This window comes from Hyla sarda, chromosome 5 (genome assembly GCF_029499605.1).
Source record: "Hyla sarda isolate aHylSar1 chromosome 5, aHylSar1.hap1, whole genome shotgun sequence".
NCBI lineage: Eukaryota > Metazoa > Chordata > Amphibia > Anura > Hylidae > Hyla > Hyla sarda.
The window spans coordinates 284,592,358-284,664,446 of record NC_079193.1 but is presented as its reverse complement, the minus strand read 5'-3'; positions in this window follow the sequence as shown (position 1 = coordinate 284,664,446).

Here is a 72,089-nt window from a genome sequence, read left to right as displayed (position 1 = left end):
ATATCGACGTGCTGCACGTGTACACTCAACACTAAAAACTTAAATAATTCTTGTACATACAAATGTATATAATGCTAAAGGTGTTTAGTAGGTAACTCAACAGGTGACACCCCAGCTTCTCCGAGGGTAGTATTATTGCTGTCGCCCATCGCTAGTACCTGTCTCAACAGAAATGATAAGGAAAATTCCCCTTAAAATAGTATTTGCACACATAGGACTCTAGATTACTGACTTAAATGTACTACCTCAAGTTTCTTTAGTACATACACCAAAATAAATATCTCACTTAAGAAAACACTTTAGGAATTGTAACCTATTGATACCCAATTTTTGCCACTGTTAGGTACACTTCTTCTTCTCTTTCTTGGCGTGTGTGAGATGCTCTGCCTGGCCAGTAGGTGCTCTTGCAAATATAGAATTAAACACGTATTTCTAAGAATAACCTAGTTAGGTCGTTTTGAAAGTGCTCTAGGGGTAAGTAGCGTGTAGCCGATATACCCTAGCAGCCATCCTTACTGTGACCTAGCTTCCGGTTAGCCAGTATAACTTTTGTGTACTAACAGGTAACTCATTGTTGGCGAATAAAATGTGTGAGATAATAAAAAATGTCTAGTCAGCTTGAAACTAAAGGTATAAAGAGCTGTACTAATGTCTAGTTAGCCTCATAAAAATGTGTAGAGAGCTAATAAAATGTCTTAGGAGCTAGCAACTATATGCCAGATAGCTGCCTAGTTGTCTAGTAAGCTTTAAAGTGTATAATAAGTTTAATAAAAATGTCTATGAAGCTAGAAACTAAAAGGTTAGATAGCTTCCTTAAATGTCTAGATAGCATAAATGTCTAGAGAGCACCAATGTCTAGATAGATTTCTATTGTCTAGTCCAGATACTAGAAAGGGTATCAGGAAATGTAAATGTGTTCCATGTTTACTTAGGATGTATAGCAAATTTATAGATCATCCTGTTCTAGTCCTAGTCCCTCTGTCTTAGGGGACAGGCGTCGAGGTCAACTTATCTTAAGTAAGGGGGTTTGTGGTGTCCCAGTACCACATCCTATCCGGTACCTGTGTATATAGGTCCCCATAGCCAAAGTCCCTAGGACGTCGGGTCCTTCTTGTCTAGTCTGCCCCTTGTCACCTCTCATCTAGATAGTCATTAAACTAATAGTTTATTCAGGATTTATGTAAATATAATAGTACTAATGTATATAACTAGTTAATTACCTAGGAATTGCCTAGGAATTCAAGATCTATTTAAAGGGCCAGCATACCAAATACAGAGATGTCAGAACCTGCAGCATCACAGTCCCCATCTGAACAGCAAGGGGGCAATGCTCCAGTGGCCCCACCAATGGGGTCTCCACTCCAAGTCAGAAGGGTGTTGCCGCCTTCACCAACGCCTTCTACCTCACAAAGACGTACTCTACCTGTGATTCCAGCAAGACCTCCATCACCGGCGGAGCAGGACCCAGCAAGTCCACCTCCAGTCTCTCCTTATGTGTTGGGAGCCCCTGTTGCTGCACCTGTCTTCTTGGGGAATCCTGTGCTTCCCACCTACAATGGTGACCCTTTTACATTGAGAGACTTTAAAGAAAAGTTTTACAGCCTCTTTGGATTTTATGCATTACCCCCTCACCAACAGATACAGCTGCTTCTGGGACAGCTCCAGGGACCCACCTTGGAGGAACTTCGCACCTGGCCGGCGGCTGATAAAGCCACAGTGGGACAGATTTTTGAAGGACTTTCTCAAGTGTTTGAATCTCATTCTCCCTCGGAGGTACGCCTCCGACTCTATGAACGGCGCCAGAAGCCAGGTGAGACTCTCCGAGCATATGCAGTAGCTTTACAGAGCGCATTAGAGGCAGTTAATTATAACTAGTTAATTACCTGTCCGGAGCGTAGCAGGACCTGCAGGTCACGTGATCAGGTAAACTCTATGGTTTTTGCTCAAGGACCTTTGGAGGTCCCTGTGACGTATTGCACCCACTATGCTTTGTGACGGTAAGTGACAGATATTCGCATCAATCAAAATAACCCCGCCCCTGCCTATATAAGGGAGCGGTGGCCATGATTCTCTCTCTTGCTCCTGCGCAGCCAAGCAGTAAGCATCTCTCTTGTTCCCCGGTTGACAAACGAGCAGAATCTGCGCAGCTATCTTCCGCAGTGAGTTAGGCCCGAGCCTTGCGGCAACGGCTGATCTATTCAGAATCGTGAGTGTATCAATTCCTAAGCACTCTGCAAGATCAACGGGCCTTATCTATCCCCTAAATCCGGACGGATCATCGCAAATTATCCTAAATTCAGAGACTTGTATTACTATTCAAGGTCCGCAACAACTGTCAGTCACTGAACTATATAGAGACTGTTTGCATGAGATTGTACTCATGGTACCTCTGGTTAGTGCAGGGGAGCTAACTGAAAGTTTTCCATTAAAGGGTAAGTCCGGTCCCCAGCGTCCAGAAGCAAATGTTCCGAATGCTGGGTGCGGGCTTCCGCAGTCACCACCGCCCCCTGTGACATCACGCCCAGCCATTACGTCCCTTTCCCTTATCCTTCGGATAAGGGGACAGATTTTGAGCATGAGCCTTTTCCTTTAAGAGACAACGAGATAGTGCCTATTTACCTCCATCTTATTGTTTCACAACCAGGGTGCCTCCAGCTGTTGCAAAACTACAAATCTATGTATCTATCTCATATCTATCTCATATGTATCTATCCATCTCTCATATCGATCTCTATCTCATATCTATCTATCCATCTCATATCTATCCATCTGTCTCATATCTATACATCTATCTATCCATCTCTCTCATATCTATCTATCTCATAACTATCTATCTATCTCATATCTATCTATCTATCCATCTATCTCATATCTATCTATCTATCTATCTCCTATCTATCTATCTATCTATCTCATCGATCTATCTCATATCTATCTCATATCAATATCTGCCATCTCTCTCTCATATCTATCTCATATCTATCTATCTCATATCTATCTATCTATCTCATATCTATCTATATATCTATCATATCTATCTATCTCATATCTATCTCATATCTATCTATCTATCTATCTATCTCATATCTATCTATCTCACATCTATGTTCCTATCATCTCTCTCATATCTATCTATCTCATATCTATCTATCTCATATCTATCTCATATCTATCTATCTCATATCAATCTATCTCATATCTATTTATCTCATATCTATCTATCGATCTATCTCATATATATCTATTTATCTATCTAATATCTATCTATCTCTCTCATATCTATCTATCTCATATCTATCTATCTATCTCATATCTATCTATCTCATATCTATCTATCTATCTATCTATCTATCTATCTATTCCAAATAAGAGCAGCACCTCCAGGCAATACTTCAGACTTGTAGATGGTGCAAGCACTTATAGCCTCGGTGCTCACGTTCTCCTCAAATAAAGTAAATATATGCAGCACAGTGTTTCGGTGATCTCTCATCATCACCATTTTCAAGACTTGAAAATGGTGATGAGAGATCACCGAAACATTGTCTACTGCATCATGGAAGAAAACACTGCTAGTTCGATTCACGGATATTGGTGTGCTGCATATATTTACTCTATCTATCTATCTCCTATCGATCTCCTATCTATCTCCTATCTATCTATCCATCTATCTATCTCTCCTATCTATCTATCTATCTATCTATCTCATATCTATCTATCTATCTCATATCTATCTATCTCATATCTATCTATCTCATATCTATCTATCTATCTATCTATCTATCTAGCTATCTCACATCTATATATCTATCTCATATCTATCTATCTATATCATATCTATCTATCTATCTCATATCTATCTATCTCATATCTATCTATCTATCTATCTATCTATCTATCTCATATCTATCTCATATCTATCTATCTATCTATCTATCTATCTATCTATCTCATATCTATCTCATATCTATCTATCTCATATCTATCTATCTATCTATCTCATATCTATCTACCTATCTATCTATCTCCTATCTATCTATCTAACTATCTATCTATCTATGTATCTATCTATCTATCTATCTATCTATCTATCTATCTATCTCCTATCTATCTATCTCATATCTATCTATCTATCTATCTCATATCTATCTATCTATCTCATATCTATCTATCTATCTCATATCTATCTATCTCCTATCTATCTATCTATCTATCTATCTATCTAATGCAAATAAAAACGGCACAACCAATGTCCAGAAGAGAAGGGAAATTAGGGGTGCCCGCATAACTGAAACCTGGGTCCGTCGGTTCCTCAATCCAAACAATAGTAAATATGATGCAGCACTCCACAGGTTGCAAAGAAGGGTGGTTTTATTCCATCATGTGCATAGACAACATTTCACCAGCCTCACAGCGTGAGGCTGGTGAAACGTTGTCTATGCACATGATGGAATAAAACCACCCTTCTTTGCAACCTGTGGAGTGCTGCATCATATTTACTATTATCTATCTATCTATCTATCTCATATCTATCTCATATCTATCTATCTATCGCATATCTATCTATCCCATATCTATCTATCTATCTATCCCATATCTATCTATCCCATATCTATCTATCTATCTATTTCATATCTATCTATCTATCTATCTATCAATCTTGCTTCCAGCCCCTAACCCTGGGTCTTCCACCTAACATCCCCCCCCCCACTCCCCTCCTGTGCCTATATTCATTTAGATGCCAAGATGGGCTGCAGGTCCTTTAATATCAGCACAGGGGCAGCAACTACAGGGTTGCCTACTATATACTGGGGACAGTATCTACTGGGGGCATTACCTTTGGGAACTTCCTACTGGTGGTACTACCAACTAGGTGCATTACCTACCTGAGGAGCACTATCAACTGGGGACGTTACCTAATGGGGGCATTAGCTACCTGATGAAACTACCTACTGGGGGCATTACCTATCTGGGGGCACTACCTACTGGGGGCATTACCTTCTACATACCTTCTGGGGGCATTACCTACTACATGCTTACTGGGGGCAATAACTACGACCTACCTGGAGGTATTACCTACTACCTACTGGGGGCATCAACTACTACTTACTGGGGATATTACCTACCTGGAGGCATCACCTACTAGGGACAATATTGACCTACTGGGGTGTTCTATCTTATAGGGGGATTCCCTACCTACCCACTGTGGGCTTTACCTGTGTGATGGGGGAAACAATGTAAAGGGACCTGTCTACCCCCTTGAGTGACCAACTGCCTAAGGGGGGGCTACCTACTCTTCCCCCCAACTCACTTTTCTACCCACTATACTGAGCGCTATAAGTGCTGGAAAAGTGCAGAGTCTTAAATGTTTGTTTGGCAGGTTCTGTGGAGTTGTGGCTGGAAGAAATAGTCATGACGGTCTGGGCCGGATGGATAAGAAAAGGAAATTGACTGACACCGATCAGAGAAGACGTCACCTGATGTAACTGTATGTAATCTCTTATATGGTCTGTAGAGCCTGTGTAGAGCTGAGGCACTAACTTCTGTGTAAAGTGGTTTATTCAGTATTTGTATGGTAATATTATCCTGTTACTATGTGGGGGTAATGTGTAGTCATAGTGTGGTACAATTATTTGAACCTTGTATAGAGCTGTTGTTGGTTATACTGGTCTGTGGTCTACGGTCTATTTATCAACTGCTGGCTTGGTGTATGTTGAGTAACTTATACAAAGTAAGAGATTATTATTATTATTATTATTATTATTATTACTATTATTGTCTTCTATTATTTAAAGTAAACGTTTTTGGATTATTCTTAGTTCTGACCCAGTTGCATGGGATAATGGTCTACTGTAGTGCTTCCCAACCAGGGTGCCTCCAGCTGTTGCAAAACTACATTTTCCAGCTTGCCCGGGCAGTGAAAAGCTGTCTGGACATGCTGAGACTTGTAGTTTTGCAACTGCTGGAGGCACCCTGGTTGGGAAAAGCTGGTCTACAATAGAGCTATTGAAGTGCAAAGTTCATATTCGTGTTTATGTATGTGTTTTAAAATGAATGCTTTCCCCTTTTATGAACAATTATATAATTACGATATGCCATGAGCTTGAAAAATTACGCAATATGGGGCTGGTATGCAACTTTTTCCAGGGCTGGTTTTTATCCCCAGTCCGGCCCTGGGTGGGGGGGGTCGCTGGCCGGGGACCTTGAAGATAATACTACAGCATTGTCATGTCATATTCCCCATCCAAGGGCATGCTGGGAGTTGTAGTCTTACAACAGCGGGTGGTATATGCGGGCAGCCAGTGATCGATGTGGGCAGCGGGTGATAGATGCAGGTACGACTTTACGCTACTTTTTGTGAGCCAAGCTTTTTTTGTTTTTTGTTTTTGTAGATTTGTGACTTTTTAACCCACTTGGAACTTTTACTTTCAACTTTTCGCAGTTAGTAAATCCCTGCCTACAGCTAAGCAAAAATCAACTCGTGTGAAAAAGCTGGATTGTAAGAAATCACGCAGGCCAGTGTACCACTAAAAGTCGCACAAAAGTTGTACGTACGGACAAATATACAACAAAAATCCCATGTAAGTCCCGTGATGAATTCCCCCTATTGTCTCTGGCTGCATGGAATGCTGTCAAAAACCCCAGTAAAATAAAAATAAAAACATTTTTTATAAAAAGGTTGGCTTATGATGTACTAAATGTACTGTATCTAGCTAATTATTCTTTTTTCTTAAGACTGGTGTCTGAGACTCGGGTGTTAACCTCAACAATGGATTTAAATGTATTTCATGCGGTTTTCTTTTCAATTTTGCTACACATAGTATTTTTTTGTTTGTGCCATACATTTTATGGTAAAATTAGTGATGTCATTATAAAGGACAACTGGTCGCTCAAAAAACAAGCCCTCATAATCGTCTTCGGATGAAAATATAAAAGAGTTATGATTTTTAGAAGGTGAGGAGGAAAAAACGAAAATGCAAAAAGAAAATTGGCCTGGTCCTTAAAGGGGTACTCCCACCCTAGACATCTTATCCTCTATCCAAAGGACGGCAGCCACACCCCCTCCCATAGACTTGCATTGAGGGGACGGGCGTGACGTCACATGGGGGCGGAGTCCTGACGTCATGGACTTCCGTTCCCGTAGTCGCGACTTAGAGCCTCCAGCGGTTCCGGTGAAAAAACAGGTGAGTGCCGCATGCAATAATGCGGGGGTCCCCAGCGGCGGGACCCCCGCGATCAGACATCTTATCCCCTATCCTTTGGATAGGGGATAAGATATCTAGGGTGGGAGAACCCCTTTAAGGCCAAAATGGGCTATATCCTTCAGGGGTTAATTTATCATCCTATTAGTCCCCATATACATAAGGCATGTTCAAAAATACAATCTCCTTTAGCCTTGGTCCATAAGAATCAATCCAAAAGAACAAAGTCATGTCGGTAACACACTAATCCCGAGTAGCAGATTAGTAGGCAAGTACAAACAAGGGGAATACACCAACAAGCATGTACAGTATGGATTGTATTCCAACCTTAACTTATGTGCACCATAAAAATTCCTTGATTTTTGGGAGACAACTGGTTCAATGCACCCTTTAGGAAACAGACAAGTGGGATCTATACTTCATTATAATTAATACTCATTCCAGCTGCTGAGATACCAGGGCTATAATAAAGTTAGCAACAAATGTGAAGAAAGTGGAACAATAGGACTACTTGTTCAGATACCCATGCTGTATAATGCCGATGAATTTAATGAAGAACAGGTGGGCCACTGGTATTTTTGCTTAAATCTACTGTAAGGCCCACCCTTGGTTGCCTTCACCATGTGCCTACAGAAATGTTAGCCACGTGATGACAAGACACACCCTCTGGATGCTATTCTCATATAGACTATTTGTTAGGTCAAACTATATAACACCTCTTTCAAGTTGTCATAATAACCCTGCCATATACACACAATGAGAGTAATAAAATTATAAAAGTAAGCATATATTAATACTAACTATGTCACAAGTGAAGGAAGGACCTATCACAGAACGCAATACTTAAGAAGGGTGTTCCCATATGTTTGACCATATAGTGTATACCGCAAAAGCAGGATGAAGAAACCCTTAGGCTTATATTATCAAAGTTATTGTTATTGCTTTTACTGAGATTCAATTTCCAGAATAATAAAAAGAGAGGGTAGGCAAATGTTAATGTTGAGCATCTCATAAAAAGATGTAGTGAACATGGAATTCTACCGTCTGCTGAATGAAAGTTTCTATATTGTTAATTCCTTTTCCTTACTCAAATTCTGCTTGTTATTTGTACGAAATTAAATTGAAGACTAAATTAATTTCCACCGATGTAATGTGTAATATATCTCAGAGAAGTGCTGACACAAAATACATAAAAGGAAAAGTTTGTTAAATCTTCTATTGAAAAAGTTCTAATGTGAAAATAAGAAACACAGCAGGGATTCCAAAATGTATTTCCCATTATTTGCACCTATGAATACATTTCATCTATGTAAATCAAATTACAATTTTCAATTTTAACACTTAATTTTTGACAATTCCTATTTTAAGGTAGACAATTTTTTTTTCAGTGCAATATTTTTTATCTTTAGATCTAATCACTATTCTGGATTCTAGATATATTGGTCCACATTTACAATATCTTATGTGCCAGAAGTTTTGCTTACCATATGCCACAGTTGTGATGCACTGAATGTTCAACAAATTTATTATAGAGTTTTCACGGGAAAGAATAGTAAAATGTACCACACAAGTCACTTTTCTTTTTCACGCAATAAAAGGGGTGTCTATGTTCAAATGAACACTGTTCCTTAGAAAAGCTTTTAACATGTCACAGCGACATGTCCAATGTTTTGCTAAGTTGGGGTGCTGAGATCCTTGCCGATCAGGAGAACGAGCAAGGAGAAGTGTGTGGCATTTCCATTCCATTCCTGAATTTTTGCCTCGCTGTTCACAGAATTGGTAGGTAAATCCTTGAGAGTCCAGAAGTGGAGTCTTATCTTTTCATAATAGTTTTTCCAAGATGTTATGAAATAGAACTATTGCTTCCTTCCCAACAATATCACTTGAAGAATATATGACAAAACACTTTTGTTGATTGTATACGTTTTATTTGTAATAAATTAGTATCAACATAAATACATGATTATACATTGTAAATCAGGGCTGTACAACCTTTCCGCTACCAAGGGTCACAATGTACAACTACAGGAAAAAAGTATGGAATAACCATAATCAGAGGAAAATATCATAGAAAAGGAAATTCTTATAGACCTAACAAAATTGGTTAGACTTAGCTAATGGAAAACAAAACATGGTGTTACGCCGAGCGCTCCGGGTCCCCGCTCCTCCCCGGAGCGCTCGCAACATCCTCGCAATCGCAGCGCCCCGGTCAGACCTGCTGACCGGGTGCGCTGCGATACCTCTCCCAGCCGGGATGCGATTCGCGATGCGGGTGGCGCCCGCTCGCGATGCGCACCCCGGCTCCCGTACCTGACTCGCTCTCCGTCGGTCCTGTCCCGGCGCGCGCGGCCCCGCTCCTTAGGGCACGCGCGCGCCGGGTCTCTACGATTTAAAGGGCCACTGCGCCGCTGATTGGCGCAGTTGGCTTAATTAGTTCATTCACCTGTGCACTTCCCTATTTAACCTCACTTCCCCTTCCCTTCCTTGCCGGATCTTGTTGCCATCGTGCCAGTGAAAGCGTTTCCCAGTGTGTTCCTAGTCTGTGTTCCAGACCTCCTGCCGTTGCCCCTGACTACGATCCTTGCTGCCTGCCCCGACCTTCTGCTACGTCCGACCTTGCTCTTGTCTACTCCCTTGTACCGCGCCTATCTTCAGCAGTCAGAGAGGTTGAGCCGTTGCTGGTGGATACGACCTGGTTGCTACCGCCGCTGCAAGACCATCCCGCTTTGCGGCGGGCTCTGGTGAAAACCAGTAGCAGCTTAGAACCGGTCCACTAGCACGGTCCACGCCAATCCCTCTCTGGCACAGAGGATCCACCTCCTGCCAGCCGAATCGTGACAGTAGATCCGGCCATGGATCCCGCTGAAATTCCACTGCCAGTTGTCGCCGACCTCACCACGGTGGTCGCCCAGCAGTCGCAACAGATAGCGCAACAAGGCCACCAGCTGTCTCAACTGACCGTGATGCTACAGCAGCTACTACCACAGCTTCAGCAATCATCTCCTCCGCCAGCTCCTGCACCTCCTCCGCAGCGAGTGGCCGCTTCCGGCCTACGACTTTCCTTGCCGGATAAATTTGATGGGGACTCTAAGTTTTGCCGTGGCTTTCTTTCACAATGTTCCCTGCACTTGGAGATGATGTCGGACCAGTTTCCTACTGAAAGGTCTAAGGTGGCTTTCGTAGTCAGCCTTCTGTCTGGGAAAGCTCTGTCATGGGCCACACCGCTCTGGGACCGCAATGACCCCGTCACTGCCTCTGTACACTCCTTCTTCTCGGAAATTCGAACTGTCTTTGAGGAACCTGCCCGAGCCTCTTCTGCTGAGATTGCCCTGCTGAACCTGGTCCAGGGTAATTCTTCCGTTGGCGAGTACGCCGTACAATTCCGTACTCTTGCTTCCGAATTATCCTGGAATAATGAGGCCCTCTGCGCGACCTTTAAAAAAGGCCTATCCAGCAACATTAAAGATGTTCTGGCCGCACGAGAAATTCCTGCTAACCTGCATGAACTCATTCATCTTGCCACTCGCATTGACATGCGTTTTTCCGAAAGGCGTCAGGAGCTCCGCCAGGATATGGACTTTGTTCGCACGAGGCGTTTTTTTTTCCCCGGCTCCTCTCTCCTCTGGTCCTCTGCAATCCGTTCCTGTGCCTCCCGCCGTGGAGGCTATGCAAGTTGACCGGTCTCGCTTGACACCTCAAGAGAGGACACGACGCCGCATGGAGAATCTTTGCCTGTACTGTGCCGGTACCGAACACTTCCTGAAGGATTGTCCTATCCGTCCTCCCCGCCTGGAAAGACGTACGCTGACTCCGCACAAAGGTGAGACAGTTCTTGATGTCAACTCTGCTTCTCCACGCCTTACTGTGCCTGTGCGGATATCTGCCTCTACCTTCTCCTTCTCTACTAAGGCCTTCTTGGATTCCGGATCTGCAGGAAATTTTATTTTGGCCTCTCTCATCAACAGGTTCAACATCCCAGTGACCAGTCTCGCCAGACCCCTCTACATCAATTGTGTTAACAATGAAAGATTGGACTGTGCCGTGCGTTACCGCACGGAACCCCTTCTTATGTGCATCGGACCTCATCACGAAAAAATTGAGTTTTTGGTCCTCTCCAATTGCACTTCCAAAATTCTCCTTGGACTACCGTGGCTTCAACGCCATTCCCCAACCCTTGATTGGTCCACAGGAGAGATCAAGAGCTGGGGTACTTCTTGTTTCAAGGACTGTCTTAAACCGGTTCCCAGTACTCCATGCCGTGACCCTGTGGTTCCCCCTGTAACCGGTCTCCCTAAGGCTTATATGGACTATGCTGACGTATTTTGCAAAAAGCAAGCTGAGACTTTACCCCCTCACAGGCCTTTTGACTGTCCTATTGACCTCCTCCCGGGCACTACTCCACCCCGGGGCAGAATTTATCCTCTGTCCGCCCCAGAGACTCTTGCTATGTCTGAATACATCCAGGAAAATTTAAAAAAGGGGTTTATCCGCAAATCCTCCTCTCCTGCCGGAGCTGGATTTTTCTTTGTGTCCAAAAAAGATGGCTCCCTACGTCCTTGCATTGATTACCGCGGACTTAATAAAATCACGGTAAAGAACCGCTACCCCCTACCTCTTATCTCTGAACTCTTTGATCGCCTTCAAGGTGCCCACATCTTTACCAAACTGGACTTAAGAGGTGCATATAATCTCATCCGCATCAGGGAGGGGGACGAATGGAAAACTGCATTTAACACCAGAGATGGACACTTTGAGTATCTGGTCATGCCCTTTGGCCTGTGCAACGCCCCTGCCGTCTTCCAAGACTTTGTTAATGAAATTTTTCGTGATCTCTTATATTCCTGTGTTGTTGTGTATCTGGACGATATTCTGATTTTTTCTGCCAACTTAGAAGAACATCGCCAGCATGTCCGCATGGTTCTTCAGAGACTTCGAGACAATCAACTTTATGCCAAAATGGAGAAATGTCTGTTTGAATGTCAATCTCTTCCTTTCCTAGGATACTTGGTCTCTGGCCAGGGACTACAAATGGACCCAGATAAACTCTCTGCCGTCTTAGATTGGCCACGCCCCTCCGGACTCCGTGCTATCCAACGTTTTTTGGGGTTCGCCAATTATTACAGACAATTCATTCCACATTTTTCCACTATTGTGGCTCCTATCGTGGCTTTAACCAAGAAGAATGCCAATCCTAAGTCCTGGTCTCCCCAAGCGGAAGACGCATTTAAACGGCTCAAGTCTGCCTTTTCTTCTGCTCCCGTGCTCTCCAGACCTGACCCATCTAAACCCTTCCTATTGGAGGTTGATGCCTCCTCAGTGGGAGCTGGAGCGGTCCTTCTACAAAAAAATTCTTCCGGGCATGCTGTTACTTGTGGTTTTTTTTTCTAGGACCTTCTCTCCGGCGGAGAGGAACTACTCCATCGGGGATCGAGAACTACTGGCCATTAAATTGGCACTTGAGGAATGGAGGCATCTGCTGGAGGGATCAAAATTTCCAGTTATCATTTTCACCGATCACAAGAATCTCTCCTATCTCCAGTCTGCCCAACGGCTGAATCCTCGCCAGGCCAGGTGGTCGTTGTTCTTTGCCCGTTTTAACTTTGAAATTCATTTTCGCCCTGCCGACAAGAACATTAGGGCCGATGCTCTCTCTCGTTCCTCGGATGCCTCGGAAGTAGAGGTCTCTCCGCAACACATCATTCCTCCTGACTGTCTGATCTCCTCTTCTCCAGCCTCCATCAGGCAAACTCCTCCAGGGAAGACCTTCGTTTCTCCACGCCAGCGTCTCGGGATTCTCAAATGGGGTCACTCCTCCCACCTCGCAGGCCATGCGGGCATCAAAAAGTCCTTGCAACTCATCTCTCGTTTCTATTGGTGGCCGACTCTGGAAACAGATGTTGTTGATTTTGTGCGGGCCTGTACTGTCTGTGCCCGGGATAAGACTCCTCGCCAGAAGCCTGCTGGTCTCCTTCACCCTCTGCCTGTCCCCGAACAGCCTTGGTCTCTGATTGGTATGGACTTTATTACAGACCTACCCCCATCCCGTGGCAACACTGTTGTTTGGGTGGTCGTTGATCGATTTTCCAAGATGGCACATTTTATTCCTCTTCCTGGTCTTCCTTCAGCGCCTCAGTTGGCAAAACAATTTTTTGTACACATTTTTCGTCTTCACGGTTTGCCCACGCAGATTGTCTCGGATAGAGGTGTCCAATTCGTGTCAAAATTCTGGAGGGCTCTCTGTAAACAACTCAAGATTAAATTAAACTTCTCTTCTGCTTATCATCCTCAATCCAATGGGCAAGTAGAAAGAATTAACCAGGTCCTGGGTGACTATTTACGGCATTTTGTTTCCTCCCGCCAGGATGACTGGGCAGATCTTCTACCATGGGCCGAATTCTCATACAACTTTAGAGTCTCTGAATCTTCTGCTAAATCCCCATTTTTTGTGGTGTACGGCCGTCACCCTCTTCCCCCCCTCCCTATTCCATTGTCCTCTGGTTTGCCCGCTGTAGATGAAGTGACTCGTGATCTTTCCACCATATGGAAAGAGACCCAAAATTCTCTTTTACAGGCTTCATCTCGCATGAAAAAGTTTGCCGATAAGAAAAGAAGAGCTCCCCCCATCTTTGCTCCCGGAGACAAGGTATGGCTCTCCGCTAAATATGTCCGCTTTCATGTCCCCAGTTACAAACTGGGACCACGCTATCTTGGTCCTTTCAAAGTCTTGTGCCAGATTAATCCTGTCTCTTACAAACTCCTTCTTCCTCCTTCTCTTCGTATTCCCAATGCCTTCCATGTCTCTCTCCTTAAACTACTCATCATCAACCGTTTCTCTCCCAAACTTGTTTCTCCCACTCCTGTTTCCGGTTCTTCTGACATCTTCTCCGTAAAGGAGATACTGGCCTCCAAGACGGTCAGAGGAAAAATACTTTTTTTGGTAGATTGGGAGGGCTGTGGTCCTGAAGAGAGATCCTGGGAACCTGAGGACAACATCCTAGACAAAAGTCTGGTCCTCAGGTTCTCAGGCTCCAAGAAGAGGGGGAGACCCAAGGGGGGGGTACTGTTACGCCGAGCGCTCCGGGTCCCCGCTCCTCCCCGGAGCGCTCGCAACATCCTCGCAATCGCAGCGCCCCGGTCAGACCTGCTGACCGGGTGCGCTGCGATACCTCTCCCAGCCGGGATGCGATTCGCGATGCGGGTGGCGCCCGCTCGCGATGCGCACCCCGGCTCCCGTACCTGACTCGCTCTCCGTCGGTCCTGTCCCGGCGCGCGCGGCCCCACTCCTTAGGGCGCGCGCGCGCCGGGTCTCTACGATTTAAAGGGCCACTGCGCCGCTGATTGGCGCAGTTGGCTTAATTAGTTCATTCACCTGTGCACTTCCCTATTTAACCTCACTTCCCCTTCCCTTCCTTGCCGGATCTTGTTGCCATCGTGCCAGTGAAAGCGTTTCCCAGTGTGTTCCTAGCCTGTGTTCCAGACCTCCTGCCGTTGCCCCTGACTACGATCCTTGCTGCCTGCCCCGACCTTCTGCTACGTCCGACCTTGCTCTTGTCTACTCCCTTGTACCGCGCCTATCTTCAGCAGTCAGAGAGGTTGAGCCGTTGCTAGTGGATACGACCTGGTTGCTACCGCCGCTGCAAGACCATCCCGCTTTGCGGCGGGCTCTGGTGAAAACCAGTAGCAGCTTAGAACCGGTCCACTAGCACGGTCCACGCCAATCCCTCTCTGGCACAGAGGATCCACCTCCTGCCAGCCGAATCGTGACACATGGCCCCTGGCAAAAGAATTGTTAATTGAAACAATAATATGGAATAAAAAATTCCAATAAATGGAATGTGGCAAAAGATATTAGTAGTTTCCAGACAGCTTTGTGTAAAGTAAGGTGTATCTAAATGTAAAATGAGTAGGTCAAAAAAAGAAAAACACAGGTATACCAAAGAAGACATCAAAACATCAAGACAGAAAGCTCAAAATAATATGCTTTGAAAACAAATGGGCAAAACTGGAAGTCAATGTATGTGACAGAACTATAAAAAAATCTGCCGATAAAATGGGATTGGGGTAACAGAAGGCTTACAAGAAGTCACCACGTGGTGTGAAGGAATGAATGAAAGTGATGAATCACCAATCTGTAATGGCCAAGTTGTTGATGCAGGGACATTTGTCTGGTGCTGTTGTAATGAAACATACAAAGATGACTTCTGAAGTAAAAAAATAAAAATCTTCACACTCATTTATGATATAGTGTTACATGTCAGGTAAAAGACCAAGTGAGATGACATTCTTTAACTCAGCAGTCAACGCACCACTCTATACAGAAGGTTTTTATATCTGATAAAAATAGGTTTGGGGATGATGAAGTCATTTTTCAAGATTGAGCTATTCTTTTAGAAAATGCTTATTAAAGGATTATTCCAGCTTTAGACATTTGATCCCCTATCCAAAAGAGGGGGCATTATGTGCATAACTACTTCCCCAGGCTCGGAAAATGGAAGTTTTTGGGACTGAAGAGGTGACATAACACATCGCACAAATCGCTTCATTAAACTCAATTTAGTGCGGTCCAGGCTCCAATGCATCTAAAATGGTGAATCCCCATGTGAGGACATAGGGCAAGGAACTCTGAGAAGCCAGGAAGCTTGGTAGGCGGGATTATCCTGAATCACATACAGCATGCCGCCTATCAGCAGCCAGCCACCCCTGTGATGTCACAGCCCTATATAATCAGCAGCCATCTTGCGGTCAGTAACATCAGTGTTTTATTTCAGAGAGACCATTTCATTGCAGGGAGAGATAGAGCATTGTGTGCGTTGCACTGAAAAACAGCTTTACAGCAGTGATTCCCCACAAGCCCAAATCACTGCATAAAAGCACAGACAGAGAGAGAGAGAGAGAAAGTACACTTTTGGGTGTAATGCACAGCGACTTCACTGCTGCAGTGGGGTGTACAGCAACTCTAAAGCTTAAAGAAGCCAGTTAGACTGAGCACTAAAAGCCATTGTCACCTGCTATTAGTGCCTTATACAGGTTGTGTAGCGGAGCTTATCGTCCCCTCATAAGTGTAACCTGTGCGTACATAGGTGGTGTACATTTTTTTTCCCCCTGAAAAACTAATTTTGGCTTAGTTAATGTGAAAGGCCAGCCAAAGCTACCCACTTGTTTCTGTAGCCTTATTCAGTTTGTAGTGGAGCGCATAGTCCTCCTCTCATAAGTTTAAACTGTATGTGTACCTATGTGGTGTCCTTTATATATTTTCCTGTAAAACTAATTTGGGCCTAGTTACTGTGAAAAGCCAACCAAAGCTACACCCTTGTTTCTGTAGCCTTATACAGTTTTAAGCAGAGTATATTGTCCAGCTCTCATAGGTGTAAACTGTAGGTACACTTACATGGTGTACGTTTTTTCCCCTGAAAAACTAATTTGGGCCTAGTTACTGTGAAAGGCCAGCCAAAGCTACATACTTGTTTCTGTAGCCTTATACAGTTTTAGGCAAAGCGTATTGTCCTCCTCTCATATGTGTAAACTGTACATACACCTACGTGGTGTCCTTTATTTATTTTCCTGTTAAACTAATTTGGGCCTAGTTACTGTGAAAGGCCAGAAAAAGCTACACACTTGTTTCTGTAGTCTAATACAATTTTAGGCATAGTGGAGCGCATTGTCCTCCTCTCATAAGTATAACGTGCACATTCAGCTGGTTTAAAAGTATGTCAGGCAGAGAAGTGCCAAGACGTGCACAGAGGAGTGGCAGAGGCCTAAATTCATCAGGCACAGGCAGAGATCGCAGCAGAGTATGGGCGTGTGGCAGCAGGAGTCACAGCAAGAGGTCTGAGCTCCCAGTGTCAGCTAGCAGATGTGTCTCGGCCAGCAACCCAGCAGCCGTGATTGATTGGTTCACTCGGTCATCCACTTCATCCCAAGTGACATCCGACACCCCCAGTCAACAGTCAGTGGGTTACTCAGACTTAACCCTCAGTTGGCATGGCCCTCATGCTGCTGCTGCAACTTCCAGGCTCTGTCATTGTGCCGCCATATGGTCTCCTCATGCTGATGCGTCCACCTTCAGGCTCTGTCGTGCCGCCATATGGTCTCCTCATGAGGATGCTATCACCTACAGGCTCTCTCATTGTGCTGCCATGGATACTGCAAAACATAATTAAGGTGCTGCTCCCCAGAAATTCCTCACATTACATCACAAGTAAGTATTGAGGATATGCATTAGTTAAAACTTAACTTTTCTTAGGATAAAATATATGGACCCAAAATTCTTTTGAAATCTAACAAAAGGAAAGGTGTGCAAAGAACACCATGTGCCACCTACACCACCAAGTATTGATGTGATGCAAAGACCTCTAAAAGGTGTAAAGAAACAATGTATGGTCCATTGTAACAGGTGGGGGTAAAAACTTCTCCTGTAAGGCCCTACTCTCGCACTATCAATTCACTTCTTAGCAAGTGTTACTCATAAAACGGCAGCCTTACAAAGGAACCTCTCCCTATTTCCAACTAAAAACCCCAGGGAATGGCAGTGTTTTTAGGTGGAAATAGGGAGAAGTTCCTGTGTGGGGCCGCCTTTTTTAGGGCAAGTAACACATGCCAATAAGGGAATTAATAGTGCGAATGAAGGGCCTTACAGGGGAAGTTTTTAACCCCACCTGTTACAATGGACCATACGTTGTTCCTTTCCACCTTTTAGAAGTCTTTGCATCACATCAGTGCTTGGAGGTGTAGGCGGGACATGGTGTTTTTTGCACACCTTTCCTTTTTTTACATTTAAAAAACAAAAATTGGATCCATATATTTTATCCTAAAAATAATATTAAAAGTTTACGTAATGCATATCCTCAATACTTACTTGTGCACACCAACACTTTGACAAAAAAGACTGTTTTCTTCTGCCTACCTGCCTCAGTTACTATTCTGATCTTGCCACCCGCCTGATGCCACACATCTGATACCAAGTTTTCCTTCTTTCACCAACATTCGTCACCAGGTACTGGTATTAACACCTACCACCCCACTCTACCAAAGTGTACCAAAGTGCACGGCAGCGCCGACGTGTGGCGCTGTCACTACAGTCAGGGACAACGCATGTCCTTTATGGCTTACTGGGTGAATGTGGTTCCTGCACAGCCACAACAGCAACTTGGACACGCCACTTCCACCTCCATGCTATCAGGCCGTTGGTCCTGTGACACTGTGCGACTCCGCCTCACAGAGAAAAGCCATCACCAATTTCTTCATGATCCAAGTGGACGGGGGGACTCCCCTGTGTAACTTCAATGTCAACCAGTGGCAGCTCATACGTGACACCTGTCGTTTGCTCAGGCCCTTTGAGGAAGCCACATTATTAGTCATTTGCCAGGATTACGGGATGAATGACATCATTCCACTTCTTCTTTTCCTACAACACATGTTGGAAATGATGGCTGGTCAGGGCACTGGAGACGTGGCGCATACATTTCATGGCCACCTGAGCCCTGTGGGGGCTCCACTGGAGGAGTAGGGGAGGGGGACAGTGGAGCACAGGCAAGGTTTTGTGAAATGGGTGGTTTTTATAGTCATCTGACAGGAGAGGAGGAGCAGGCTGTGGGGCTACAGGGTCATGAGGAGGATGAGACAGAGGACCCAGACACACCGTGGCTATGTGGTCTCCTCATGCTGCTGGCATATTAAATGCAACAACTTTTTATCTTAATATATTTTAAATCTTCAATTTAAATTTAAAAAAATATCTTTAATCTTTTCAATTGTGAGGCCCTATGGTTTCGACAGGCTGTTGCCACCTGCAGGCTTGGTCATTCTGCCACATTATGGTCTCCTCATTCTGCTGCCACCTCCAGGCTGTGTCATTGTGCCGCCATGTGGTCTCAAATGAAACTTTTTAGGTTAATCTATTTGAAATCTTCAATTCAAATAAAAAAAAAAAAATCTTTAATCTTTTCAATTGTGAGGCCCTATGGTCTCGTCAAGCTGTTGCCAGGCTGGGTCATTCTGCCACTATATGGTCTCCCTTTGCTGCCCCCAATTCCAGACTGTGTCTTTCTGCCACATTATGGCCTTCTCATGCTGCTGCCACCTCCATAGTGTGGGTGCTGCAAGGAGATCGCGAGGGGTCCCAGCGGCGGGCCCCCTGTGATCAGACATCCTAACCCCTATCCTTTGGATAGGGGATAAAATGTCTAAAACCGGCATACCCCTTTACCTGAATAACATGGTCAGCATGTAGTCCAGATCTCAATCTAATAATAAATATACTGTGGAAATAAAAAAGAAAAACTGGTCCATGACAAGGCTTCATCCTGCAACTACTGCTGCATAGTTTATTCTTGCAGAAGGTGGAACCTGCTTGATATAGAATATTGTTTATTATAAGTCAAGTCCAATCCTCAAAGATTTCAATCTAAAAGAGAAAGAAGGAGCGCTCCATAGCGTAAAACAATACTGCAGATAGGGTAAGGAATAATTGAATCACGTCTGCTTACCCAGTGTAGTTGAGTAATACATACACAACAATGATAAGCGCAAATAGAAATATCAAATAGGGACCTGTCTGCAGCCCTCAAGCTTTCCAAAGTAGCAGTAGTATGGTGATGGCTTCTATGTAGTTAGAAGCAAGATTGTAGTGGCACTGACGGACCCAGATCAGACACAGCGGGAACCATAGAAAAGATTTATTTACCAAGATGCAATGTTTTTCGCTGCGAAGCAAAACGCATTGCATCGTGGTAAATAAATCTTTTCTATGGTTCCCGCTGTGTCTGATCTGGGTCCGTCAGTGCCACCTGAATCTTGCTGCTAACTTCAAAGATTTCCGGCAGCCATAAAAGTCAGAAGAGGATCGCCACAGTACTGATTTTCTTTTGTTGATTCCCTATATTTTTTTTTTACTTCCAAGAAAAAATAAGTTGTTAATTAAAAAGTCACTGTTGTTTCATCAAACTTTACCGAAATCAATAGTGCAAGAAAATGTAAGGATACTTTACAATATATTTTATTAGACACAAGTGCCTCTTTCCTAGAAAACTGTAGCGCAGCTCCACTTCAGCCAATTCCACACACCTGTGCCACGGATCCGCCTGCACTGCCCCAGCTTCAAAGCAGCAGAATCCAAAAAAGAAAATGTCCAGCACTCGAGGATGAAGTAAAATCTTGCTTTATTGACAAATTCCAGGACAATACAGGTACAAATCAGTAAATCTCTGACGCACTTCACACACTTGTGAGCTTAGTCATGGAGTGATTTACAAACTACAAGACACATTAAAATATTAGCAAAGTCCATCACATGACTATATTAAAGGGGTATTCCAGGCCAAAACTTTTTTTTATATATCAACTGGCTCCGGAAAGTTAAACAGATTTGTAAATTACTTCTATTAAAAAATCTTAATTGTTCCAATAGTTATTAGCTTCTGAAGTTGAGTTGCTGTTTTCTGTCTAACTGCTTTCTGATGACTCACGTCCCAGGAGCTGTGCAGCTCCTATGGGGATATTTTCTCATCATGCACAGCTCCCGGGACGTGACATCGTCATTGAGCAGTTAGACAGAAAACTTCAGAAGCTAATAACTATTGGAAGGATTAAGATTTGTTAATAGAAGTAATTTACAAATCTGTTTAACTTTCCGGAGCCAGTTGATATATAAAAAAAAGTTTTTGCCTGGAATACCCCTTTAATTACCATTAAATGAGACAGCATGGGAAATGTTAACTAGACCAAACAAAAAGAGAGACATGAAAAACCCAGAACTCCCACTCTTCTAAGTTGTATATAGAAAGAGCAAGACAAATACTTTATACAAACATTATATCGCAATTAACACACACTTAAAAAACAAACAAACAAGAAAAACGCAATATCAGTAGTGAGAACACACACACACACACACACACATACATATACATATACATATATATATATATATATATATATATATAATAGAAAGGCGCAGCACTCCTCCAATAAAGTGCAAAAAAGTGGATTTATTAGCCCACATAGCAGTAGCTGCTACTAATGTGAGCTAATAAATCCACTTTTTTTTGCACTTTATTGGAGGAGTGCTGCGCCTTTCTATTTTTATATTTCATGGACTTTGATCGGATCTGGAGCGCTTGCACCAACTATGGACTTGGATAAGTAGTGCTGCATATATATATATATATATATATATATATATATATATATATCAGTAGTGTGAACACATACATATATAAAAAAAACTCAATATCAGTAGTGTAAGTGCATATAGGCATTTTTGCATATAGGCATGTTTTCATATTTATGGCATTGTGATATAATGTGTTCATGAATTATTTGTATTGCTCTTTCTATATGCAACCTAGAGGGTGGGAGTTCCAGGTTTTTCATGTGTCTCTATTTTTGTTTGGCCTAGTTAACATTTCCCATGCTGTCTCTTTTAAAGGGTTACTCCGTTCCCCAGCGTCCGCAAAGTTCCACCTCACACCGGAACATTGAGTTCCTTGACGCTGTGTGTGGCCTTCCGTGTTCAGGCCTGCCTCCTTGTGACGTCACGGCCTACCTCATCAAAGAAAGTCTATGGGAAGGGGGCGTGACGGCCGTCATGCCCCCTCCCATAGACTTGCATTGAGGGGGCGGGACATGACCTCACATGAAGGGGCATGACGTAACGAAGGGGCGGGTGTGAACACGGAAGCCTGCACACAGCGTTCAGGAACTCAATGTTCCGGACGCTGGGGAGCGGAGTAACCCTTTAACCCCTTAAGGACGCAGGACGTAAATGTACGTCCTGGTGAGGTGGTACTTAACGCACCAGGACGTACATTTACGTCCTAAGCATAACCGCGGGCATCGGAGCGATAAAAAATGTATTAAAAGTTTTTTATATGCAAATGTGGTATCAAAAAAAAGTACAGATCATGGCGCAAAAAATGAGCCCCCATACCGCCGCTTATACGGAAAAATAAAAAAGTTATAGGTCATCAAAATAAAGGGATTATAAACGTACTAATTTGGTTAAAAAGTTTGTGATTTTTTTTAAGCGCAACAATAATATAAAAGTACGTAATAATGGGTATCATTTTAATCGTATTGACCCTCAGAATAAAGAACACATGTCATTTTTACCAGAAATTGTATGGCGTGAAAACAAAACCTTCCAAAATTAGCAAAATTGCGTTTTTCGTTTTAATTTCCCCACAAAAATAGTGTTTTTTGGTTGCGCCATACATTTTATGATATAATGAGTGATGTCATTACAAAGGAAAACTGGTCGCGCAAAAAACAAGCCCTCATACAAGTCTGTGGATGAAAACATAAAAGAGTTATGATTTTTAGAAGGCGAGGAGGAAAAAATGAAAACGCAAAAATTAAATTGTCTGAGTCCTTAAGGCCAAAATGGGCTGAGTCCTTAAGGGGTTAATGATAATTAAAATAGTCAAGTGATGGACTTTGCTAATATGTTAATGTGTGTTGTAGTCTGTATATCATTCTAAGCGCACAAATGTGAGAAATGCATCAGAGATTTACTGATTTGTACCTGTATTGTCCTGGAATTGATATTAATAAAGCAAGAATATTTTACTTAATCCCTGGACATTTTCCTTGTTTGCATACAAATGTCTCTTTCTCCTGTTATCAACCCCTGCCCCCCTCCCCTATGCCCATCCCATTAAAATGTCATTAAGTTCACAAAATGTTTATTTCCATTGATTGTTTTAAGGTGGACTAGCAAATGACTCTGCGATCAAATTACAAGCTGCCAATACAAGTCTATAGAGAGGGGAGTGGTAAGAACAGAGATGTAGGTTAAATATATCATCCAAGGGCATGAGTCACAGCCTACACTGTTCAATAGTGCTATGTAATGCCTTCTATGCTGCTGGCTTTCTTAAATGTAGTGAGCCCCAATAAAATGAAAATCTTTTTTTCTTTTAAATCAATTGGTGGTAGAAAGTTAAACATATTTGTGAATTACTTCTATTAAAAAATATTAATCCTTCCTGTACTTATTAGCTGCTGAATACTACAGAGGAAATTCTTTTCTTTTTGGAATGCTCTCTGATGACATCACGAGCACAGTTCTCTCTGCTGACGTTATTATAATAATAATAACGCTTTATTTATTGTTGTCCTTAGTGGGATTTGAACCCAAGTCCCCAGCACTGCAAGACAGCAGTGCTAACCATTGAGCCACCATGCTGCCCTTAGCATGCATCTACTATGCATGGTTGCTAAAATGGACAGAGATGTCAGCAGAGAGCACTGTGCTCGTGATGTTATCAGTGTTCCAAAAAGAAAGGAATTTCCTCTGTAGCATTCAGCAGCTAATAAGTACTGGAAGGATTAAGATTTTTTTATAGAAGTAATTTACAAATATGAATTTGGGTAGAAAAGCAGACATGGTGCACATCTACAATCTTGTATAATGATCTGATTGCTTCTCAGCATAATATCAAAAACTAACAGGTTGTTAGTATACATTTTTGATCAAAAAGTACAAGCCCACTCGCCACGTCAAGGCCACCTATTTAGAGTGGGTCCCTAACGTCCCTAGCATAAAATGGCGCAGCACCGAGCGGCGACTACCACCGCCGCGACACCAATGCCCACAGGGGGGGAAAACGACCCAACTGGCAGAGCGGCCCCAATGCCACTCAAACCAGTCTATGGGCCGCACCCCCCCCGGCAGACACGGCGCCACGGCAGTAACGGACACCGCACAGCACCACACCAGTGGGAACAAGGTGTAATGGCTCACTTACCATGCTCTCCCAGTCAGACTGGGAGGCTGCTAGGAAAGAAATGACCCATGTGTAGCTAACTACTACTTATATAGGGTTGGGCTGAGGGGGTGGGGAAGAGTGCAGACACATGTTCAAACAAAAAAAAAAAGAGGGGATAGAAATCACAGTGTGAATTCGGGTAGAAAAGCAGACATGGTGCACATCTACAATCTTGTATAATGATCTGATTGCTTCTCAGCATAATATCAAAAACTAACAGGTTGTTAGTATACATTTTTGATCAAAAAGTACAAGCCCACTCGCCACGTCAAGGCCACCTATTTAGAGTGGGTCCCTAACGTCCCTAGCATAAAATGGCGCAGCATCGAGCGGCGACCACCACCGGTGCTGCGCCATTTTATGCTAGGGACGTTAGGGACCCACTCTGAATAGGTGGCCTTGACGTGGCGAGTGGGCTTGTACTTTTTGATCAAAAATGTATACTAACAACCTGTTAGTTTTTGATATTATGCTGAGAAGCAATCAGATCATTATACAAGATTGTAGATGTGCACCATGTCTGTTTCTTCTACCTGAATTCACACTGTGATTTCTATCCCCTCCTTTTTTTTTTTTTTTTTTCCCTTTTTGAACATGTTGTTTGCACTCTTCCCCACCCCCTCAGCCTAACCCTATATTAGTAGTAATTAGCTACACATGGGCCATTTCTTTCCTAGCAGCCTCCCAGTCTGACTGGGAGAGCATGGTAAGTGAGCTATTACACCTTGTTCACACTGGTGTGGTGCCGTGCGGTGTCCGTTGCTGCCGTGGCGCCGTGTCTGCTGGGAGGTGCGGCCCATAGACTGGTTTGAGTGGCATTGGGGCCGCTCTGCCAGTGGGTCGTTTCCCCCCCTGTGGGCATTGGTGTCGCGGCGGTGGTGGTCGCCGCCCGGTGCTGCGCCATTTTATGCTAGGGACGTTAGGGACCCACTCTGAATAGGTGGCCTTGACGTGGCGAGTGGGCTTGTACTTTTTGATCAAAAATGTATACTAACAACCTATTAGTTTTTGATATAATGCTGAGAAACAATCAGATCATTATACAAGATTGTAGATGTGCACCATGTCTGTTTCTTCTACCTTAATTTACAAATATGTTTAACTTTCTGCCACCAGTTGATTTAAAAGAAAAAAGGTTTTCACCGGAGTACCCCTTTAAGTATTTCAGGCATATTGATAGTATAGGCCATAAATGAACAATGCACACCCCTGTAGTAGATTAGTAAAAGTAGTAGATAATGTTGAGCGAACTCAACCCGGAGAACCTGATTGCAATCAAAACTTTTGGAAAAAATCACTTTATCTCGAAGGCCGGTTGGCTTCAGCAGAAGCTAGTAACACAACATATCATCCCTTATTCATATGCCTCTCTTAGCCAGAAAGGAGAGCCACTTTGGCAGACACTTCCATGCTGGCATTTAATAGCATATTGTTCATTTTTGCAAGGGAAACATACAGGCAATTGTGTGTGTGTGTGTGTGTGGGGGGGGGGGGGGGGGGGGTTCAGGGGAATTTGATCTCCAGGAGAAGCTGGATCTCCTGTTTTACAACTACTTGTCTTCTTGAGATAACCCCTTTAACTCTCCATAAAAGTGGATCAGATCATTCAAGTAAAAACGTTATTTCCTCACTTAGAAGCGTGCAGTTGATGAAACTATGTGGTAAAGGATTTTATTCAAGGCAATATGATACCATAACCAGAATATATCTTGCTATTTCAGAATTCTTTACATACTGTAGACAGTAACTTAAATCCTCCACTTAATTATTACTGCTCTATGGGAAAACTTATCTCAACACCAGATGCTGCTCACCTTCTGTAAATGGTGTTTCATGAATAATCATGATCTATAAGCCTTGAGCTGAATCTCTTAGATACTAGTATAAAATGAAATAACATTTGAATCCGTTGAAAATAATTAAAAAAATGTTCATATGTTGAAATCCTTTGGTAATGATATAATAATAGAGCATATATCAGTTTAAGCAGTAAGCCAATGCATAAATGTATAAAGAAATGTGCACTTGTAGGAACAGAACTACGGAAATGTACTTTATACAACTTTTTATCTACGGCCTGTTTTCTGTATTTGACGAACATAAAATGTAAAGGATAATGCTCATTATGTGCAGTGTCATGGGCAAGACCTTATCTGCCTCTGTGATCTGAAAGGGATCACAAGGGGTAAACTGCACACTCACCCTTCAGGCTACAAGTTAAACACAAGTACACGAAACAGTCCACACCCCTGGAACATCAACACTGTCACTATGTATTGAAGATAGTGATAAATCCTAACACTACACACGCCATGGACATGTACCAAATGCATTTGAACAGTCAAACAGGTTAAATGTACAGTACAAACAAATACATACATTCAATGGAGTTTCTTAGGTTCTGTAGGGCAATAAAAACTGCTGCAAAAACAAAATGGACAATAATAATTTTTTGGACTGCAAATAAGTGCCATATAATTGGGAGAGACTATTAAAACGTAACTTTTACTAATTATAGATAAAATATCATTAAGCTCCAAATCCCATTTCTTGGGAACGAATGTAATGTTCTGAGTCCAGCAAGACAAAGAATTCAGAGGATGACCCAGTTCCACAGCAAGCTGCGGTCACCAAAATTTTATCAAAAAATGCACATATAATACAACAAAAGCTCATGTACTGTATCCAAAAATAATCATGGGCAAAGTCCATAAGCTTACTAAATGTTTTCTCAACGCATTTCTGCCGAGATAAAACGGCATCCTCAAGGGAAACCAAAATAAATATTGTAAAGAGTGTGATTTACATATAGTAGTTTTTACATAAGATAACCAACACAGCCCTATGTAAGTCCGATACGTATGCAGTGCAGTCGAATGTCTCGGCTCCCTGCCAATGCAGATATGCACTCCACCACTTAAACACCCGCCGGACAGCAGGAGCGTACACATGTTACAGCGTTGTCTGGTTGTACCCGGAGTCCTGCGGTTCTAAGTTTCCCACAACCTGAAGTCTAATATATCGGCATACTTGACGTTTCAGCAGAAACGCGTAGAGAAACCATTTAGTCAGCTCATGGACTTTGCTCATGATTATTTGTGGATACAGTACATGAGCTTTTGTTGTATTATATGTGCATTTTTTTTATTAAATTGTGGTGACTGCAGCTTGCTGTCGAACTGGGTCATCCTCTGAATTTTTTGTCCAGCTGGACTCAGGACATTACATTTGTTCCCAAGAAATGGGATTTGGAGCTTAATGATATTTTATCTATACTTAGTAAAAGTTACATTTTAATAGTCTCTCCCCATTATATTGGCACTTATTTGCAGTCCAAAAAATAGCTTTTGTTGTTTCTGACTGGGAGTGTGGGTTATCTGCTAGACCCATCATTTTGTTAGCAGCTTCTATGAAAGCAAAAAGGAGATAAACTAAAAAGTCTAATACTTATTAGTTTTGTTTGGTAGACTCTTTAATCTGCTCTTAAGGAAATGAGCAAAAGATGGAGACAAATCCAATATGTTTGAGTCACCAGCATGTGTCACCATAACATAATTTATAATTATACATTGCCACATTGAGATGGGTTGGAAGGAGAACCATCCTTCTTCTGAGTCAGCACACAGGGAGGCCACTTCAGTATTTCTGCCCAATAATACATACTTCCTTCAAACATAAATCATGAAATATTGTTTTTGGTCCCTTATTTTACCAGCAAAAATTTTTGATTTGTAGCCATGCTTTACTAAAAAAAAAAAGTAAATCTTTTTCTAAATTATTAAATAATAAAATAAATCAGATTTACTAAAACTGCCTCATTCTTTTCACATAAAGAGAGAGGAAAAAAAAAGAGGAAAAATGCGCCCCTAGTGAAGAACGTTTAGGAATTGAGTTTACACGTATTCAAGGTTAAACTCACCGGAGGGCGTTGCGCTCAGGGCACAACACCTAAAAAGCGTGGTATGGTAACAATTCCCAGGTCTGCAGCCTCAGTCCTCTGGTAGCAGGCACGCTGTCCCAGTGTGATTTAATAGCAGGTATTGGAAGAAAATGTGGACAAAGCCAAAATTCGTCCACATTTTCTTCCAATACCTGCTATTAATTTTTTTCACAGAAAGACAGACTTCAAATTTATCAACATGTCTCTGGCTGACATATATATATATATATATATATATATATATATCTCATTTTGGCAGACTTTCGAACAGTAAAACAGTTGAATAGCACTGTTTTTTGGTACAAAGAATGGCTGAAAAAACTAGGTGGGGCTTGCAGCTTGCCTCCCTCCTCCCATTGCATGTGTGCTCAGTCACGCTGGAGGGTATCTGGGAGGAAGTTGTGAGTCGACCGAATGCTGCCATAATTGCCCACTGGCCCCTGTTTTGCCTATCAAGCACAGGTAGGATTAGCATAGGTCCCGCGCCATTTTGAGAAACCTTGGCTTTAGTGTGCGGGCTCTGGTGTGTCCTTCATATAAGGATACACTGGCGAATGTCTCAATTTTAACATCAGTGTTGATTGAAAGTCAATGTCATTGTATACATCTACCACAGTAGTGCACCCATATTCCTGTATTGTATTCTAATTGTTACACTTCCACACCGTTTATCTGGTGTAGGATTCTATTGTGGCACTTGTAGTCCGCTACAGGCATCCTCCATTGTATGCATTTTTATGCTGGGGATCGCCCTTAGCAACGGACTACAAGGGCAGGATCTGCTCCCCCAGTATAAATGCACAACCGCATCTGGGGTTGATCACCTCCAGCCATTTGAGACCACGTTTTTTGTTGTTTGTATATATATATATATATATATATATATATATATATATATATATATATAATAGCACTGTTTTTTTGGTACAAAGAATGGCTGAAAAAAAATGTGTGACTATAGCCTAAGATCTAACTCCACCCACATGTCAAACATGTTACAAGGCAGGAGCAAATACCATTGGAGCTATAGGTATAGTTCTTGTATGTTTACTCTTGATGGAAATACATGCACAGGACACTCTAGCTAGGAATTCAGCCAACTTGATCCCGGTAAGCATTGTGTAAAGTAAGGTACATTTTTAAATAAAATGAGACGGTCATAAATAGGAAAAAACACAAGTTGACCAAAGAAGACATTACAACATCAAGATAGAAAACTCAAAACAATATACTTTGAAAATAAAGAATGCACAACAAAGCAAACAGAAAACAATACTGTAAGTCAACATATGTACTGTAACAGAACTGTAAAAACTTTGCTGATGAAATGGGATTTGCATATATATAAAAGTGAAGTGGAAAGCAGTACAATCAGCTAAATATATTAGAACAATGTTACCGAAGGGTAGAAAAGAAGTCATTAGGATTTGATGAAAGTGATATTCACTGATGAATCACAAATCTGCATTGGCTAAGGAGTTGATGCTGGAACATTAGTTTGAAGCCGTTCTAAAAAAAAAAAAAAACATATAAAAGTCACTTCTAAAAAAAAAAAAAATCACATGACACAGGACATTGGATTGAAGACAACAAAGTAGGCAGTTTACATCAAAAGCAGAAGAAAAGCAGGAAGGGTATCACAGAAAGGTAATAAAATAACTTTTGGTATAGATTGATAGTAAGCTCTCAGCATCTTTTCAGAGGCACCTCAATCTGGCATTGGCTTCTGCAATATTTAAAATCTTTGGCTGTATGAGGTTGGCTATCATTCAGTACACAATTAGCTAAAAGAAGCCCAGCTAGCCTTCTCATACCTTAAAGAGTACCTGTCACCAAAGTAAACTTTTAATATATTGTTCCTTATGTTATTATAAGACACTTTGATATTTACTTGCTGTTAAAATTCTCAACCTTTATATGTTTTTAAAGTGATTGAAAAAAGGCCACTAGGTGGCTCTGTTCTGTTCCCTGACACAAGTCAAACAGTTAGTTTGGTCTCCACTTGGACTTGCAGAAGTCCAAACTCAGGAAGTGCATGTGGGACATGGTGAGGCACACCTCTCGCATGCTTCAGTGACATCACGCCCTCTGGGGAATGCCCACTCTCTCCTGCCGGGAGCTCACACAATGTGAGCAAGGTGAAAGGCATGATACAGAGCTTTTTAAAGATCGGAATTTTTTTTTTAAGGGCAGGAGGGGTGTTAGGAGTAGTTAGGGAATATAATCTGAGTAAATTTAGAAAATATCGTTTGATGACAGGTGCTCTTTAACAATTCTTTTCAATTACTTTTTTTTATTGTAATGCTTCATAAAAAATTGTAGAGGAATCGTTGGGTTTTCTGTTTAAAACAGAATGTTTTTTACTTTCCACTCATGGCTTCTATTAAGTTTTTAAATTGTTTTCTTTTCTCCTCTCTTGAAATTGCAGCTAACAGATTAATGTAGTCCCTTGTGTTTTTTTTTTTTTACTTACGATTTGGCCATCTGGTATCATTTATTTCACTTGGCATGAGTGTTTATTTATATCATGACTGATTTATGCTGTAATATCAAACATAACAACAAGAATTTCTGCCTCCCCAACACTTTTAGCATTGTGTTAAGATAAAAACAATAGATCAGAGTTTGGCCGGCTGCATCCACATTCTTTAGAAAACTTCTGTGTTATAGAGGTTGTCTAGGATTAAAAAACATCTATGCTTTCTGGAAACAGTACCACATATTGAGGGGAATTCATAAATTGTTATCTACTATATGCACTATTTTAGAGCAAAAAAGTTGTGTTTAATGTCACCTTTCTTCGCCAAATTCATCAAAAGTCAAACGCCACTAGATGAATTTACCAGCTCCTATGCCCATGGTACCCATTTAGACTGCTTTACAGGGCTGAAGTAAATGAGTGTGGGTTTGTGTCTATAAGATGGCTGCTGAAACTTTTTTGCGACTTTCTTAGAAAAGTCGCACATAATGAATAAAGCAAAACACATTTTGCGCGGCAATTGTAGACAAAAAAAAATAGCTTCTAAAGGTTCTAAATAGCTTGTTGAATTCCCCTCATTGTATCTAGTAAAGCTTTATTGAAGTTAAAGAGGTACTCCAGTGGAAAACTTTTTTTTTTAAATCAACTGGTGCCAGAAAGTTAAGCAGATTTGTAAATTACTTCTATTAAAAAAATCTTAATCCTTCCAGTACTTTTTAGGGGCTATATACTACAGAGGAAATGCTTTACTTTTTAGATTTCTCTGATGTCCTGACCACAGTGCTCTCTGCTGACCTCTGCTGTCCATTTAAGGAACTGTCCAGAGCAGCATCTGTTTGCTATGGGGATTTTCTCCTGCTCTGGACAGTTCCTCAAATGGACAGCAGAGGTCAGCAGAGAGCACTGTGGTCAGGACATCAGAGAAATCTAAAAAGTAAAGAATTTCCTCTGTAGTATATAGCCCCTAAAAAGTACTGGAATGATTAAGATTTTTTAATAGAAGTCATTTTCAAATCTGTTTAACTTTCCACGTTTTAAAAAAAAAGTATTTCCACGGGAGTACCCCTTTAAGGGTATTCTCGAGGGCTGAAAAACAGACCTGAGTTCTTAAAAAAAAAGCTGCATCACACCTGTCTTCAGATTGTGTGTGTTATTGCAGATCAGTTTCAATGAGGTGAAAGGAGCCACGTTGTAATACAACACACACAACCTGAGGACAGGTGTGGTTCGTATTTTTAGAAGATAAAAAACATTCTTTTCTAATCCTATACAGCCCCACATAATCCTGACCAGGAAAATACTCCTAGAATCACTTTTATTTAGCTTTAAATTCTACAGCAACATGGTCACCATTTTATCAGTAGATGGCAACTTTTATGCACAACCCCACTAGTTTTTTGTGTTTATTTTTTCAGTTTTTTTCGTTACTCATTGAATGATTGATACATACAAGTATTTTGGTTTGCATAAGTTTTTAGTCAAATTTTTTGCACTAGCCTTATTTTAACCCCTTAAGGACGCAGGATTTTCATTTTTTTCCTCATCACCTTCTAAAAATCATAACACTTTCAATTTTGCACATAAAATTCCATATGATGTCTTATTTTTTGCACCACCAATTCTACTTTGCAGTGACATTAGTCATTTTACCAAAAAATCCACGGCGAAATGGAAAAAAAATTCATTGTGCGACAAAATTGAAGAAAAAATGCAATACCGTGACTTTTGGGGGCTTCCGTTTCTATGCAGTGCATTTTTCAGTACAAATGTCACCTTATCTTTATTTTGTAGGTCCATACGTTAAAATGATACCCCACATATATATAGATTTGATTTTGTCGTACTTCTGAAAAAAATCATAACTACATGCAGGAAAATTTACGCGTTAAGAATTCTCATCTTCTGACCCCTATAACTTTTTTATTTTTCCACGTAAAGGCCGGTCTGAGGACTTATATTTTGCGCTGTGATCTGAAGTTTTTATCGTTACCATTTTTGTATTGATCGGACTTTTTGATTACTTTTTATTTATTTTTTCATGACATAAAAAGTGACCAAAAATAAGCTAATTTGGACTTTTGAATTTTTTGGCGTGTACGCCATTGACCGTGTGGGTTAATTAATGATATATTTTTATAATTCGGACATTTCCGCACGTGGCGATATCACATATGTTTATACCCACACTGAACCCAATACAATGGGTTATAGTGCGAGTTAACAGGAGACCGATGTGGGCTCCCTGACTAATATGCATACCTGCTTAATTGCATGCTGTAGGCGGGTTGCCGGCTGGATTTGAATATTCATGGAGACACAAGCGCTCACGTGACCAGCGCCCATGAATAGCCAAATCCAGCCCGCCTCTAGCATGCAATTCAGTGCAGATAGAAGCCAAACTTCAGAGGGACTGGGCGCCAACCTGCCGGTATGTATATAAGTCAGATAGCCCGCATCGGTCTCCTGTTCACCTGCACTGTAACCCAGTATATTGGGTTTAGTATGGGTGAATGGGTTGATCGTTTTCCTTTAAGACCTTAATGTCCAGTCTGGCTTTAAACACACTTTTACTTTTATAATAATTTTATTTTGACTTTTGCTCTAACAATGCATACATTTTTGCAGCAAAAAAAGACTAAAAAAATCCACTGTTAACAAAGGACTGTTTTTTTGGGATGCAATAAAAACAGAATATGATTAACAAGATACCAGCCAATATTTTTTCTCACTTCACATACCCATCCCGTAATTCATCATAATAGTATCTTTTACTGTATGTTTTTTCTTTCCAAAAATAAACAAAGATACAAAAGATGTGTTTTGGGTTTATGTTCCAAAAAAAGTGTAATTTTCCAGTGGTCCCTCCCACAGGTTCTCAAAAATTGGCAGCAACCTCAATGACAAAAAATTACTGAATAAAACGCTAAATACAGTATACTGCACAAAAGGCAAGAAAAACACCTAAAAATATGAGACTTATCTTACTTGTAAAGTGTGACATTTGAGATTCAAATGGGTCTCAAAATACACTGTGTGAAAATCGCCTAATCTTGTAGCATTGCGTTCTGTCGCTCCCTATCTGCTATTCTCAGTACAGCAAAAGTAGATGGGGCTTCAGCAGTAGCATATGTGGGTAGCAGATACCAGTTGCCAATCATCAACCTGCATTAATTCCAAGCTGTTCTCAATGTATTAAAAAAATTTTTGTCTTGCAAATTTCACATCAAATTTACTTTTATGAAGATGTGAGTAGAAGCCTTGAAAGAGGAATGGCTGTGGATATAGGGGGAGATTTATCAAAACCTGTCCAGAGGAAAAGTTGCCCAGTTGCCCATAGCAATCAATCAGCTCACTTCTTTTATCTTTGCAAAATGAAATAAGAAATCTGATTGGTTGCTATGGGCAACTGGAAAACGTTTCCTTTGCACATGTTTTGATAAATCTCCCCCATAGTGTTTTTGGATTTTGCAAAAGCGTCTGATACTGTCCCTCACAGACGTCTGACAGGTAAGTTAAGGTCTTTGGGTTTGGAAACTTTTGTTTGTAACTGGATTGAAAACTATCTTAACCTGTTGGGGATGGAGGGTGTATGGATACGCCCTTGTGTCCCGGTACTTAAGGACGGAGGGCATACCTGTACGCCTTCCATATTTTTGATCACCGCCGCTCGCTGGGTGCTGATCGGTCCGGGATGACTGCCCCCCCATGTCGGCGATCGCCGCAAATCGCCGGTCAATTCAGACCAGCGTTTTGCAGCGATCCGGGCCAATCGGGTCACTGGTGACTCGATCGGCCAGAAAATAAGAAAGATCAGAGCTGTCAGAGACAGCTCCGACCATCCTAAAGGATAGGAGCAAGGTGGCAGTGTTGCCACCCCCTCCTATCCCCTGCCATTGGTCGATCAGGCTGACGAGCAATGGCAGTTTGGGGCGGGGGGGTTAGAGTTCATTTCCCCCTCTCTGCCCACCGATCGAAGTCCGGGCAGAGCAGGGGGGAACACGAGCGGCGAGGGGGGGGAACATGGCTGGCTTACCAGACCGGTGGAGGCCGGCATCCTTGAGCAGCGGCGGCATCGGCTGCAGCAGGAGGAGTGCGGCCAGAAAGTGCGGCGTGGAGGAGGCTGCAGTGAAGATTGCGGTAAGTGATCTTCACTGTGGCATTCTAAAAGCTGCAAAACTATAACTCCCAGCATGCCCAGACAGCCAAAGTCTGGGCATGCTGGGAGTTGTAGTTTTGCAACATCTGGAGGGTTACAGTTTGGAGACCACTGTGTAGTGGTCTCTAAACTGTGGTCCTCCAGATGTTGCAAAACTACAACTTTCAGCATGCACTGACTGTCTGGGCATGCTGAGAGTTGTAGTTTTGCAACATCTGAAGTGGCACAGTTTGGAGACCACTATACGGTGGTCTCCAAACTGTAGCCCTTCAGATGTGGCAAAAGTACAATTCCCAGCATGCCCAGACAGTCAGGAATGCTGGGTATGTAGTTCTGCAATATCTGGCGCTTCAGATGTTGCAGATCTGCAACTCCCAGCATGCCTGGACTGTCTGGGCATGCTTGGAGTTGTAGTTTTGCAACATCTGGAGGGCTACAGTTTGGAGACCACTACTTAGCGGTCTCCAAACTGTTCTTCCCCAGTTGTTGCATAACTACAACTCCTAGCATGCCCAGTCTGTCCAGGCATGCGGGAGTTGTAGTTCTGCAACATCTGAAGGGCCAGATATTGCAGAACTACACGCCCAGCATCCCTGACTGTCTGGGCATGCTGGGAATTGTAGTTTTGCAACAGTTGTAGGCACACTGGTTGGGAAACACTGAGCTAGAGTCTGTTTCCTAACTCAGTGATTCAAACCCGTGTGCCTCCAGCTGTTGCAAAACTACAACTCCCAGAATGCACATACATGCTGGGAGTTGTAGTTTTGCAACAGCTGGAGGCACATGGGTTGGAATCATTGCACTAGAGTCTGTTCTCTAACTCAGTGGTTCCCCATCAGTGTGTCTACAGCTGTTTTAAAACTACAACTTCCAGCATGTACGGTCTGTCAGTACAGGGTAAATTCACACGGGCAGGTTTACAGTGGGTTTCCTCCTACAAGTTTGAGCTGCGGCAAATTTTCCGCCACAGCTCAAACTCCCAGCGGAAAACTTACTGTGAACCCCCACCTGTGTGAATGTACCCTAAAAACACTACACTAACAAATAATAAAAAGTAAAACACTACATATACACCCACTTATACGTCCCCCGCCACCAATAAAAATAAAAAAAGTCTCATACGGAAGTGTTTCCTAAATGGAGCCTCCAGCTGTTGCAAAACAACAGCTCCCAGTATTGCCGGACAGCCCTAGGCTGTCCTGGCAGGCCGGGAGTCTTGCAACAGCTGGAGGCACCCTGTTTGGGAAACACTGCTGTAGGGTTTTGGTGGAGGCATGCACCATCCTTATAACCATGTCCACCCCTATTGCAAATTCCTTATTTAGGCCTCAAATGCGCATGTGCTCTCTCACTTCAGAGCCCTGTCGTATTTCAAGGCAACAGTTTGGGGCCACATAGGGGGTATTTCCGTACTGAGGAGAAATTGCGTTACAAATTTTGCGGGGATTTTTCTCCTTTACCCCTTATGAAAAGGTAAAGTTGGGGGCTACACCAGCATGTTGGTGTAAAAAATATTAAAATTTTTACACTAACATGCTGGTGTTGTCCCGTACTTTTCATTTTCACAAGAGGCAAAAGGAGAAAAAGACCCCCAAAATTTCTAACGCAATTTCTTCTGAGTACGGAAATACCCCATATATGGATCCAAAGTGCTCTGTGGACGCACAACATGGCTCAGGAGTGAGAGAGCGCCATGTACATTTGAGGCCTAAATTGGTGATTTGCACAGGGGTGGCTGATCGTTACAGCGGTTCTGACATGAATGCAAAAAAAAAAAACACATGTGACCCCATTTTGGAAACTAAACCCCTCACGGAACGTAACAAGGGGTATAGTGAGCCTTAACAACCCACAGGTATTTGAAAAATGTCCTTAAAATCGGACATGAAAATACTCTTCTGAGTATATAAATACCCCATATATGGATGTAAAGTGCTCTGCGGGCAAACTACAATGCTCAGAAGAGAAGGGGCGCCATTGGGCTTTTTGAGAGAGACTTAGGCTGGAATTGAAGGCTATGTGTGTTTACAAAGCCCCCATGGTGCCAGAACAGTGGATCCCCTACACATGTCACATAATGTAACAAGGGGAGCAGTGAGCATTCACACACATGGCCCCTGACTTCCATTTCAACCAAATTCTCTCTCCAAAGCCTTATGGCGCTCCTTCTCTTCTGTAGCATGTCTTTGCCTCTCTTTGCCCGCAGAGCACTTTACATCCACATAGGGGGTATTTCCATACTCAGAAGAAATGGGGTTAAAACATTTTGGGGGCTTTTTCTCCTATTACCCCTTTCGTAAAATTGTACGTCCACATTTTATGGCTCACTGTACCCCTTGTTACGTTCCTTAACCCCTTAACCCCTTAAGGACCGGAGGTTTTTCCGTTTTTGCATTTTCGTTTTTTGCTCCTTGCCTTTAAAAAATCATAACTCTTTCAAATTTACACCTAAAAATCCATATGATGGCTTATTTTTTGCGCCACCAATTCTACTTTGTAAAGACGTCAGTCATTTTGCAGAAAAATCTATGGTGAAGCGGGAAAAAAAATCATTGTGCGACAAAATTGAAAAAAAAACGCTGTTTTGTAAATTTTGGGGGCTTCCGTTTCTACGTAGTACATTTTTCGGTAAAAATGACACCTGATATGTATTCTGTAGGTCCATACGATTAAAATGATACCCTACTTATATAGGTTTGATTTTGTCGAACTTCTGGAAAAAATCATAACTACATGCAGGAAAATTAATACGTTTAAAATTGTCATCTTCTGACCCCTATAACTTTTTTATTTTTCCGTGTATGGGGCGGTGTGAGCGCTCATTTTTTGCGCCGTGATCTGAAGTTTTTAACGGTACAAATTTTGCATTGATAGGACTTATTGATCACTTTTTATTCATTTTTAAATGATATTAAAAGTGACCAAAAATGCACTATTTTGGACTTTGGAATTTTTTTGCGCGCACGCCATTGACCGAGCGGTTTAATTAATGATATATTTTTATAATTCGGACATTTCCGCACGCGGGGATACCACATATGTTTATTTTTATTTTTATTTACACTGTGTTTTTTTTTTTTATTGGAAAAGGGGGGTGATTCAAACTTTTAATAGGGGAGGAGTTAAATGATCTTTATTCACTTTTTTTTTTCACTTTTTTTTTGCAGTGTTATAGGTCCCATAGGGACCTATAACACTGCACACACTGATCTTCTATGTTGATCACTGGTTTCTCATAAGAAACCAGTGATCAACGATTCTGCCGCGTGACTGCTCATGCCTGGATCTCAGGCACTGAGCAGTCATTCGGCGATCGGAAAGCGAGGAGGCAGGTAGGGGCCCTCCCGCTGTCCTGTCAGCTGTTCAGGATGCCGCAATTAGCCGCGGCTATCCCGAACAGCCCGACTGAGCTAGCGGGAACTTTCACTTTCACTTTTAGCCGCGCGGCTCAGCTTTGAGCGCGCGGCTAAAGGGTTAATAGCATGCGGCGCCGCGATCGGCGCTGCACGCTATTAGAGGCGGGTCCCGGCTTCACTATGACGCCGGGCCCGCCATGATATGACGCGGGGTTACTGTGTAACCCCGCGTTATATCAGAAGAGCAGGACCAAGGACGTCCCGGTACGTCCTTGGTCCTTAACCCCTTAAGGACACATGACGTTCTCATACGTCTCCATTTCCGAGTCCTTAAGGACACATGACGTATGAGAACGTCATGTGTTTTACCGGCCCCCCGCAGCCATCTGGAGCGGAGCCAGTCCCCGATGCCTGCTGAAATCGTCAGCCAGAGGCAGCAGGGGTGAGGTGGCACTGGTGCCACCTCACGATCGCCCTGATTCGTCGGCCGGATTACCGGCCGACCAATCAGGGCGCCTGCTGCGGGTGTCACTCCCGCAACCCGCTCCGCCCCTCTTCCGGAGGACGTGAGCGGGACGTGCACCCCGGGTGCTGGGGACCCCGATCCCCGGCACCCCTGTTGGGATCGGGGCCCCAGGAGCAGCAGCGGCGGCAGAGACGACGAGGGACTGACCTGTGCGGCGAGGATCGTTGGAGGTGAGTGACAGCCTCCTGCTGTTGCTTAGCAACAGCTCCCAGCATGCAAAAAGGGCATGCTGGGAGCTGTAGTTATGCAACAGCAGGAGGCAGACCACCACAACTCCCAGCATGCCCTTATGGGCATGCTGGGACTTGTAGTTTTGCAACAGCTGGAGGCACATTCTTTCTATGGAAAAGTGCACCTTCAGCTGTTGTGTAACTACAACTCCCAGCTTGCACAATCAGCTAAAGTGCATGCTGGGAGTTGTAGTGGTGCATCTGGTGGTTGCATAACTACAACTCCCAGCATGCCCGTTGGCTGTCGGTGACTGCTGAGAGTTGTAGTTTTGCAACAGCTGAAGGCACACTGAGTTAAGGAGCAAACCAGTGTGTCTCCAGCTGTTGCATAACTACAATCCCCAGCATCCCCAGCCAAAGTAGTATGCCTCCAGCTGTTGCATAACTACAACACCCAGCATGCCCTTCCGCTGTCCGTACATGCTGGGGGTTGTAGCTTTTGCAACAGCTGAAGGCACACTGGTTGCAAAACACTGAGTTTGTTACCAAACTCGGTGTTTCACAACCAGTGTGCCTCCAGCTGTTGCAAAACTACAACTCCCAGCATGCACTGATAGACCGTACATGCTGGGAGTTGTAGTTTTGCAACAGCTGGATGTTCCCCCCCCCCAATGTGAATGTACAGGGTACACTCACATGGGCGGAGGATTACAGTAAGTATCCGGCTGCAAGTTTGAGGTGCGGCAAAATTTCTGCCGCAGCTCAAACTGCCAGCGAGAAACTACTGTGAACCCCCCGCCCGTGTGACTGTACCCTAAAAACACTACACTACACTACACTAACACACAATAAAATAAAAAGTAAAAAACACTACATATACACATACCCCTACACAGCCCCCCTCCCCAATAAAAATGAAAAACGTCTGGTACGCCACTGTTTCCAAAACGGAGCCTCCAGCGGTTGCAAAACTACAACTCCCAGCATGCACTGATAGACCGTACATGCTGGGAGTTGTAGTTTTGCAACAGCTGGATTTCCCCCCCTCCAATGTGAACGTACAGGGTACACTCACATGGGCGGAGGATTACAGTAAGTATCCGGCTGCAAGTTTGAGCTGCGTCAAATTTTCTGCCGTAGCTCAAACTGCCAGCGAGAAACTACTGTGAACCCCCCGCCCGTGCGACTGTACCCTAAAAACACTACACTACACTAACACAAAATAAAATAAAAAGTAAAAAAGACTACATATACACATACCCCTATACAGCCCCCCTCCCCTCCCCAATAAAAATGAAAAACGTCTGGTACGCCACTGTTTCCAAAACGGAGCCTCCAGCTGTTGCAAAACAACTACTCCCAGTATTGCCAGATAGCCGTTGACTGTCCAGGCATGCTGGGAGTTTTACAACAGCTGGAGGCACCCTGTTTGGGAATCACTGGCGTAGAATACCCCTATGTCCACCCCTATGCAAGTCCCTAATTTAGGCCTCAAATGCGCATGGCGCTCTCACTTTGGAGCCCTGTCATATTTCAAGGCAACAGTTTAGGGCCACATATGGGGTATCGCCGTACTCGGGAGAAATTGGGCTTCAAATTTTGGGGGGGTATTTTCTGCTATTACCCTTTTAAAAAATGTAAAATTTTTGGGAAAACAAGCATTTTAGGTAAAAAAAATATATTTTTTTTTACATATGCAAAAGTCGTGAAACACCTGTAGGGTATTAAGGTTCAAATTACCCCTTGTTACGTTCCCCGAGGGGTCTAGTTTCCAAAATGGTATGCCATGTGTTTTTTTTTTTTGCTGTCCTGGCACCATAGGGGCTTCCTAAATGCGGCATGCCCCCAGAGCAAAATTCGCTTTCAAAAAGCCAAATGTGACTCCTTCTCTTCTGAGACCTGTAGTGCGCCAGCAGAGCACTTTTCACACCCATATGGGGTGTTTTCTGAATCGGTAGAAATTGGGCTTCAAATTTTGGGGGGTATTTTCTGCTATAACCCTTTTTAAAATTGTAAAAATTTTGGGAAACCAAGCATTTTAGGTAAAAAAAAAATATATTTTTTTACATATGCAAAAGTCGTGAAACACCTGTAGGGTATTAAGGTTCACATTACCCCTTTTTACGTTCCCCGAGGGGTCTAGTTTCCAAAATGGTATGCCATATGTTTTTTTTTTGCTGTTCTGGCACCATAGGGGCTTCCTAAATGCGGCATGCCCCCAGAGCAAAATTCGCTTTCAAAAAGCCAAATGTTACTCCTTCTCTTCTGAGACCTGTAGTGCGCCAGCAGAGCACTTTTTCACCCCCATATGGGGTGTTTTCTGAATCGGGAGAAATTGGGCTTCAAATTTTGGGGGGTATTTTCCGCTATTACCCTTTTTAAAAATGTAAACATTTTGGGAAAACAAGCATTTTAGGTAAAAAAAAAATATTTTTTTTTACATATGCAAAAGTCGTGAAACACCTGTAGGGCATTCAGGTTCACGTTACCCCTTGTTACGTTCCCCGAGGGGTCTAGTTTCCAAAATGGTATGCCATGTGTTTTTTTTTTTTGCTGTTCTGGCACCATAGGGGCTTCCTAAATGCGGCATGCCCCCAGAGCAAAATTTGCTTTCAAAAAGCCAAATGTGACTCCTTCTCTTCTGAGACCTGTAGTGCACCAGCAGAGCACTTTTCACCCCCATGCGAGGTGTTTTCTGTATCGGGAGAAATTGGGCTTCAAATTTTGGGGGGTATTTTCTGCTATTACCCTTTTTAAAAATGTTAAATTTTTGGGAAACCAAGCATTTTAGGTAAAAAAAATATATATTTTTTTTACATATGCAAAAGTCGTGAATCACCTGTGGGGTATTAAGGTTCACTTTACCCCTTGTTACGTTCCCTGAGGGGTCTAGTTTCCAAAATGGTATGCCATGTGTTTTTTTTGCTGTTCTGGCACCATAGGGGCTTCCTAAATGCGACATGCCCCCCGAGAAAAATTTGCTCTCAAAAAGCCAAATATGACTCCTTCTCTTCTGAGCATTGTAGTTCACCCGTAGTGCACTTCAGGTCAACTTATGTTTTTTTTTTTTGCTGTCCTGGCACCATAGGGGCTTCCTAAATGCGGCATGCCCCCCAAAAACCATTTGTCGCTCCTTCCCTTCTGAGCCCTCTACTGCGCCCGCCGAACAATTAACATAGACATATGAGATATGTGCTTACTCGAGAGAAATTGGTTTTCAAATACAAGTAAAATTTTTCTCCTTTTTACCCCTTACAAAAATTCAAAAATTGGGTCTACAAGAACATGCGAGTGTAAAAAATGAAGATTTTGAATTTTCTCCTTCACTTTGCTGCTATTCCTGTGAAACACCTAAAGGGTTAATACACTTACTGAATGTTTTTTTGAATACTTTAGGGGGTGTAGTTTTTATAATGGGGTCTTTTATGGGGTATTTCTAATATGAAGACCCTTCAAATCCACTTCAAAACTGAACTGGTCCCTGAAAAATAGTGAGTTTGAAAATTTTGTGAAAAATTTCAAAATTGCTACTGAACTTTGAAGCCCTATGGTGTCTTCCAAAAGTAAAAACTCATAAATTTTATGATGCAAACATAAAGTAGACATATTGTATATGTGAACCCAAAAAAAAATATATTTTGAATATCCATTTTCCTTACAAGCAGAGAGCTTCAAAGTTAGAAAAATGCAAAATTTTCATTTTTTTCATCAAATTTTGGGATTTTTCACCAAGAAAGGATGCAAGTTACCATAAAATTTTACCACTAAGTTAAATTAGAATATGTCACGAAAAAACTATCTCACAATCAGAATGATAACTAAAAGCATTCCAGAGTTATTAATGTTTAAAGTGACAGTGGTCAGATGTGCAAAAAACGCTCCGGTCCTTAAGGTATAAAATGGCCTGGTCCTTAAGGGGTTAAGGGGTTAAGGACGCAGGGTTTTTCGGTTTTTGCACTTTCGTTTTTTTCCTCCTCACCTTTTAAAAATCATAACCCTTTCAATTTTGCACCCAAAAATCCATATGATGGCTTATTTTTTGCGCCACCAATTCTACTTTGCAGTGATATCAGTCATTTTAACCAAAAATCTACAGCAAAACAGAAAAAAAAATCATTGTGCGACGAAATTGAAGAAAAAACGCCATTTTGTTACTTTTGGGGGTTTCCGTTTCTACGCAGTACATTTTTCATTAAAAATAACACCTGATATTTATTCTGTAGGTCCATACGATTAAAATGATACCCTACTTATATCGGTTTGATTTTGCCATACTTCTGGAAAAAATCATAACTACATGCACAGAAATTTATACGTTTAAAATTGTCATATTTTGACCCCTATAACTTTCTTATTTTTCTGCATATTGGCCGGTATGAGGGCTCATTTTTTGCGCTGTGATCTGAAGTTTTTAGTGGTACCATTTTTTGTATTGATCAGACTTTTTGATCGCTTTTTATTTATTTTTTCATGACATAGAAAGCGACCAGAAATACGTTTTTTTGGACTTTGGAATTTTTTTGCATGTACGCCATTGGGAAAAGGGGGGTGATTTGAACTTTTATTAAGGAAAGGGTTAAATCACATTTATTAACTTTTCTTTTTACACTTTTTTTTGTTTTGCAGTGTTATAGCTCCCAAAGCACTGCACACACTGATTGCCAGCACTGTTCACTGCAAAGCCATAGCTTTGCAGTGATCAGTGTTATCGGCGGTCAATTGCTCAAGCCTGCATCTCAGGCTTGGAGCAATCAATCACCGAAGGGACACGCCGGAGGAAGGTAAGAGGACCTCCGCTCACTTCCCAGCTGATCGGGACACTGCATTTTCACTGCGGTGGTCCCGATCAGCCCCACTGAGCAGCCGGGCAGATTTCACTTTCATTTTAGACGCGGCGTTCAACTTTGAACGCCGCGTCTAAAGGGTTAATAGCCCGTTGCACCGCGATCACTGCTGTGTGCTATTAGCCCCGGGTCCCGGCTTCAGATACATGCCGGGACCGACCCGATATGACGCAGGGTCACCGTGTGACTCCGCGTTATATCGCGGGAGCCGGCCAAGGATGTAAATATACGTCCTTGGTCGTTAATAGTGTTGCTCACGAATATTCGCAATTCGAATATTATTCGCGAATATCGCATATTCGCGAATTCGCGAATTTCGCGAATATAGCGCTATATATTCGTAATTACGAATATTCGTTATTTTTTTTTTTTTTTTTTTCACAGTACACCTCACAGTGATCATCCCTCTCTGCTTCCAGCTTGTGTGGTGTAAGAAGGCTGTAATACTACTGTGTGAGACCGCCGCGCGACAATTCGCATATGCGAAAATTAGCATATGCTAATGTTCGCATATGCGAATATTCACATATGTTAATTTTCGTATGCGCGAATATTCGCAAATGCGAAAATAAAACAAGAATATAACGAATATGCGAATATTCGCGAATATATGACGAATATTCGTCCATATATTCGCGAATATTCGCGAATTCGAATATGGCCTATGCCGCTCAACACTAGTCGTTAAGGGGTTAATGGGTGTAGTTTCCGAAAATAGTATGCCATGTGTTTTTTTTTTTTTTTACTTACTGTTCTGGCATCATGGGGGCTTCCTAAATGCGGCATGCATCAAAAAAAATTTCAGCAAAATTCTCTCTCCAAAATGCCATTGTCGCTCCTTCCCTTCTGAGCCCTCTAGTGCACCAATAGAGCACTTTATACACAATAACTTTTCATTCTGATTCCAAGTTGTTTTTTCGTGACATATTCAACTCTATGTTAGTGTTAAATTTTGTCGATACTTGCATCCTTTCTTGGTGAAAAATTCCCAAATTTTATGAAAAAATTTAAAATGTTGCTATTTTCTAACTTTGAAGACATTCCAAATAAATTATATATTGATTCACATATACATTGGGGGAGATTTACCAAACGATTTAGACTGGTTTTTCATATCTAAATTTGTCGCACAGAAAGTCGCAGTCTAAATATGTGCGACTTTTCTGTGACTTTTGCTGTAGAGGATTTTTAGAACATGATGCATGCAAGTCTATTTTAGACGGAAATGTATTGGAAAATGCATTGGTGCTGAATTTATCAAGTGCGACTTTTGTGCGACAAGTCGCATCTGCCCAAAATACGCTGAAATGTCAGACCATGTTGGAGCAGGTCTAAATGCAGTTTAAGCTGTAGACCCTGAAGTCTGAGCACAGAATTTATCAAGGGCTGTGAGACCTTTGATAAATTAGGAGCACAATAGACAGGAGACTACCACATACGCTGGTCTATAAGCATACCCAGAATAGACTAGATTAGGAAATGTCCCCCATTATGTCTACTTTATGTTTGCATCATAAAGTTGACATGTTTTTACTTTTGGAACATCAGATGGCTTTAAAGTTCAGCAGCAATTTTCCAATTTCTCAAAAACTTTTTAAAATCAGAATTTTTCAGGTACCAGTTCAGTTTGAAGTGGATTTGAAGGTCCTTTATATTAGAAATACCCCATAAATGATCCCATTATAGCCCCTCAATACATAACATATTTAGGGATAAATATTGGTAAATCGCCCCAATCAATATACGCCCTAAATTATCCACTGCTAATAAACAAAATTATATAAATGGCACAATCTCCCTGTCACTCATGGGCAGGTGTCCTCTAAGTAAAATGTGTAGCTTTGCAAAGCTATGATACTCCCTTCAAACTATACCTTTGCTACTAAAACTTTCCGACGTTAAAATATTAACTTCCACATTTACCAAATTCATGTGGGCAGGAAAGAAACCTAGAGAGCCCTGAGAAAACTAATGCTCTTTTCCCCTGCTGAGGGGGGTGAATTTCCCAGATATTAGATGCTATAATCTCGAGTGCATATTACGCCACATTATGGACTGGTACCATGACTCCTCCTTTTATTTCAATCTTCGTCTCGAAAAAGCATTCACTGCACCCTGGCATCCATTCGTGTTGTTACATTGCTTGTTCTAATCTCTGCCGCAGGCTGTCAATCGCTCCTTGATATTTAAAGACACATTAGCCACATGGAAAGAATTGAGAAGACGTATGAAATTACCTTTCTCGTGTTCAAAACACCTTTCCCCCTGCTGGAATGGAAAACCCCTTATTTAATGTATGGCGTCAGAATGGCATTCACACTATGGGTGATCTCATTCATACAACGGAAAAGAGGTGGTACATGTTTCAGGAATTGTCTGTTCGTTATACTATTCCTCCCTCACATTTTCTCCAATATAATCAGATCCGCTCCTTCTGCAGAACTAAACTAAGAGACCTTACCAGGGAGGCGAACCCTACTTATTTTGATTCCATCCTCACTTCCACGACTAATAGATCTATCTCAGCACTATACTTTAAACTTCGCAAATGGTATGTTCCCCCCCCCCCCTGAGAAGGCGGTGGGATCTAAATAGGCATCTATCTTACAAGGTGCGAATGCCTCTGAACACATATTGACATGATGGTCAGATTTTAGAAAACATATTACTAATGAAAAATGGAGAGAAACCCAACTTAAGCTTATGCACTCTGCTATATATGCATTCACTATTTCACCGTTCTTGAGTAACTCATCTAGAGTTGATTATTGTCCGAAATGTAAACTCCCACTCGCAGATTTATATCACAGTGTGGTGTCCTGGTACCGCATCCTATACGGTACCTGTATATAGGTCCCCATAGCCAGAGTCCCTAGGACATCGGGGTTCTTCTTATCTAGTCCGCTCCTTGTCACCTCTCATCTAGGAATTAGTAGATCTAGCAGTTTATTCAGGATTTATATAAATATAATTGTACAAATGTATATAATTGGTTAATTACCTGTACGAAGCGTAGCAGGACCTGCGGGTCACGTGATTAAGTAAACTCTATGGTTTATGCTTAAGGACCTTTGGAGGTCCCTATGACGTATTGCACCCATCATTCCTTGTAACGGTGAGTGACAGATATTTGGACCAATTAAAATGGCCCTGCCCCTGCCCATATAAGGGAGCGGCGGCCATTGCTCACTCTCTTGTTCCTGGCTGCCAAGCAAGCAGCATCTCTCTTGTTCCTGGGCTGTGGTGAGAGAAGGATCTGCGCTGCTGTCTTCAGTGAGTTTAGGCCCGAGCCTTGCGGCGACGGCTGATCTCTTCTAAACCGTGAGTGTATCAATCCCTAAGCACTCTGCAAGATCACCGGACCTTATATATCCCCTAAATCCGAACGGATCTTCGCAATTAACCCTAAATTCAGAGACATAATCCAAGTCAAGGTCCGCAACAACTGTCAGTCACTGAAGTGTATAGAGACTGTTTGAATGAGATTGTTACTGTTCATTGGATGTATCACAAGCCTTTAAGTAAAGTTTATCCAAGTTCCAGTTCAACTACCTTGTGGACCTTCAGTCATTATTTGCATGCACCTATTGTTACTGGGAAGGGCGGCGATAGGCCGGAGAATTACCTCAGCATACTAGCCCACAGCCTGGCGTCACGAACTATAGGGTTAACCTTAACCCCTGATATACTAAAGCAAAACCCTGACTACACTACCCTTACCCCAGAGGCCTACCACAACAGCATTTGGTGCCCACAGGTTCAGAACTATTAGAAACTAGTATCACACTTCCTTGTACAACTAGTCATGACCCCTGCTAATTTTACTTTGGGCCCTTATGAAGCTCTCTTCCATATTACGGTTACGGGATCGAGTGCCAGTTACGCTTATACACATTTGTCTCCCATGATGCAAACCGTCATCTTCCTTGCTAAACTGAATTTACTATGCAAATGGCTTTCACCCTCCCTGCCTACCATCACACATTTGTTGGAAGCATTGAAACATCTGTTCGCCTTAGAGAGGAGGGAGGCACTCCACCAGAAAGAAAAGACAGCAAAAAGGCTTTTTAAGAAATGGAAAATATTCCTGACTACCTATTATTCAGCCTCAGAGATTACATCTATAATTCGCCGCTTTGCATCTACCCAATGGTATGTTATGTCATCTTTGGCTGGGTCATTAGGGGCGCTGAAAATACCTTGATGAGTCATGAGCTTTCATCACTAATCTTATGGTATTCCCTGCTTGACTCTAGAATTAATTTCCTGAAATGTTTTTAGATGGACGTGGGGGGTGGGTTCTGGACGGCGGCTGCTTGTGTGCCTGTATGGTTGGTTAGTCCTGTCTGTCTCCCTCTGTTTGTCTGTTGGTATTTTATAATTATTGTTCAAGAGTATTATACATACATCTGGTCATTATGACCATAAGTGCTATGATCCCACTATACCTGTTGATAGTAGACACTAACTGGATCGTATTTAAATGCAGCTTATTGACGCAAATGCTGTGTTGCCACTAGCTATACGACAGTGTAGACGCCTCCTGACAAACTGTGTTCTACTGACAAATGAGACACAAGATATGCGTTCTTCTTTGTTCCTATGTGTGCAGGCCTGCGTGCCTTGCTTCTATGCATTTGTAATTGTTAAGATCCTGATTTGCATTATCTTCCTTTTAAGATACTGTGTTTTTTTTGGATGCCCTTTTATTCAATAAAACTAAATTGTTATTTTAAAAAAATGACCCCATTATAGAAACTTCACCCCTCAAAGTATTCAAAATGACATTCAGAAAGTTTGTTAACCCTTTAGATTTTTCACATGAATAGCAGCAAAGTGAAGGAGAAAATTCAAAATCTTCATTTTTTAAACTCGCATGTTATTGTAGAACCAGTTTTTGAATTTTTACAAGGGGTAATAGGGAAAAAAAAGCCCCCCCCCAAATTTTTAACCCAATCTCTCTCGAGTAAGGAAATACCTCATATGTGTATGTGAAGTGTTCGGCGGGTGCAGCAGAGGGTTCAGAAGGGAAGGAGCGATAATGGGATTTTGGAGAGTGAATCTTGCTGAAATGGTTTTTTGAGGGGCATGTCACATTTAGGAAGCCCCTATGGTGCCAGAAAAGCAAAAAAAAAAACACATTGCATACTATTTTGGAAACTACACCCCTCAAGGAACGTAACAAGGGGTACAGTGAGCCTTAACACCACACAGATGTTTGATGACTTTTTGTTAAAATCGGATGTGTAAATAAAAAAAAAAAATTAAAATTAAACTAAAGTTAAGTTTTTCCCCCAAATTTTACATTTTTACAAGGGGTAATAGGAGAAAATTATCCCCAAAATTTGTAACCCCATTTCTTCTGAGTATGCAAATACCCCATGTGTGGACGTCAAGTACTCTGCTGGCGCACTTCAATGCTCAGAAGAGGAGGAGTGCCATTGAGCTTTTGGAGAGAGAATTTGTTTGGAATGGAAGTCAGGGGCCACAAGCATTTACAAAGCCCAACATGGTGCCAGAACAGTGGACAGAGCCCCCACATGTGACCCTATTTTAGGAACTACACCCCTCACAGGATTTAAAAAGGGGTGCAGTGAGCATTTACACCCCACTGGCATTTGACAGATCTTTGGAACAGTGGGCTGCGCAAATGAAAAAATACACCTGTGGGGCGTAAATGTTCACTGCACCCCTTATTACATTATGTGAGGGGTGTAGTTTCCAAAATGGGGTCACATGTGGGAGGGGGTCCATTGTTCTGGCACTATGGGGGCTTTGTAAACACACGTGGCCTTCCATTCCAGACAAATTTTCTCTCCAGAAGCCCAATGGCGCTCCTTCTCTTCTGAGCATTGTAGTGCACTTGCAGAACACTTTACATCCACTTATGGGGTATTTTCTTACTCAGAAGAAATGGGGTTACAAATTTTTTTTCCCTATTTTCCCTTGTGAAAATGAAAAATTTAAGGTAACACGAGCATTTTAGTGAAAACATTGATCATTTTCATTTTCCCATCCAACTTTAACAAAAATTTGTCAAACACCTGTGGGGTGTTAGGGTTCATTTTACCCCTTGTTACGTTCCGTGAGGTGTATAGTTTCCAAAATGCGGTCACACGAGTATTAATTTTTTTGCGTTTATGTCAAAACCGCTGTAAAATCAGCCACCGCTGTGCAAATCACCAATCTTTGGACTCAAATGTACATATTGCGCTCTCATTCCTGAGCCTTGTTGTGCATCTGCAGAGCATTTTACGCCCACATATGCGGTATTTCCATACTCAGGAGAAATTGCGTTACAAATTTTGGGGGTGTTTTTTTCCTTTTACGTCTGGTGAAAACAAAAAGTATGGTTCAACACCAGCATGTTAGTGTATTTTTTTTTTTTTTACACTGACAGGCTAGGATAGACCCCAACTTTTCCTTTTCATAAGGGGTAAAAGGAGAAAAGCCCCCCCAAAATTTGTAAAGCAATTTCTCCTTAGTACGAAGATACCCCAGATGTGGCCCCAAACTGTTTCCTTGAAATTCAACAGGGCTCCGAAGTGAGAGCGCCATGCGCATTTGAGCACTGAATTATGGATTGCATATGGGTGGACATAGGGGTATTCTACGCCAGTGATTCCCAAACAGGATGCCTCCAGCTGTTGCTAAACTCCCAGCACGCCTGGACAGTCAGTGGCTGTCCGGAAATGCTGGGAGTTGTTGTTTTGCAACAGCTCGAGGCTCCATTTTGGAAACACTGCCATACGATATGTTTTTCATTTTTATTTGGGGGGGGGGCAATGTAAGGGGGTGTATATGTAGTGTTTTACCCTTTATTTTGTGTTAGTGTAGTGTTTTTAGGATACATTCACACTGGCTGAGGTTTACTGTGAGTTTCAAACTCACTGTGAGTTTCAAACTTTGAAGCAGGAAACTCACTGTAAACCCCCGTGTGAATGTACCCTGTACATTCACATGGAGGGGGAGGAGCAAACCTCCAGCTGTTGAAAAACTACAACTTCCAGCATGCACTGACAGACCATGCATGCTGGGAGTTGTACTTTTGCAACAGTGGAGGCACACTGGTTGGAAAACCTTGAGTTAGGTTCTGTTACCTAACTCAGTATTTTCCAACCAGTGTGCCTCCAGCTGTTGCAAAACTACTGCTGCCAGCATGTGCTGATCACCGAAGGGCATGCTGGGAGATGTAGTTATGCAACAGCTGGAGGTACGCAACTACAACTCCCAGAATGCCGAGACAGCAAGATCTGAAGGGCCACAGTTTAGAGCCCACTGCACAGTGATCTCCAAACTCTGGCCCTCCAGATGTTGCAAAACTACAAATCCCAGCATGTCCAAACAGCTGTCAGGGCATGCTGGGAGTTGTAGTATTGCAACATCTGGAGGGCTACACTTTAGAGACCACTGTATAGTGGTCTCAAATCTGTAGCCCTCCAGATGTTGCTAGGCCACTACTCACCGGCTTCTGTTGGTTTGCCGCACGTCATCGCTGCACCAGGGAGCCACATCGTAGTCCTCTGCCGCCCGCCGCCGATCGCCGATGGGAAAGTGGATCACCGGCGCTGGCCACCGTCGGTTCCCCTGTTCTGCCCGGACTACTGTGAGTGGGCAGAACGTAGGAACCAAACTTTAACCCCCCCCCCGCCCCCGAACTGCTATTGGTCGGTCGCTTCTGACCGACCAATAGCAGGGATAGGAGGGGTTGCACCCCTGCCACCTCACTTCTATCCCTTCAGTAGGATCGGGGGTGTCTTGGACAACCCTGATCACCCTTATTTTCCGGGTCACTGGGTTACCAGAGACCTGTATGACCCAGAATTGCCACAAATCGCAAGTGTGAATTCACCTGCGATTTGCAGCAATTGCTGACATGGGGGGGGGGTCTCAGGACTCCCTGGGCATTGGCACGGGATGCCTGCTGATTTAATCGCGATGGTCCCGATCATCCCCACTGAGCAGCCGGGATCCATTTACTTTCACTTTTAGAAGTGGCGATAAACTTTGATTGCCGCGTCTAAAGAGTTAATGCCAACATCCGCCCGATCGGCAATGTCCGGCATTAGCGTGGGTCCCGGTTGCTTATAGCAACCGGGACCCACCGGGTATGATGCGTGCTAACCTCGTGAGCGTGCATTATATCTGGCGACGCGCATATGGACGTTTATAAACATCCTTTTGTGCTAAGGGGTTAATAAACACAATAAAAGTTATATTTTAGTGAGTCCCAATTAGAGGGCTTCCTTTCCATAGGGGATTACCCTGAGGGACGTTGAATAATACTGTCTATGTCTTGACCACAAGTGCCAAAAAATGCCATGCTGCTCAGTTCCTGGTGAGTGCTGCAATACTGTTTCCTTCTTCAGCTACAACTTGTATAAACAAATAATGAAAGATTCTATTGATTGACAGCAAAGAATGTAAAAAATAAAAACCTGCAAGTAACTGTTGATACAAGGAGTGTTATGGAAAATAAATAACAGCATTTATTTTCTAGAACTGAAACACCTCTTCAGATATTTGAGTCATCAAAACACGTATGAATGAGCATCTGTAATTATAATGGATAAGAATGTGATCCCTATATAAACACAGGAGAGAACAACTCAAACCTTCAGACATGATACATTTCAAGCATTTCTATGGACATAATAATGGAGAAATTATGTGCTCAGAAAGGAAATATTTCCTTTCTGTATATTTACCAAGAACAATTGATGGAATTTGTTCATAACCTTTATTGCTGAATACATAGTTCATATAAAAAAGAAATATTAATAACAGATAGCAAAGAATCAAAACATTGTATTTTCCAATTGGCTTTTTGACTATTGTGTTAGTGTCTGGAAGAACAAAGAAACAAGTTTAATTGTAAGACAAGAAATAGAAGCATCTTCTTTTTCTTCAGAACAGAAAAACTTTACCTTTGTGTAATGATTCTCTAATGAAAGCTGTAAAAAGCACTTTATGGCGTTCTGCTAATGAAACATAATCAATTTACAGCACATCTCCGAATACATTTCCTCAGAACCAAACCATTTGCAGATATCCACAAATCCTACTATATCTGTGAGCTTTTAAATAATACATTTAATGTACCCAAATGTTTTGTAGAGGTAGCTTTCATTTCAATATTTCACTGTATTATATAGAAGGCTTAACTGTGTGTGAAATTCACGCAGTACTAGTATAGACAATTCATGTCCTATTTAGTTCCTCTAATAAAGAGAATGATGGAAATCTACAGTATGTAAATTCTATGTTTACAAAGGTTTCTCAACTTACAGTGACTTCAGTTTACAATGAATCCAACTTTCAGTGGATGTTCCTGAGTCATTGTCAGTGTAAGTGCACACACCATATTTATATTGGTAAAAAAATGCAGCAGGAGTACCGTATATACTCGATTATAAGCCGACCCTAATATAAGCCGAGGCCCCTAATTTCACCCCAAAAACCCAGGAAAAGTTATTGACTCGACTATAAGCCTAGGGTGGGAAATACATCATCCCCGCCTGTCATCATCATCCCCTGTCATCATCCAGACGCCCGTCATTAACACTCCCGTCATCATCACCCTGTCATCATGCTCCTCATCATCATCCCCCCCTTCATCATCACCACCTGTCAATCACTTCATCAGTGGTCTTCAACCTGTGGACCTACAGATGTTGCAAAACTCCAACTCCCAGCATGCCCGGACAGCCATCGGCTGTCTGGGCATGCTGGGAGTTGTAGTTTTGAAACATCTGGAGGTCTGCAGGTTGAAGACCACTGCGGCCTTCGCCATCATCCAGACCTCCCTTTTATTTGCTACTCACCTCCCCTCGGTGGGAAGGAAGGGTGAGCTGGTCTGGGCCGTCCATCTTTGGCCATCTATGCTGCAGGGACCATCCGGTGGGAGGGTAAGTCATTCCGGGCTATCCATCTTCACCGGGATGCCCTCTTCTCCGCTCCGGGCAGGCCCCGGACTAGTGACGTTGCCTTGACAATGAAACACAGGGACGTTCATGCGGAGGGACATCACGGACGTCCCTGTGCATCGTCGTCAAGGCAACGTCACTAGTCCGGGGCCAGCCTGAAGCATAGATGGCCCGGACCAGCTCACCCTTCCTTCCCACCGAGGGGAGGTGAGTAGAAAACTAAAGGGGGGTCTGGATGATGATGAAGGCCGCAGTGGTCTTCATCCTGCAGACCTCCAGATGTTTCAAAACTACAACTCCCAGCATGCCCGGAAAGCCGATGGCTGTCCGGGCATACTGGGAGTTGTAGTTTTGCAACATCTGGAGATCCGCAGGTTGAAGACCACTGAGAAGGGATTGACAGGCGGAGAGATCGCTCGAGTATAAGCGGAGGGGGGCGTTTAAAGCACGAAAAATCGTGCTGAAAAAATCGGCTTATACTCGAGTATATACTGTACATTTAAATTCAAAGCACACCCTCAGCTTTCTGATAGTATTTATCTCTATTGTCATTAGTTTTGCCCCCATTCAATGAGCTGGTTACCTGGCATATTAAAAATGTTTTGTCTGCAATGTAGTAGTTAAAGGGGTATTCCAGGCAAAAACTTTTTTATATATCAACTGGCTCCAGAAAGTTAAACAGATTTGAATATTAAGTATGCAAATTTAACCACACCTCAAGAATATCACCCTACTGGGTACACAATGAATAAAAAATGAGACAGATGGTTTCTGAAAAAATGCTAATTTTAATAAAAAACAGAAATATCAATATAAAATAGTAGTTAAAAGATCAGAGCATTAGTAATAATAAACTGTCACTGGGCCCTAATGACAGATAGATGTTGAAGCAACTACCTAAAGAATTCTAGAATAGTCCATGGATATTGCTCCGAATTGGACTGTTAGTCCGGCAAAAAAATACAGTAGATGTTTCAAATGATGGCACAATTGTTAGAGTGGCATTAGATGGATTCGCTCACAGTTTGTATAGAATGAATGTTGTTGGTAATTAAGGTAGTCAGAGCGATATACAAGCACTACCTTAAGGCTCAGAGCGATATACAAGCACTACCTTAATTACCAACACCATCTGAACTTTAGCCGGCACGGAAGTTCGCAACCCAAACCACCTGCTGCACTAACTACTGATCTCGCTCACTGAGCCTACCACAAGTCTGCTGCTTCTAGTGTGAGTCCGTTACTGACATCGTTGTTTGCTGACACCACGGACCGCTTACGAGGGAGATCCTTGCCGGAACCCTCCAACTGCCAAGGCATTCACGCCGAGAACATCGCAGACAATACAGCACTTGTTTCCGTTGGCCCGCCGCAGTGCGGAACCAGCAGCCAGGGTGAGACTGTTCCATTCATTCTATACAAACTGTGTGCGAATCCATCTAATGCCACTCTAACAATTGTGCCATCATTTGAAACATCTACTGTATTTTTTTTGCCGGACTAACAGTCCAATTCGGAGCAATATCCATGGACTATTCTAGAATTCTTTAGGTAGTTGCTTCAACATCTATCTGTCATTAGGGCCCAGTGACAGTTTATTATTACTAATGCTCTGATCTTTTAACTACTATTTTATATTGATATTTCTGTTTTTTATTAAAATTAGCATTTTTTCAGAAACCATCTGTCTCATTTTTTATTCACTGTGTACCCAGTAGGGTGATATTCTTGAGGTGTGGTTAAATTTGCATACTTGATTTTTGATTATTTGATCGGTGGGGACCGATTTTTATCCACATTAACCTCGAATATCCCAGGTTGTGAGCTGCACACACAGTCTCTTTTTTTCCCCTTAGATTTGTATACTACTTCTATTAAAAAATCTTTATCCTTTCAGTACTTATGAGCTGTTGAAGTTAAGGTTGTTCTTTTCTGTCTAAGTCCTCTCTGATGACACCTGTCTCGGGAAACGCCCAGTTTAGAAGCAAATCCCCATAGCAAACATCTTCTAAACTGGGCAGTTCCCGAGACAGGTGTCATCAGAGAGCACTTAGACAGAAAAGAACAACCTTAACTTCAGATGCTCATAAGTACTGAAAGGATTAAGATTTTTTAATAGAAGTAATTTTGCAAATCTGTTTAACTTTCTGGAGCCAGTTGATATATATAAAAATGTTTTTGCCTGGAATACCCCCTTTAACCCCTTAAGGACCCAGCCATTTTACACCTTAGGACCCGGCCATTTTTTGAACATCTGACCACTGTCACTTTAAACATTAATAACTCTGGAATGCTTTTAGTTATCATTCTGATTCCGAGATTGTTTTTTCGTGACATATTCTACTTTAACATAGTGGTAAAATTTTGTGGTAACTTGCATCCTTTCTTGGTGAAAAATCCCAAAATTTGATGAAAAATTTGAAAATTTAGCATTTTTCTAACTTTGAAGCTCTCTGCTTGTAAGGAAAATGGATATTCCAAATATTTATTTTATTTTATTCACATATACAATATGTCTACTTTATGTTTGCATCATAAAATTGACAAGTTTTTACTTTTGGAAGACACCAGAGGGCTTCAAAGTTGAGCAGCAATTTTCCAATTTTTCACAAAATTTTCAAACTCACTATTTTTCAGGGACCAGTTCAGGTTTGAAGTGGATTTGAAGGGTCTTCATATTAGAAATACCCCACAAATGACCCCATTATAAAAACCGCACCCCCCAAAGTATTCAAAATGACATTCAGTCAGCGTTTTAACCCTTTAGGTGTTTCACAGGAATAGAAGCAAAGTGAAGGAGAAAATTCACAATCTTCATTTTTTACACTTGCATTTTCTTGTAGACCCAATTTTTGCATTTTTACAAGGGGTAAAAGGAGAAAATTTATACTTATGTTTGTAGCCCAATTTCTCTCGAGTAAGCACATACCTCATAGGTCCATGAAAAGTGTTCGGCGGGCGCAGTAGAGGGCTCAGAAGCGAAGGAGCCACAAGGGGATTTTGGAGAGTACGTTTTTCAGAAATGGTTTTTGGGGGGCATGTTGCATTTAGGAAGCCCCTATGGTGCCAGAACAGCAAAAAAAAAAACACATGCCATACCATTTTGGAAACTAGACCCCATGAGGAACGTAACAAGGAATTAAGTGAGCCTTAATACCCCACAGGTGTTTCACGACTTTTGCATATGTAAAAAATAAATAAAAAATTTTCACTAAAATGTGTGTTTCCCCCCAAATTTCACATTTTTGCAAGGGTTAATAGCAGAAAATACCCCCCAAAATTTGTAACCCCATCTCTTCTGAGTATGGAGGTACCCCATAAGTTGGCATGAAGTGCATTACGGGCGAACTACAATGCTCAGAAGAGAAGGAGTCATATTTGGCTTTTTGAGAGCAAATTTTGCTCGGGGGGCATGTCGCATTTAGGAAGCCCCTATGGTGCCATAACAACAAAATAACCCCCCATGGCATACCATTTTGGAAACTAGACCCCTTGAGGAACGTAACAAGGGGTACAGTGAGCATTTACCCCCCACTGGTGTCTGTCAGATCTTTGGAACAGTGGGCTGTACAAAATATTTTATTTGCACAGCCCATTGTTCCAAAGATCCGTCAGACACCTGTGGGGTGTAAATTCTCACTGCACCCCTCATTACATTCCGTGAGGGGTGTAGTTTCCGAAATGGGGTCAAATGTGTTTTTTTTTTCTTTTTTGCGTTTGTCAAAACCGCTGTAACAATCAGCCACCCCTGTGCAAATCACCTCAAATGTACATGGGGCACTCTCCCTTCTGGGCCTTGTTGTGCGCCCCCAGAGCACTTTGCGCCCACATATGGGGTATCTCCGTAGTCAGGAGAAATTGCGTTACAAATTTTGGGGGGCTTTTTTCCCCTTTACCTCTTGTCAAAATGAAAAGTATAGGGCAACACCAGCATGTTAGTGTAAAAAAAATTTTTTTTTACACCAACATGCTGGTGTAGACCCCAACTTCCCCTTTTCATAAGGGGTGAAAGGAGAAAAAGCCCCCCAAAATTTGTTAGGCAATTTCTCCCGAGTACGGCGATACCCCATATGTGACCCTAAACTGTATCCTTGAAATACGACAGGGCTCCGAAGTGAGAGCGCAATGCGCATTTGAGGCCTGAATTAGGGATTTGCATAGGGGTGGATATAGGGGTATTCTACGCCAGCAATTCCCAAACAGGGTGCCTCCAGCTGTTGCAAAACTCCCAGCATGCTTGTACAGTCAACGGCTGTCCGGCAATACTGGGAGTTGTTGTTTTGCAACAGCTGGAGGCTCCATTTTGGAAACAGTGGTGTACCAGACATTTTCATTTTTATTGGGGAGGGGAGGGGGGCTGTGTAGGGGTATGTGTATATGTAGTGTTTTTTACTTTTTATTTTATTTTGCGTTAGTGTAGTGTAGTGTTTTTAGGGTACAGTCACACGGGCGGGGGTTACAGCGAGTTTCCCGCTACGAGTTTGAGCTGCCGCGCAAAATTTGCTGCATCGCAAACTTGCAGCCTGATACTCACTGTAAGCCCCCTGCCCATGTGAATGTACCCTGTACATTCACAGGGGGGGGGGGCCTCCAGCTGGTGCAAAACTACAACTCCCAGCATGCACAGTCTATCAGTGCATGCTGGCAGTTATAGTTTTGCAACAGCTGGAGGCACACGGGTTGGGAAACACTGAGTTAGGAAACAGACAATGTTTCCCAACCAGTGTGCCTCCAGTTGTTGCAAAACCCCAACTCCCAGCATGCCCAGGCAGCCGAAGGGCATATTGGGAGTAGTGGTTACGTAACAGCTGGAGGAGAACAGTTTGGGGACCACTGTGTAGTGGTGTCCAAGCTGCAGCCCTCCAGATGTTGCAAAACTACAACTCCCAGTATGCCAAAACTGTCCAGGCATGCTGGGAGTTGTAGTTCTGCAACATCTGAAGGGCCAGATGTTACAGAACTACAACTCCCAGCATGCCTGGACAGTAAGGACATGCTGAGGATGTGTAGTTTTGCAACATCTGGAAGGGCACAGTGGTCTCCAAACTGTGGACCTCCAGATGTTGCAAAACTGCAACTCCCAGCATGCCCAGACGCCAAGGGCTGTCTGGGCATGCTGGGAGTTGTAGTTTACAGGGTCCCATTACAGCAATGCATGTCGCTTTACGGCGACGTGCATTGCTGTAAAGGGCCCGACCGCGGCTAAAGATCTACTCACCTGTCGCCGCCGCCGCCATCTTCCTCGCCGGGATCCGGGTCTTCAGGGACGAGGTAAGTACCGGGGCTGGTCCCCAGGACTCCCCCGTCCCCCGCCGCATCCTCCGGTCTTCCTCGCGTCCTCTCCGGACTTCAAGGGGCCGGGCAGGACGGGAGGAAGTAACCGCCCCCCCTCCTGCGATTGGTCGGTTAAGTAACCGACAGATCGCAGGGTATAGGAGGAGGTGGCCGGCTTGCCACCTCGCTCCTATACGTTAGCATGGTCCTCGCTGTCTGTGACAGCCGGGATCATGCGAAATTACCGGGTGGTCGGGTCCCAGAGACCCGATCAGCCCGGTATCGCCGCAGATCGCAAGGGCGATTTCCCTTGCGATTTGCGGCGATCGCCGACATGGGGGGCCTACATGGCCCCCCTCGGCGTTTGCCCTGGATGCCTGCTGAAGCATTTCAGCAGGCATCCGCTTCCGATCTCTGCCCGGGGCGCGGCAGAGACCGGAGAAACACCAGGACGTACTAGTACGTCCTGGGTCCTTAAAGCCCAGGGTGCCAGGACGTTCTAGTACGTCCTGGGTCCTTAAGGGGTTAAATATGTGGGGGTAATAATGCACTCAGCAGTACAGTTTATAGTGTGAACTATTGCCATGCATTGCCATTTAAAACAATGAGATGTGTATTACATGCGGTTTTCAAAATATACATCAGAAACATCAGGTACGAATTTACCTTAGCTAGAAACCACCATCAACAATGCCAGAGACAATGCTGATTGATTAATCAATAATCTTGGGCATTTCACTGGTAAACTCCTGAGACCCACTGCAACAAATTGGGGTAGAGCTATTCATAATATGCTGTATTACTGAAGTGCATGCACTGGATGGCTTCCTAGCACAGTACTGCATGTTCTGTACTGCTCTTTAACTACACTTCTAACTGATTTAGTAGCTTCAAGCTCTTTTTTATGTAAGGACAAATTATTATTAACCCTTAGAAGATACAGTGGTTTTGGATGAACTCAGGGCCACTTTATCCTCTTAAGGATGAATGACATATATGTGCATCCTACAGCCACTCCAAGACCCATGGCAAGTGCCAGACATCGCTGATCAGGCTGATATCCAGCATTAACCCCTTAGATGCAGCAATCAAAGTTGATTGCAATGTTTAAAATGGGGAAATTCACATGCTGGTAGCTCAGTGGAGCTGATCGGAACACCTGCAGAAAAATTGTGGTTTCCCGGTCAGCATAGAGGATGGCAGGAGGTCTCTTTCCTTCTTTCTCTCCATCTGAATAGCGCCCCAATGCCCAGAAAGCCATTTCAGCCTTTGCAAAGCATTGTTCAGTGTATGCAATTGAATGAATGCATGTAATAGTCCCCCCTGTGGACTAGAAAGTTGTGGAGAAAAAAAAAAAAAGAATTAATAAAAAAAAAAAGGAACAAATGTGAATTAACCACTTCCCTCTTAAATGTTTGAATCACCTCCCTTTTCTAATTTTTTAACCCCTTAACGACGCAGGGACTCGCCGGTAATGGCCAACATCTGTAATTTGTATTGATCACAGCATCTGCAGCGCTGCTGTCACTAAAATGGATGATTGGATCGGCCGAGCGCTGGCGAGGAGATCCGATCATTCAGAACAGCAGACAGAGGTCCCCTCCTGCTTCTGCTGCCTTCCAGGGGTCTTCTGCTCTGGTCTGAGATCGAGCAGACCAGAGCAAAAGAACACCGATAACACTGATCAGTGCTATGCCCTATGCATAGCACTGAACAGTATTAGCAATTGAATGATTGTTATAAATAGTCCCCTATGGAGAGTGTAAAAATAAGTTTTAAAAAAAAGTCCAAAATTGCTGCTTTAAAAAAAAATTTGCAAAAATATTGATCAAAAATGTATTAAAAGTTTTATATATGTAGCAATAAAAAGAGCAGATCACGGCGCAAAAAATGAGCCCTCATACTGCCGCTTATACGGAAAAATGAAAAAGTTATAGGTCTTCAAAATAGAGGGATTTTAAAAGTACTAATTTGGTTTGTGATTTTTTTTTAAGCATAAGCAAACGTACTAATTTAGTTTGTGATTTTTTTTTAAGCATAACAGTAATAGAAAAGTATGTAATCATGGGTATCATTTTAATCATATTAAACCAAAGAATAAAGAACTCATGTAATTTTTACTGTAAATTGTACAGCGTGAAAACGAAACCTTCCAAAATTAGCAAAATTGCGGTTTTCTTTTTCATTTTTCCACACAAATAGTATTTTTTTGGTTGCACCATACATTTTATGATTAAGTGAGTGATGGCATTACAACGGACAGCTGGTCGTGTAAAAAAAAGCCCTCATACTAGTCTGTGGATGAAAATATAAAAGAGTTATGATTTTTTGAATGCGAGGAGGAAAAAACTGAAAATAAAAATAAAATTGTCTGAGTCCTTGAGGACAAAGTGGGCTGAGTCCTTAACCCCTTCATGACCCAGCCCATTTTCACCTTCATGACCTGGGCATTTTTTGAAAATCTGACCACTGTCACTTTAAACATTAATAACTTTGGAATGCTTTTACTTATCATTCTGATTCCGAGATTGTTTTTTCGTGACATATTCTACTTTATGTTATCGGTAAAATTTCACTGATATTTGTATCCTTTCTCTGTAAAAAATCTAAAAATTTCATGAAAATTTTGAAAATTTTGCATTTTTCTAACTTTGAAAGTCTCTGCTTGAAAGGAAAATGGATATTCCAAATAAATTACATATTGATTCACATATACAATATGTCTACTTTGTGTTTGCATTAAAAAATTGACAAGTTTTTACTTTTGGAAGACACCAGAGGGCTTCAAAGTTCCGCAGCAATTTTCCAATTTTTCACAAAATTTTGAAACTCGCTTTTTTTCAGGGACCAGTTCAGGTTTGAAGTGGATTTGAAGGGTCTTCATATTAGAAATACCCCATAAATGACCCCATTATAAAAACTGCACCCCCGAAAGTATTCAAAATGACATTCAGTAAGCGTTTTAACCCTTTATGGGTTTCACAGGAATAGCAGCAAAGTGAAGGAGAAAATTCTAAATCTTCATTTTTTACACTCGCATTTTCTTGTAGACCCAATTTTTGAATTTTTACAAGGGGTAAAAGGAGAGAAATCACCCTAAAATTTGTAACCCAATTTCTCTCGAGTAAGGAAACACCTCATATGTGTATGTAAAGTGTTCGGCGGGTGCACTACAGGGCTCAGAAGGGAAGGAGCGACAATGGGATTTTGGAGAGTGAGTTTTTCTGAAAGGGTTTTTGGGGGGCATGTCCCATTTAGGAAGCCCCTATGGTGCCAGAACAGTGGACCCCCCCCACATGTGACCCCATTTTGGAAACTATACCCCTCATGGAATTTAATAAGGGGTGCAGTGAGCATTTACACCCCACTGGCGTTTGACAGATATTTGAAACAGTGGACTGTGCAAATCAAAAATTTAATTTTTCATTTTCACAGACCACTGTTCCAAAAATCTGTCATACACCAGTGGGGTGTAAATGCTCACAGCACCCCTTATTACATTCCGTGAGGGGTGTAGTTTCCAAAATGGGGTCACATGTGGATATTTATTGTTTTGCGTTTGTCAGAACTGCTGTAACAATCAGCCACCCCTGTGCAAATCGCCTCAAATGTACATGGTGCACTCTCCCTTCTGGGCCTTGTTGTGCGCCCCCAGAGCACTTTGCGCCCACATATGGGGTATCTCCGTACTCAGGAGAAATTGCGTTACAAATTTAGAGGGTCTTTTTTCCCTTTTACCTCTTGTGAAAATGAAAAGTATAGGGCAACACCAGCATGTCAGTGTAAAAAATTTATTTTTTTACACTAACATGCTGGTGTAGACCCCAACTTCACCTTTTCATAAGGGGTTAAAGAAGAAAAAGCCCACCAAAATTTGTAAGGCAATTTCTCCCGAGTACGGCGATACCCCATATGTGTCCCAAAACTGTTGCTCTGAAATACGACAGGGCTCCAAAGTGAGAGAGCACCATGCGCATTTGAGGCCTGAATTAGGGATTTGCATAGGGGTGGACATAGGGGTATTCTACGCCAGTGATTCCCAAACAGGGTGCCTCCAGCTGTTGCAAAACTCCCAGCATGCCTGGACAGTCAATGGCTGTCCGGCAATACTGGGAGTTATTATTTTGCAACAGCTGGAGGCTCCGTTTTGGAAACAGTAGCGTACCAGACGTTTTTCATTTTTTGGGGGGAGGGGGGCTGTGTAGGGGTATGTGTATATGTAGTGTTTTTTACTTTTTATTTTAGGTTAGTGTCAGTGTAGTGTAGTGTAGTGTTTTTAGGGTACAGTCGCATGGGCAGAGGTTCACAGCAAGTTTGCCGCTGGAAGTTTGAGCTGCAGCGCAAAATTTGCGCCATCTCAAACTTGCAGCACTCACTGTAAACCTCCGCCCATGTGAGTGTACCCTGTACATTCACATTGGGGGGAGGGGGCAAACATCCAGCTGTTGCAAACTCCGAGCATGCCCTTGAGCTGTCCGTGCATGCTGGGAGTTGTAGTTTTGCAACAGCTGGAGGAACACTGGTTTGGAAACACTAAGTTAAGTAATAAACTTTCAAGTGTTTTGCAACCAAACTTAGTGTTTCCAAACCAGTGTGCCTCCAGCTGTTGCAAAACTACAACTCCCAGCATGCATGGTCTGTCAGTGCATGCTGGGAGTTATAGTTTAGCAACAATTGCAACAGCTGGAGGCACTGAGGTAGGAAACGGACAATGTTTCCCAACTAGTGTGCCTCCAGTTGTTGCAAAACTACAACTCCCAGCATGCCCAGACTGCCAAGGCATGCTGGAAGTTGTAGTTCGGCAATATCTGAAGGATCAGATGTTGCCGAACTACAACTTCCAGCATGCTTGGGCAGTCTGGGCATGCTGGGAGTTGTAGTTTTGCAACATCTGGAGGTCCACAGTTTGGAGACCACTGTATAATGGTCTCCAATCTGTGGTCTTCCAGATGTTAGAGAACTACAACTCCCAGCATGCCTGGACAGACTGAGCATGCTGAGATTTGTAGTTTTGCAACATCTGGAAGAGCACAGATTGGAGACCATTATACAGTGGTCTCCAAACTGTGGACCTCCAGATGTTGCAAAACTACAACTCCCAGCATGCCCAGAAAGCCAAAGGCTGTCTGGGCATGCTGGGAGTTGCAGTTTTGAAACTCTCAGAGGCAGCAGTGAGATCGCTTTACGGCGATCTCACTGCTGCCAATGAAGACGCCGCCCTGCTGCCGGAAACTCACCTCCGGGACGCAGCGCAGCCGGGACCGCACGGAGGACGCCGGGACCGCTCGGGACACCGCTCCGACGGGTAAGTGACGCCGGGGGACGGGTCAGGGACACTTAGCAGAGCGGTGTGTGTCCCGATCCCCGTGATCCGGACTCACACACCGCGCTGCTAAGTATTTTCATAGCGAAACGCTGCTATCAGCTAGTCAGATTTGACCAGCTGATAGCAGCGATCGCTGGGGGGGGTGGGGGACGAAACCCCCCGTGGTCGCACGGTAAGATGGCTGGCTATCAGTGATAGCCACCATCTTTCCGGGCGCTGCGGGGTGCCGCGAGTAGCGGCAGTAATGTCCATGACGTACCTGTATGTCATGGGTCGGGAACGCCTTGCCACCCATGACGTACAGGTATGTCATAGGTCGGGAAGGGGTTAAGGGGTTAATTAAAAATAACGTAAACAAAAATAAACATAAACAAATATGGTGTTGCCACGTGTAAATGCAGTGCAGTGACACTGCTGGGATTTGTAGTGCACTAACTGGACACAGTAATACAGGTGACAAGTCACTGTCTGAGGTCAGCCCACTGTTCAACTGCTATGGAAGTAAAGATCAAGCAGACTGACATCCAATATGTCTCAAACCTCCTTCCACCATTTGCATGGACACATTAACCCATATTACTTCATAAGTTGCTATGCCTTTTGCAAGCCAAATAATAATTTTTAAAGGAAAACTGTCATCTTTCTCCCCCCGCACTAGGGGGAAGCTGATCAGTTTGGTCCTTACAGTGCACAGATCCACCGCGCCCTTCGGCCGTAATCTTCTATTTTCAGAATATGCAAATGAGGTGATGGGGTGCTAACTGGCACCATCCAGGCTAACTGGCGCTGCAGCGCCGCCCAGCTCGTTCAATATTCCTCCCCTCTCTCTTCATTACAGAGTGGGGAGAAGAGGGAGAGGCAGAGGAAGGGGAGGAATATTGATAAGATGGGCGGCGCTGTGGCCAGCGGCACTGACGTCAGAGTGCCAGTTAGCCCAGCTGGTGGCAGTTAGCACCTCATTTGCATATTCCAAAAATAGAAGCATCAAACTGATCAGCGTCCCCCGCACTGCCAGCCAGTACTGCAGGTTAGTGCGGAGGGAGAAAGCTGACAGTTTTCCTTTAATGTTGTGTGTTTTTATTATTATAAGAATAATTTTTTTTTAGATATACTGACCTGATGAAAAGACCATAACGTGTTTTCAATTTTCTGATATTATACCATCAGTTTCTCTAAAAAATTGGCATTTTTGCAAGTTTGAAGACTTGGAGACTGCTATGATGTCAAATGTAATAGATATTAATAGCAGTAATGGTTGAATGAAAAAGACCACGTATTGTTCTCAAAGTGTACATTCTTGCTCAGATTGTTTTCATTTGTTCTCCTTAAATTGAATTAGCATAAAAAGGAACAGAATGATCTTAAAAGCTTTTGCAAATGTCAGAGTCCATTTAAAACTGTCCCTAGGATATTTTTAACACTATAGAAGTGTATTTTCACTTGTCTACGTTATTATCTTTCTACATGACTCCTTTCAATGTTAACTTTGCAGCTCTGTAATAACATTACTTTTAACATTCAAAAGCTAATATGATTATATGACATTTTGAACCACTGGGGAAAAAAAAAAAAACTTCAACTTCAAAAGAACAATTGTGGTGGTTACTTATTGAAAACAGATATACCATTAAGATTTTAATTTACAGTTTAAAGTAAAATATTTTCCACTATTTGCTCTTTACTGATATTAGGGAAGGGGGAGATGGTAGAGGGTGAGGTGCCATAAGTTTAAGGTACATATTTCAGCACAGACAAAGTTGACCAACATAGAATACTCCCCAATCTGAAAAATTATTATTCTGTTACTTTTACAATTACATTAAAGATGTTCAGGAACGCTGTGTCTCTGCCCTCCCATAGAAATTAATGGAGGGGGCATGATTGTGCCAACTGTCCATCTGGGTACGAAACGCGTTTTAGCAGTGCTGAGTCGGGGCACCTGTACGTGAGATCTTTCTTACCACTGGACATCTGGCAAATCTCTATTTCAAACGGCTATTTCTGGCCTACAGAGAGCCTCAATAGAGTTGTAGAACACTTTGCCTTGTCCTATCATGCATTGGCAGTGTGCTGTGTTAGTGAAATAATACTGTTGTTCAGTATGACATGCAGATTACAGGCATTGCTCTTAGAATCACTGCTGCAGAGCGTCGATGAGACAAAAGAGATTTTTAATATAATTGTAATTTAATTTGAATGTATTTAAATTTTTGAGTACCCATTCTGTTGAACATCGAGCTGGCGGTCCTCCGCCAGGTGAGATACCACCTGCTCCAGCCCCTGCCTCTCAAAGTCCCCTGACTATGAAAGTGCGAATGTTTAATTTAATCAGTTATGGTTCATTGTTATCACTCCAAGCTGTTCCATTGGATTCTTGTGATAATTCCACAAATAATATGATGTAGACGACCATAGGGCCTCAGTCTTGAAAAGATTACATCAATTTAAAAAATTTTTTTTTGAAGATTTATATTAGATTCCAAAGTTTAATGTCCCGGTGTTTTCTTTTAAATAATACTGTATGACCGCAAAACCCAATCTAACAAGGAGTCACATGGCAGCACAGTGACAGAGCCTAGAGGTGGTGTAGTATGAGGAGACCATATAGTGGCAGAACGACCCAGTCTGGAGGCGAAAACAGCCTGACAAGACCATAGTACCTCACAATAGAGAAGATTAAAGATATTTTAGAAATTTTAAATTGAAGATTTTAGATATATTAAAATTTTAAAAGTTTAATTTAAGGTGCCAATAGCATAAAGAGACCATATGGTGGCACAATGACACAGTCTGGAGCTGGCGGCAGCATGAGTAGACAATTGAAATTGAAGATTTATGGTTGCTAGTGCTACCATAAAATATTTGTAGGTAATGCCCCAGGCCCAGCAGCATCAATAAACCATATAGTGGCTGAATGGCATAGCCTGGAGCTGGCGGCAGCATGAGTAGACAATAGGGCTGTTACGCCGAGCGCTCCGGGTCCCCGCTCCTCCCCGGAGCGCTCGCAACATCCTCGCAACGGCAGCGCCCCGGTCAGATCTGCTGACCGGGTGCGCTGCGATTCCTCTCCCAGCCGGGATGCGATTCGCGATGCGGGTGGCGCCCGCTCGCGATGCGCACCCCGGCTCCCGTACCTGACTCGCTCTCCGTCGGTCCTGTCCCGGCGCACGCGGCCCCGCTCCCTAGGGCGCGCGCGCGCCGGGTCTCTGCGATTTAAAGGGCCACTGCGCCGCTGATTGGCGCAGTTGGTTCAATCAGTGTGTTCACCTGTGCACTCCCTATGTATACCTCACTTCCCCTGCACTCCCTCGCCGGATCTTGTTGCCATCGTGCCAGTGAAAGCGTTTCCTTGTGTGTTCCTAGCCTGTGTTCCAGACCTCCTGCCGTTGCCCCTGACTACGATCCTTGCTGCCTGCCCCGACCTTCTGCTACGTCCGACCTTGCTCTTGTCTACTCCCTTGTACCGCGCCTATCTTCAGCAGTCAGAGAGGTTGAGCCGTTGCTAGTGGATACGACCTGGTTACTACCGCCGCAGCAAGACCATCCCGCTTTGCGGCGGGCTCTGGTGAATACCAGTAGTAACTTAGAACCGGTCCACTAGCACGGTCCACGCCAATCCCTCTCTGGCACAGAGGATCCACCTCCTGCCAGCCGCATCGTGACAGTAGATCCGGCCATGGATCCCGCTGAAGTTCCACTGCCAGCTGTCACCGACCTCACCACGGTGGTTGCCCAGCAGTCGCAACAGATAGCGCAACAAGGCCACCAGCTGTCTCAACTGACCGTGATGCTACAGCAACTACTACCCCAGCTCCAGCAATCATCTCCTCCGCCAGCTCCTGCACCTCCTCCGCAGCGAATGGACGCTTCTGGCCTACGACTATCCTTGCCGGATAAATTTGATGGGGACTCTAAGTTTTGCCGTGGCTTTCTTTCTCAATGTTCCCTGCACTTGGAGATGATGTCGGACCAGTTTCCTACTGAAAGGTCTAAGGTGGCTTTCGTAGTCAGCCTTCTGTCTGGGAAAGCTCTGTCATGGGCCACATCGCTCTGTCACTGCCTCTGTACACTCCTTCTTCTCGGAAATTCGAAGTGTCTTTGAGGAACCTGCCCGAGCCTCTTCTGCTGAGACTGCCCTGCTGAACCTGGTCCAGGGTAAATCTTCCGTTGGCGAGTACGCCATCCAATTCCGTACTCTTGCTTCCGAATTATCCTGGAATAATGAGGCCCTCTGCGCGACCTTTAAAAAAGGCCTATCCAGCAACATTAAAGATGTGCTGGCCGCACGAGAAATTCCTGCTAACCTGCATGAACTTATTCATCTGGCCACCCGCATTGACATGCGTTTTTCCGAAAGGCGTCAGGAGCTCCGCCAGGATATGGACTTTGTTCGCACGAGGCGTTTTTTCTCCCCGGCTCCTCTCTCCTCTGGTCCTCTGCAATCCGTTCCTGTGCCTCCCGCCGTGGAGGCTATGCAAGTTGACCGGTCTCGCTTGACACCTCAAGAGAGGACACGACGCCGCATGGAGAATCTTTGCCTGTACTGTGCCGGTACCGAACACTTCCTGAAGGATTGTCCTATCCGTCCTTCCCGCCTGGAAAGACGTACGCTGACTCCGCACATAGGTGAGACAGTTCTTGATGTCAACTCTGCTTCTCCACGCCTTACTGTGCCTGTGCGGATATCTGCCTCTACCTTCTCCTTCTCTACTATGGCCTTCTTGGATTCCGGATCTGCAGGAAATTTTATTTTGGCCTCTCTCATCAACAGGTTCAACATCCCAGTGACCAGTCTCGCCAGACCCCTCTACATCAATTGTGTTAACAATGAAAGATTGGACTGTACCGTGCGTTACCGCACGGAACCCCTCCTAATGTGCATCGGACCTCATCACGAAAAAATTGAGTTTTTGGTCCTCTCCAATTGCACTTCCGAAATTCTCCTTGGACTACCGTGGCTTCAACGCCATTCCCCAACCCTTGATTGGTCCACAGGAGAGATCAAGAGCTGGGGTACTTCTTGTTTCAAGGACTGTCTTAAACCGGTTCCCAATACTCCCTGCCGTGACCCTGTGGTTCCTCCTGTAACCGGTCTCCCTAAAGCTTATATGGACTATGCTGACGTATTTTGCAAAAAGCAAGCTGAGACTTTACCTCCTCACAGGCCTTATGACTGTCCTATTGACCTCCTCCCGAGCACTACTCCACCCCGGGGCAGAATTTATCCTCTGTCCGCCCCAGAGACTCTTGCTATGTCCGAATACATCCAGGAAAATTTAAAAAAGGGGTTTATCCGCAAATCCTCCTCTCCTGCCGGAGCTGGATTTTTCTTTGTGTCCAAAAAAGATGGCTCCCTACGTCCTTGCATTGACTACCGCGGACTTAATAAAATCACGGTAAAGAACCGCTACCCCTACCTCTTATCTCAGAACTCTTTGATCGCCTTCAAGGTGCCCACATCTTTACCAAACTGGATTTAAGAGGTGCTTATAATCTCATCCGCATCAGGGAGGGGGACGAATGGAAAACCGCATTTAACACCAGAGATGGACACTTTGAGTATCTGGTCATGCCCTTTGGCCTGTGCAACGCCCCTGCCGTCTTCCAAGACTTTGTTAATGAAATTTTTCGTGATCTTTTATATTCCTGTGTTGTTGTGTATTTGGACGATATTCTGATTTTTTCTGCCAACTTAGAAGAACACCGCCAGCATGTCCGCATGGTTCTTCAGAGACTTCGAGACAATCAACTTTATGCCAAAATGGAGAAATGTCTGTTTGAATGTCAATCTCTTCCTTTCCTAGGATACTTGGTCTCTGGCCAGGGACTACAAATGGACCCAGATAAACTCTCTGCCGTCTTAGATTGGCGACGCCCCTCCGGACTCCGTGCTATCCAACGTTTTTTTGGGGTTCGCCAATTATTACAGACAATTCATTCCACATTTTTCCACTATTGTGGCGCCTATCGTGGCTTTAACCAAAAAGAATGCCAATCCTAAGTCCTGGTCTCCCCAAGCGGAAGACGCATTTAAACGGCTCAAGTCTGCCTTTTCGTCTGCTCCCGTGCTCTCCAGACCTGACCCATCTAAACCCTTCCTATTGGAGGTTGATGCCTCCTCAGTGGGAGCTGGAGCGGTCCTTCTACTAAAAAATTCTTCCGGGCATGCTGTTACTTGTGGGTTTTTTTCTAGGACCTTCTCTCCGGCGGAGAGGAACTACTCCATCGGGGATCGAGAACTACTGGCCATCAAATTGGCACTTGAGGAATGGAGGCATCTTCTGGAGGGATCAAAATTTCCAGTTATCATTTACACCGATCACAAAAATCTCTCCTATCTCCAGTCTGCCCAACGGCTGAATCCTCGCCAGGCCAGGTGGTCGTTGTTCTTTGCCCGTTTTAACTTTGAAATTCATTTTCGCCCTGCCGACAAGAACATTAGGGCCGATGCTCTCTCTCGTTCCTCGGATGTCTCGGAAGTAGAGGTTTCTCCGCAACACATCATTCCTCCTGACTGTCTGATTTCCACTTCTCCAGCCTCCATCAGGCAAACTCCTCCAGGGAAGACCTTCGTTTCTCCACGTCAACGTCTCGGGATTCTCAAATGGGGTCACTCCTCCCACCTCGCTGGCCATGCGGGCATCAAAAAGTCCTTGCAACTCACCTCTCGTTTCTACTGGTGGCCGACTCTGGAGACGGATGTTGTTGATTTTGTGCGGGCCTGTACTATCTGTGCCCGGGATAAGACTCCTCGCCAGAAGCCTGCTGGTCTCCTTCATCCTCTGCCTGTCCCCGAACAGCCTTGGTCTCTGATTGGTATGGATTTTATTACAGACCTACCCCCATCCCGTGGCAACACTGTTGTTTGGGTGGTCGTTGTTCGATTTTCCAAGATGGCACATTTTATTCCTCTTCCTGGTCTTCCTTCAGCGCCTCAGTTGGCTAAACAATTTTTTGTACACATTTTTCGCCTTCACGGTTTGCCCACGCATATCGTCTCGGATAGAGGCGTCCAATTCGTGTCAAAATTCTGGAGGGCCCTCTGTAAACAACTCAAGATTAAATTAAACTTCTCTTCTGCTTATCATCCTCAATCCAATGGGCAAGTTGAAAGAATTAACCAGGTTCTGGGTGACTATTTACGGCATTTTGTTTCCTCCCGCCAGGATGACTGGGCAGATCTTCTACCATGGGCCGAATTCTCATACAACTTCAGAGTCTCTGAATCTTCTGCTAAGTCCCCATTTTTCGTGGTGTACGGCCGTCACCCTCTTCCCCCCCTCCCTACTCCCTTGCCCTCTGGTTTGCCCGCTGTCACGATGCCGGCTGGCAGGTAGTGGATCCTCTGTGCCAGAGAGGGATTGGCGTGGACCGTGCTAGTGGACCGGTTCTAAGCCACTACTGGTTTTCACCAGAGCCCGCCGCAAAGCGGGATGGTCTTGCTGCGGCGGTAGTGACCAGGTCGTATCCACTAGCAACGGCTCACCTCTCTGGCTGCTGAAGATAGGCGCGGTACAAGGGAGTAGGCAAAAGCAAGGTCGGACGTAGCAGAAGGTCGGGGCAGGCAGCAAGGATCGTAGTCAGGGGCAACGGCAGAAGGTCTGGAAACACAGGCAAGGAACACACAAGGAACGCTTTCACTGGCACTAAGGCAACAAGATCCGGCAAGGGAGTGCAGGGGAAGTGAGGTGATATAGGGAAGTGCACAGGTGAACACACTAATTGGAACCACTGCGCCAATCAGCGGCGCAGTGGCCCTTTAAATCGCAGAGACCCGGCGCGCGCGCGCCCTAGGGAGCGGGGCCGCGCGCGCCGGGACAGAACAGACGGAGAGCGAGTCAGGTAGGGGAGCCGGGGTGCGCATCGCGAGCGGGCGCTACCCGCATCGCGAATCGCATCCCGGCTGGCAGCGGAATCGCAGCGCCCCGGGTCAGAGGACGTGACCGGAGCGCTGCCGCGGGGAGAGTGAAGCGAGCGCTCCGGGGAGGAGCGGGGACCCGGAGCGCTCGACGTAACACCCGCTGTGGATGAAGTGACTCGTGATCTTTCCACCATATGGAAAGTGACCCAAAATTCTCTTCTACAGGCTTCATCTCGCATGAAAAAGTTTGCCAATAAGAAAAGAAG